This window comes from Ixodes scapularis, unplaced genomic scaffold (genome assembly GCF_016920785.2).
Source record: "Ixodes scapularis isolate PalLabHiFi unplaced genomic scaffold, ASM1692078v2 PGA_scaffold45__5_contigs__length_3442486, whole genome shotgun sequence".
NCBI classification, from domain to species: domain Eukaryota; kingdom Metazoa; phylum Arthropoda; class Arachnida; order Ixodida; family Ixodidae; genus Ixodes; species Ixodes scapularis.
In genome coordinates this window covers 2,736,182-2,808,270 of record NW_024609874.1, presented here as the reverse complement: position 1 = coordinate 2,808,270, position 72,089 = coordinate 2,736,182, and the positions used below count along the sequence as shown (strand labels likewise).

The window sequence follows — 72,089 nt, the reverse complement described above, 5'->3', positions numbered from 1 at the left end:
CCACTCCTGGACCGTCATGACCGAGGCCGATAAGGCCAGGCTCGCCGTTTCCGCCGGTCCTGATCCGAAGTTCGCTGGTGGAATGCTCCGGGGACCAACAGTAGCCGGACCAGCCAGAACGGCTCTATCGTTCCTGCCCGGCTCCAGCCTCGTGCAGCAGGCTCTTCCTCTTTCCTCGCCGGCTGGCCCCCGCTCGCGCCTCGCTCGACTGTCCTCTTCTCCCGACGCCCCCACGACACTAGAATCAAATGTGCGTAATTAGAACCGAACTCTGCGCGCTAGAGAACAGTACACAAGCCTGATGTAAAAAGGCGACAGGCAAAAATGTGTGCGAGTGAGAACGATATTTACGCTTCGCACGAGCTATTCCTAGAAAAAAAAAAAAAATGTGCATCCTGTTTTCTTTACGCCGTCACATTTGTTACCAGACTCAGCATTAAATTTGGTAGCCGAAACAAACAAAAAATTTTTCGACGAAAATCCACTATTTGAAAACTTGCATGCTTGGTTTGATTGCGACTGCGCGTGCCGAACGGCGCGCGCGGTCGCAACCAAATGCACGCCTACAACTACGAGTGCCGGAACAGGTCGAAGGGCGTCTCGCTTGAAGACCTGATCACCTGATTCTCGACGTCAAAGCGAAGCAACAATCGGCCCGATTTTTTCTACTGTATTTCTCTAGATGGCTGTCTCAGAGACTCGTAAAACAACTTGTATAAATACGTTATTTTGCAAAAGGAGTCTGTCAGACCACTTTCCAAGCCTGCACATCTATTTTCGTTCACTTCAACAATTAATGTAAAATTCACTTACTTGATGCATCGCACTCCAGTAATCCACTTTGTCGCCGTGTCGCTTCCCAAGATCTTAAAGGGAAGCGGTAAAGTCTGAGGCTTGGGTAACCTTCGCGACTGTGACAGTCTTTCACGCAGCAGTAGCGGCGTTCATTTTTGGGGGAAACTCTAGGCTTAGGGGAGATGTCACAGGAACCCGGAAAGGTCATAGAGACGTAAAGTTTAGATTTATTTTTATGAAAAAAAACAGTTCCGAAAAGTCTCACGCAGATCCAAAATGCCGCGTTCGCACGTGGTTTCTAAATGCGTCCGCCCGCAGCCCTCGCGACCCGGGCCGTCCTGGACCACCCCATTTGTTTTATTTTTCAGTCGCTAGATGGCGCCACATGTAGTGTGTGTGGGGTAGGGAGGCTGTAGTGAGGGTGGGCGCAACTCAAAACCTGGAGAGCGTTTGCAATTTAAGAGGGCGCGGTACCTCTATTTATTCGTCCGTTTCAGCCACCAGATGGCGCGCGGCTCGAAACGTGGTTGAACGCGCAACTTCTAGATGGCGCCAGTATCGAGGTGTGAAAAGGCCCGCGTTATCCGCTGCGTGAAATAGATCCCGAAATCTGCCGTGTTCTCCCGGCGGAGGAAGTTTCTGCATCCCTCGCGCGCGCTTGGTATGTACGCGCGGTGACCGAGTCCGGCCTCTGCGCTGTGTGATGCAGTGGGTGGCGCTCGTTTCTGTTCGGAGGTGGGAATAAAAATGCCGGTCCCCTTTTTTACGACGCTCGTTTCTATAGCTTGTTTTTCTTTTTTTTTTTTTATCTCAAGTGACCTACAGTACCGCCTGTTCGAAATCGTCCTTTGCGGTGAGCGATTGAGAGTCAGGTTAGCATTTTATTTGGGTGAGCACTACACGTTTAATGGAGACCTCGGGCGGCGATGTAAATATGCATTGCTTCCCAAAGTGTGTCCAAGGTGCGCAATGACAATTGGAAAGGGTATTGAAGGCGCGCGACCGTCGGTTGGTAAAATACGTGCGTTAGATTCACTTATTCAGTTTAATCATTTTTGCCAACGTCTTTTATCTGTTTCGACAAATGACATGGTCGAGTCTATTGATAACCTTAGCTAGATTGGACGTACGGAGTGTCCGGGCTTTAAATAAATTTGCTTCGTTTATGTGAATGAATAACTGTTTTCTCTTTTCAGTGCTCGGTGCTATGCAAAAATCGCTGAGATGTTATGGTAGCTCGGTGTGGCGGCGTTTTGCACGCTGACTCGCTATTGCATTCGCTGTGCACAATATGTGTTCAGATGGAATGTGCCAAATCGTATTTCCGATCGATATGATAGATTTACTTTGCTACAGTGTTAATTATATTTTCCTGATTTAAACTGGTTCGTCCCTGATCTGAGCCTAAGTTTAAATTCGAAGGGCAGACAGACTTAGCGTCGTAATAGCCGTAATGCGCAGAAAGAAATTAGTACCCTGAAAGAAAAACAAAAGGATACGAGGTGGCTCAGTGTTATAGAAGTAATGAGTGTGCAAAGGATGGGATACGGTCCATTCGTCACATGCACACTCGTCACAGGACGATTCGTCACACAGGAACATTCGTCATAGGATGACTCGTCACGCGGCCAACCGGTCTCACAATAGTTCGTCCCCCCAAAAATGTATTGTTCAATTTGGTTCGGGCGGACAAAGGCGAAGAATTTGTAAGGAACGTTTTAGCTTCTGATTCGGTCCCGAACATTGAATGTTGGTTGGGCCTCAGAAAGTCGGTCACCTCTTATCTTAGCATGTCTTTCGCTTCTCGAGGTCAAAGAATTTGTAACAGACGTTCTAGCTATCTGGGTCCGTCCTGAACGGTGAATGCGGAGGCCATAGAAGGGCAACTATTTTTGAACTACATTCAAAAGGATGGAGGTGATCGCAACAGAGAGAGCCATGATGCTGCACGAGGGGTACTCGTACACATTCGGCAGAAGGAATTCCGATACTTGTTGGTTTTGTCGAATAGGTGTATGCAAGGCAAAACTAAAAACTAATTTGGCTGCCAGTCGGATTATTGCTCGTTCAAGCCTGCAACTGAGATCAACCTGCTGAAGACCCGTAATATAATGAAAGGAAAAGCGGATGAGTATTGTAATATTAGTTTATATAACCATTGGTTTACGTGACAGTGGAAAATTGTGAAACTCCTCATCAGGGTATGTGGGCAGATGTTGAAATTTACAATTTACTATCGTCCCCTGCTCGATCAATGAGACCAGTTGCCCGCATGACGAGTCAACCTGTGACAAATGTTCCTATGTGACGAATCATCCTGTGACCAATCGTCCTGTGACGAATGCGCATGTGACGAATCGTCCTCATCCCGCAAAGGATGCCATCGTACGTGTTTTTTTTTTTCTTTTTTGTTTTTTTAACTCTCCGCATTGCTGGGAAACGCTCAAGGTACCAGCAAAGACAGCGAGCTGGCGTGAAAATTCCATCGAGCGGAAAACGAGCGTGACTTTTATTTCATCATGCGCTTTCATTTTGATATGGCTCAAAATGGGCGCGAAATAGTAACAGGTAAGGCAACAAAATTTAGATGTTAGGTCTGGAGCACCGCCATACTCAGCCGTGTTGGGGGCATCTCTCGCGAGTCAATACGGCAAAGGTATTGCGCGTCGAACTGTACGTGAGAGTTATCCATTTCAGCGAAACCTTGATTTCGCAAAACTATTGTGGCTCGAGTCGTGGCTTCCAGTACTTGAAAGCCACGAGCGAGAAATAAATGACAGTTGATTTTGAAGGACAATCGCGACGTGGAAACCCATAAAAGAGAGTTCCAATAAGACGAGAGCTTCCCCTTCTCTTCAAGTGCGTGGGTTACGCTCTCAATCCTGCACCTGCGGTAACACCGCAGGCTCCTAAAATGGCTTTGAAAACGTTCCTAATCGCAAAAACTTTTTTTTTTTTTTTTTTGTCGAGGCGCTATTTCATTTTTTTTTACTTTGAACCCCATCAGCGCAAAAACTACCATAAACTAAAAAAAAAAAAATAGTGGGCATACAACGACAACGCACTCACTGGGACCCGAGTCAAGGCAAGAACAACTAACTACTAAAAGGGGAAAAAAATCATGTTCGCATACACAGACAGAACGCCTCCATCGAAAGAAATGAATCATGCGCTTGTTCTGCCAGTCTCGTTGTGCGTCTGTCAAAAGCCACAAAGGAGGAAGACAATCAGCGCCTACACCACTCCCCTCCTCTCCACTCCCCCCCCCCCCCCCCCCCCCACCCCTAAAAAGAAGAAAAAAAAGGTTTCTTGGGCGCGCGCGCGGTCGCCCAAGCGATGACCTTGGAAGGGTATGCGATTGTAGCACGTTTGTCCCCCGGTTGTGCCCCTGTCTCAAATGCCACGGTCCGTTTCTCCCAAGTGCCCGTCTTATCTTCCCGAGTATCAACTCCGCAGTGATTCTGAATCATTCCGATGCTTTCCAACGTTGCAAAACTGTTAGACGAATATTTGCACAGAAGTATACTCTGTTCGCAGAACTATCTACGGCGCTAAAATTCAAAAGCGCCGAGTTGGATTGGGGAACTCGTGTAGGTTTAGCTCATCGTTGGAACATTCTTATTCGCTCGATGAACTCCACAAAACGTGTAAATATTAGAATGAACTTTCCAGAGAACGATAGTTGTTGTCGGGGTTCCAGGCGACCGGACAGGTCGCAATTATTGGCTGATTAAAAATTTTATTTCATAATCACAATCGTATCATCAAGGGCACGCCATTTCCTCATCACTTCTTCTACGAAAAGAGTTGCTGTATTCGTAGCACACACAGACGGAAACGGTTGAGACTGCCCAAATAATATCTTCTTTTGGCAGGTACTGCGCAGCGATTACACACAATGCCTCTAACATAAACATGCTGCTCCACATGTCTATTCACAAGATGCAATACATCGTTCTCCCAACTTTGTTGAAATGGGCATGAAAGCGCGTAACCGTCACTTTTTTGAAGTTCTACTTAGAGGTGAAGTGTTTACCGTAAAAAGTCGTTAATTATTTATTTTTTTTCCGTTTACTACAAAGCTCGATTCCCTTAAATTTTTGTTTTTATATCGTCTCTACAGCGCTTTTACGTTGGTACTTTCGTGTTAGAGGACATCACATAATGTGCGAAAAAAAAAAAAAACGGTAGGATCGATGCTGCATAGCCTTTTTTTTTGTGGACATCAAGAAAAAAAAAAAAAAAGATAGTAGTTGTCTTCACTTCGCACTGCATGTTTTAGCACGGAAGTTCCTATTTGGTTATGATGTCTTTACTTTCTTAAAAATTATATACAGTAATTTAAATTACCGAATTACAAAAACGTCGAAATTGTATAATTGCTTTTCGTTGGGACGCCATGACGACAGCGACACTCGTGTTCCCTCGTGGTTTTCGCCAGCATTTCTACGATGAATCGCCAGGATCGCGAGATGCAACAGCGTGACACTCCGTCTTCTGTGACGTCATTTGTTGCACTTCGGGACAACTTTTGATGTATGGCCAGCATAAGACGCTAACCACACCAGTCGGAGACGCGCTGCAGGTGCCATAGTACTGCTCGTAAAAGTAGCTGTCACGTGCTTTGCTCCGCGACTGAGGGTTGCCAAATTACGGTGAAACGGAGTATAGACAAAACAGACTGGACGACATTTACCGGGCATCTTTAGAGCTGCGAAGCTCAAAATCACGCGTACTCATAAGATTTTTTTTTTCTCGCGTGTTTGTGATTTTTATGATGTCCTGCAAGCAAGAAAAAAATATATATGGTGAAGTCACTCCGAGGGGGTACCGATAACTGCGAGCCACGAACATGAAGGACTCGCTAACATCCGTCAGGAGTGTGAACGGTAAATCGTCACGCAAACATATTCTCATCAGCTGCAAATATTTATTTGGCTTAGCAAGTAGAATACTAGTATACTAACGACATGTGATTATTGTACACAAGATACCATTTCTCGGTTCTTCAAAACCATTTCCCAAGTCTGAACGGTCGCGCTACGGGCCGCGGCTAGCCGTGCCCTCGATAGACTACGGAGCTGCGTTGTGTCGTCTGCTACTGTACCGCCAACAGGAGAGCGATAGCTCTGTGTGTTCCACAGATGCGTGTTGCGGTATAACTCTGTACGTCTGTCCTAGAGGAAGACAAAGAGATAGGCTCTGTGACCCCCTCCTAAGCTAACAAAAACAAACAGAAGTATACTCGTTTGGACTGAAAGGTTTACAAAATAGTGACCAGACATTGGAAAAGCATATGTCACAGAACTTGGTTTATGAAATGGCATCATTGTTTCGAGCAAGAAATCACCTGCTCACCACTGGGACGATGAAATCGTCACTATTTATTGCGTCAGGTATATTTGCGCTCATGAAGAAAAATCTGAACACATCCTTCTCCCAAAGTCCTATGTCGAATAATAAACACTTTTTTAAACATCTATGCACAAATAACTCATTTTTTTCTACACTTGCATATGCACGTTAATTGACGTCAAACCGCATTTTTGATTAGATCTTGATGTCTACACCAACTACATTCATATCTTTTAGGGCTTTATTGAACGATAACTTCAACTATAGTTAATGAAACACGATGGCTCGATCTCGACAAAAACCTCAACGTGCGAAGTTTCCACAGACGGTCGCTAGCGAGTATTCTCAATGTGAGACTTCAGAAGCTTTCGCTTGCCATAGGGAGCTTGCTTTCGACTACAGCACTGCACGGGCCCGGAAAGCGCTGCTGTGGGGAGAGGTTGACTTACAAGATGACGTGTTACGTGGTCACGTAAGATGGCGTCATTTCGTGCAGCGTGATCACGTAAGATGACGTCATTTCGTGTAACCAGATCATGTAAGATGACGTGTTTGTGTCACGTCATCACGTAAGATGACGTCAGTTCGTATGAACTGACGTCATCTTACGACAACGCCAACAACATTAGTGCCGTCCGGAACCATTGACCTTAGAAACGCGCTTCTTCGCTTGAAGAGCTGATATGCGTTGATTGTTATTTGTTTCTTTTGCCTACTACAGACCATTCAAGAACTCGCCTTCTGGGTGCCACCAACTTCGTCTACTGGGCTGTGAAGCGCGTTCGAGCGTGCGCAATACCTCTCTAGGCCGAAAGATTGTACACTGAGTATGCGTTCACAGCTCAATGACTTTGGCATTTTTCGTCAGGATAGATGCTCCCACGAGAAGAGCGTAATGGATATGTGAATAGAATTGGAAATTTGAAATGTTCTTGTCCAATCGCATTTTTCTTTGGTTATCAACGCTTTTTAGCGTCATCACAAGACGTTCAACCCATAATACACTGGTGATTAAAAAATAAGCACCGAAAAACATGCACCGATTTTCGCTCAAAAATAAACACCGGAAAAAAACATACCGTAATCATTACCCATGTCACCTTTTTGGGTGATATGTGAATTTCCAGAAGAACAGCGAGTTATCACCCTCCCCTAGGAATACCCTGACTACAGAGCAGGCGACCCGTTTTTCTCCGCGTTAGATTGTGGTGACCACGAACCGTACGGAGGTCACAGGACGTCCGTGAAAAATAAAACGGAGGCAAACAACGATCTACTCTGTGCACGCTTCATCCCCAATTTCCACGACCCCAAGGCCGAAGGACGTTTGTGTGAAGGATAACGATAAAATAAAACTTTGCGTCAAAAAAAAAAAAAAGCCCGTTTTTAAAAGAAAAAAAAAAGTAGAAACAAGCACAACGCGTTGACGGACCGCGAGGTTGTGGAACACCTCGCGGTCCGCTTGCCACAGGACGGTTGTCTTCAACCCATAGCTGCAAGGTGAATTTGCCACTTGCGAAAACACGGAGACCTACCCAGCGAGAACCAGGAAAGCAAGACACGCACACTGACGCCTCGGCGTGCAGAATGAAACAGGATGCGGGCGCGGAATACGGCCGCGGAAGAACACCTCGCACAGTGCCGATCCGGCCGATCTCCGAACGGACGATTTCGCATTTCGTGGACAGCGAGCGCCACCGCACGGGAGAGAGAGGTACCTTAAAAACGACGAAAACAAGCACCGACACCTTGGTTCTTTATATTTGCTGTAGTTACGGAACAAATCGACTTACATGAATAATTTGAATATTATTCGATTCCGTAATAAATTTAGAAGACATTAAGCGCAATTCTTCTTATGTTTGAATTTAGATAATTTTGTAAATTCGCTCCGAACGCAAGAGTGCCGAATTAGCCGATTTTGACCATTTTCATGATTTTTTAAAGAATATAATTAAATTTATGACGAAACATCTGTTGCGTTTAGTGTCTCGATAATGACTCAATGTCTTTAAAGCCGAAATTTTCAAGAAGATCCGCGCAGCCGTTATTATGTGAGAATTTTTTTTAATTTGGTGAAAAACCTCATGTATTCTCTATGGGGCTCTGAGGTGCGCCCCCTCTGAGGGAGAGGATTCGAGAAAGGATATGCGCCAGTGTTGCCTGCAAGAGAGCAGGCGCCCGCTCTGTTGCAACTCTGTTGCTCCATACGCCTTTCCTCCTCTCGCCTCCCATTGCAAGCAACGAGCGCCTTGGCGCAGCCTCTCTCGCTTCCTTCTCGCTCCGAGAATTGCAAACGTCGAGCGGAGAAAGCAAAGTTGCCAGACAAGCAGCAACGTCTAAAATGGCGGAATTTACCATTTTTCGCGTTAAAAAAATACTTAACCTATCGCAACGAAACTGGTGGCTATGGAAAAGTAATCATTTATACCTCGTGTAAATTATTCAAGCACCTTAATGGGCTTTTATGACCCGAGTTAGGAAAGAAAACGACCCTTTGCCCCATAGACTCCCAGCAAACTTTAGCAATTAAATGGCGTCCATGTCCCGTGATCGCCGATCTAGCAGTTGCACCCACCCTCACTTGAGCCTCCCTAGTGTGGGGAGCAGGAGGAAACGGCTGAACACTTAATACTTTTCTGTAAAGGGCTTCACCCAACAGTTAACAGTGACCGGGCGGATTTAATCAAAGCATTGGGTTTTAAAGACAGTGAAGGAAAAATAGACTTTACACGGGTAGAAATAACCAAGCGGAGGTTATCAGACTGGTGGCTAAAATCGAGGCAGGGGTGAGATTTAATCTTGGAATTCAAAACATATAATTAGATTTATAATGTTGGCTAGGTGGCGCAAGCCACCGCCCGATTCACAGGGTTTAGCCAGATCCATCCATCCATCCAGCTGCATTGCTGGTTTCCTATGGGCACACTTAGCAAACTGTAGAAGCTACGACTCAGTGGGCGAATTAGAGCGTCTAGAATGGACGCCTGTGAGTTAGAGCATCTAGAATGGACGCCTGTGAGACGCTGTCACGTGTTTCACTCCAATAAATCTACTGGCTCATCGGGATACGTAGAATTCGCCGTGTGCCGTGTGCCTTCGCTGACGGAGGCGCGCGGTGGCCGCAACGTTGCGGCGCCTGCCCCACGGCCACGGCCGGGTTGCCGGCGCGCCGGCTGGACGCGACTCCGAGGCGCCAATTGCCCGGGCTTCTCGGGCTTTGTGCATGACGCTGTGCTCCCCTTGGCCGTTGTTTATTCATGTTTCTTTTTTACGTTATTATGGCCGAATGCATAGGTACTCAGAGTGAGGGAAGCATTTCTTGTAAAACAAAAATAATATATCTGATAACCAACTTTTTACAACTCAATTCTGAAACACTTCTTATCGTTGGAAGGCATAGGACACATATCGCGATGATTCAAGCCCGTTGTGAATTTTTACGGGAGGCACTCACTTGATCGAATGACGTTTTAGCGAACGCCCACGTTTCACCGAATGACACTTTAGCGAATAGTCGGACACCGCGAAGCGGCGTTTTCGGGTGGGCCAACTGGGTTCACATTTTTGTAATGAGTCGCCGCAGACTGTCGCCGCGAAGCGGCGTAAAGCGCAGCGCGGCGGATGGGTTAACGCGCGCCCCCGTTATTCGCTAAAACATTGATTCGCTCAAATGTCGCTGTTCGCTAAAACGTCATTCGCTCATGTGATATGGACCCAATTTTTACAATGGTGTAGCAAAGGGCAAGATTGATCAGCGGGTCGTTGAAGTGCGCTACTGCGTTGAACGAACACTTGTTAACCGAGCGACAGAGAATCTGTCTCGAACCGATGGTTACAGAAAAGCCGCGGGTTTGATAATTATGCAACATAAATTATAATATCTCAGGTGGATGTGCAACTAAATGACTGGAGAAACCATTTGTCATCATTTCCGCGAGTTACGAAAAAAAAACACAAAAAAACAGGCAACTTCAACTTCCCGAATGTGCTGCTAATTTCCGGGAACTAAATGCACGAAACAATGCTAAATATTGCATTTAAAAACACCGCCAAGTTCGTTTTTATAGGGGCGGACATTGTGCCCGGGAAGACACGTTCGATATGTCATTTTAGAATTAGAATAGGATTCAGGCAATGTTGACAGTCATAACCTGTACTGACGCTTGTGTGCCGAACAAATCACTTAATACCCCGCTAGTATTCCTACCCGTGGCGACACCTCGAAAAGGCGAGAAGACCGATTTTCCGTGACGTCCAAGCGTACCATCAGAGCAGGTTCGTAAAGGCCAGTTCACACATCTGCGTTCCGAGCTACAGGAGCGACAGAAACGACACGAACGACATGACACCGGGACAACCGTGACACATGATTGCTTGATAAAGCTGCTCATTGCATTTTCTGTCACGCTCTGTAGATGTGTGAACCGGGCTTGGGATAAAAGACCGACCTCAACGCCAGTTTCGCAACGCCTTCTCTGTCGCAATGGTGGTCTTTCCGCACGAGGGTAAACGCCACGTTGCGAGTGTCGAACACGAGCCGTCTCGTGCACTACCGCTGCCTCCTGTGAAGTACAACTATGGCTGCGTCAGGCACGCTGCAGGCAGTTGGTGAGATCGGTCTATTGGTCAAAGCGAACGGCGCGCTCTCGTTTTCTTTCTTTGTCGGGGGTGTTTACAGATATTGCGTTTTCCTGGGCGATAACAATAAACTATTGATATGTCGGGCCTGAAATATTCACTACAGTACACACGGATGAGCACTATATAAATAGGATTACGCTTCCAGCGAGAGCTCGCGCACGTAGAATCGGTCAGGAGCCCTATGGCAAAGAAGACGACGTAGATGATTGAGGAGTTTCAGCGATGGTGTCACCGCCCTGGCGGCCGGTCGCCGAAAGGGAAAGAGGGGGATAGGTTCGCTGGGCGTTGGCTTTGTGTAAATGCGTTGGCCGCGAACGTAGGCTTATAAACTTCGGCAGCAAGAATATTACGTGGCTCTATAGTGTTCCCGTACGAGCAACCGAGCTGACTCGATCTACTACGACTAGCTACGACCACCCGCTGCAGCGATGCAGACGTCGAATTAGCGCAACCAGTGTACTACGCAGTCAGTCGCCGTCGCCCGACGCAGATCGTTTGGCATTCAGGGCTTTCCGCCACGGATTCTTCGTTTGTACTTGGAACCGAGTATTATTTTCTGTGCTTGTGTACGTGCTCAGTGGTTAGATATGGACCTCGTAGAGCAGTTCTTCAGACTCAACAGCGACTCAAAGTTGACGGCGAAGGGGCTTCCAGCAACGCTTTCGATTGGTGCACGGGTGTGACGACTACACGGGTAAATTTTAAGATACCTGCTAGCATCGTGGACACAGTCGCTTTATATTGACACGATTTTAAGTTTAAGGACTCCGTGCAAAGGCGAATCTTTCGCGTTTCTAATCCACCTTTGTTTTTGTTGTTGTTTTTATCACGCACGACCGACTACTAAGCAAATGCTTCTGTACCGATCAGGGAGTGAATGACTTCGGCTTTACATTGCAGAACGCCCAATAAAAAGTAATGTTCGTTCGGCGAGGAAACTTCCCTTTCAAGTGACCTTCTTTGATTGATCGATAATTTCTCCCATATCTAGGTGCTTTAATCAACACGATCGATTAGGTTTGCTTCCCTAGTTAAGACATTTTGCTGCCACACGCGGCACTAATGCTTGGCACGATGTATGCCACTTTTGGTATTGTGAACTGGTTTACTTCCAAAGCTAAAAGTGTAACAGGTGGGACCATTCAGTTTGCTAAAAATGTGATGATATTGGAATTTCGTTGCATAACTAGCGTTTTACGTTTAAGATTGATAAGAAACATGCTCATGTGATGATGCATGTCTACGCATAAGCTTTGCAGATCCAGAATGGGTGTGCTATAGGCTACAGCCTCAAGGTTTCTAATGGTCCAAATGGGTGATAACACGGCGCTAAATATTGCGGTGGGAAACTTCCCATTGCCTCGGTGAGTTTTGATTGTGACCATTGGTGCGCTGTTGGCACACCTTTTCCCTGACCATCTGGCTTCGTGGAACATCGCGTCTAGATGTGCTTAAATATGTTTATTTCAAGAATCACAGTTGACCCCTCTGCATCATTACAGGAAGGCAGTCTCAAGCCGCAACAAACAGTAGTGAATATACAATGCATAATAACAGGCAGTGTCCAGGCGTATAGTCCGCAAAAACCAATTTGAGCCGAAAAATGTTTTTTTTTTTTTTTTTTTAGATAGTTTGCATTTGGTGTATAATCCGCAGGGCCTGATTTCCGCGCCCAGTGCATAGGCCGCCAAGCTGGTGCGTTGTGTCTTCGTGCTTTTTTCCTGGGTGACATTTTCTTCACAAGTTCTTTGGCGAATGCTATTGAGCCTGAAGAACTGCTCTTAAGGCCCATATCCAGCCACTGAGCACAGACACAAGCACAGAAAATAACACTTGGTGCCAAGTACAAACAAAGCACCTGGGCGGAAAGCCGTGAATGTCAAACGAGCAGAGTCGGGTGACGGCGACTGACTGCGTTGCACCTCTTCGACGCCTGCATCGCTGCGGTGGGTGGTCGTAGCTAGTCGTAGCGAGATGATCTTCACTTCAAGCAAGACATCTTGCCATACCATAGTCATGATATGTGTGCAAGTTTTCGGCGACGTGGGCTCTCTCACGTTGGTGCAGCTGTCATCAAGAAAGGTACATATCAATAATGTGCGGCGTTTGAGGCTGAAACTATGACGCATACTTTATCTAAACCTAAATTTATCGGTCTGCGCGGCTACAAACATTTTCGTTGACGTTGGTTAGATGATGTAACCATTCAAGCCTCGTATTAAATGGTGTTGCGAACTCTTCGGTTGTGTATGAAAACCTATTTTTGCCCTAATAAAATACATTTTAAAAAGGACACGTGCCTTCTGCTGATACATATCTTCCAATCTACAACGCAGAGGCAAAAAGAAAATCAACTGTGTACATCTACCACTTAGCATAAGCACCTTTTGCCATTCATTCTTGAGCACACTCAAATATCAGCTTAGGTTGCTCTTGTTTTAGAAGCTCTGCCCTGTTTTGTAAAAAGAAAAAAAAGTTAAAAACGCTTTACCTTTGTTCTCCTTCTGGCATTTAATACAGACTTGTTTATTTTGCACATCACGCACAGCAGATATCACCGTGGTACATACAACTCGAACGGCCGATGAGACTATTGCTATTACAATAAAGCTTTCCACAAAAGCCATAAGGAGGCTTGCAGGGGTGCACAAGCACATCGAAATGAGATTGGCGCTTCCGGGGCTTGTTTACATCATGCATAAAAACAGGACGATCGGCGACCAGCTGATCGCAATATAACACCAAGGATACCGATGTTTCCATACATAGAACGTAGGATAAAGACCTCAATCGTCCCTTGTATGCTGTAGCTGTCATACTTTCCATCCAACCGCTTTTTAGCACAATTAACCAGAACAACCGAAGAGTTCGCAACACCGTTTAATGCGAGGCCTGAATGGTTACTTCATCCAAGCAACGTCAACGAAAATGTTTGTAGCCGCAGACCGATAAGTTTAGTTTTAGATAAAGTACGCGTCATAGTTTCAACGCGCTAAAATTGTTGATATGCACCTTTCTTTGGACCCGCGTACAGTCGGCACAGAATGAAACGCGAACAGTGGGTGCATGGTTTTCGCCAGATGCTGCACCATTTGAACCAGATGGGAGTTGCAAGAAGATGGCTCCTCCTTCGATGTGTTAGACTCTTGCTCAGTGCATCCAAACCTTCGGTGTTGTGTCTCTAGATAACTCAGCGTGGGTCGAAAACCATGCGCTCCTTGTTCGCGTTTCATTCCGTGCCGACTGTACATTCGGTTCAACTTGATGACAGCTGCACCAGCGTGAAAGCTCACGTCGAACACTTGCACACGTATCTTGACTATGGCAAGATTTCTTGCCTTCGACTGGCTGGAACACTTCATTTGTAGCATCACGGTAGCTCTTGGTTGCAGCGAGCATCGTCTCGCACACGTAAGCAAACAGAGAACGACACGCTTTGTTTAACTGATTCGCTACCGGTCTACAAACGTCGCAAATCTATCCCCCTCTTTTCCGCCATGTTGAATCGATCGGAGCACCCCCTGTATTCGCTGAAACCCCTCATGCTCCGACTCTACAACAATGCAAATACCTCGTTCATTGGACTTTTAAAGACTAGAGCACTATATAGCTCCTTCGGAGCAGAGTAGCGCAATCTAGAACGCCATCTCTCGGCGACTAGTGGCGAACGCCCGGGGGCTTCAACTCCGGTCAGAAACGCAAGGGGAACGTGAAAAAATCATTGTTTCCTCAATATTGTGGAGATGTGCGGAACGTCAACAGTTTTTGACATAATAAAAGAACAGTTTGCGCTAAGTTGCGTGCCATGTAAGGACATAATTTAACAAAAAAATTGCCTGAGCGGCATCATGCAGCAGACGACGCGGTGACGTCCACCGTCCACGTGACCCGCTACGGCCAACCCAGAAAGTCCATCTCCGCTGCGTACAAAAATCGTCTGCTTCAAATGCCATTGCCTTGGAAATTGCCTTCTCAAACTTTTCACACGTATCCGATATTATGAAAACTTTGATAAAATGTTTAATGCTTCACCATCTTAACGACAGACTAGTTTCGAAAAGTGTGAAGTTGGCGTTTATTTTTTAATCAGCCGTGTTGTGTCGATCTTTATGTATTCTCCCATAGGGCGGGCTGCCTCCTGGAACCCCGAGTGCCACGTGACTCGCGCCGCGCTGCTCCGTGGGCCATGTTGTCGGCGAAACACGCGGATCAAAGGATTGCGTTACTCTGCTCCGTAGGAGCTATATAGTGCTCTATTAAAGACTACCGAAACCGACAAATTAATCTCTACGTCACTACCTATTTCGGAACACTTGTAAGTTGAGAACGCAAAACGTCAGTTTTGGTATTTCGCGTACATTACTGGGCACAAAATAAGCCTCACATGATTCTACAAAACATGAGCGGTATACTAAGCCATTACTGCGTCGAGAAACACTCTGTAGCGTTGAGGCTACATAAATATTTAATACGTTATTTCAAAATACATCCAGTTCGAACCACTAGCACCGACGAGATCGGTTCCTCCAATCTTCTGTCTCGAGATCCGCTCTTCTTCTTCCTCCCCTTCGGTCTGGCCGTTCACTACAACTCCTTTTAGAAAAAGTTTAGAATGATTCAGCATCTCGCGAGCTTTGAGTGTGCACGCGGCCAAAAGCACGGCAGAGAGCAACAATTACGTCCGGCCGTCTGGCTGCCGAGCGCCGAGCCTCAGCTTCATAGGCTATGCTCCTTACGTAAACAAATATCCGCTAGACAGGCCGAGCACGCGCCCAAACGGCCATACGTGTGCAAAAGGCCGCCGCACCGCACGCACCACTCCAGCAACGTAAGCGACGTAAGCGCACAGCCAACACCACGCACAGCACACTGCACTGCATGCGTACAAAGAGTGAGGAGCATTTGCGCTTCCGCCACCTGCGCCCTGTCCGAAGCGGACACCGTAGTGCGCTGCGAACACGCGAAGAACGCATGACGTCAAGAAGCCAACGCCGCGTCGATGAAAGAGAAAGAGAAATGTCGTCTAGACGCACAAGTAAAACAAAAAGAAACAAAACAAATGTGTCGACGATATTTAGTAATATGGTGGCTGAGTAGTAAGCTCTGTCGAGCATCGAATGTCGAAGAAACAATCTTCGGATAACACATCGATGAAACAAATGTCGAAGAAACGATCTTCCGATGAAACATCGCAGTGTCGCTGAAACAATCTGTCTATGAAACCTTGTTCGACGAACTGATTGCCCATTATAAAACTGCGCGTCAAGAATGACGCGGCTTGCCACATGGAAAGTGGCGCGCCCTACATCATCGAGAGCGCGACAAAGAGCCACATGGGGACGGCCCCAAACCCCCAAACCAAACCAAGCAAAGTCATGCCAAAGTCAAACCAATCCAAACGAATTCAATTCAAGGTCGGCTGCATGTATCAAGATAATAAATGCTGACAGTATTTTATAAAGGCCGAGATGACTAAAAAACAATGCCGGCCGATGATTCCCTAAATCGCAGCCTATTCCGGCAAGCACGGTCGATCAACAAAAGCAGAAGCAACTCGAGTGAGAAGAAAACTCGGCCACCGCGGCCTCTCTTCATGGAATAGCAAACGACTGACAGACACCACTGTCAACAGAGATTATGGTGAGATCTCAAACCGTCGTCACGTGAAACCACCCTACCTAATATCCTAATATTACCGCCCTCCCCCCCCCCCCCTCCCCCCCCCCCCAAGAAAAAAAATGGTCGATGCATATGTTTACCACGTATACATTCTGCAGGCATAAACTTCCGTAAAAGTACGTGTGGGTGGCACAAAAAAAGAAACGGGGGTGATATATGTAGTAATTACTTATCTGTGTATAAATGAGCGAGGAATGCACTGCGAGGCGATGCTCTAATCACTGCGACGTTGTCTGTGTAACCTGTCGGAAGGCGCGTTTGTGTTTTTCCGCCGCCCTTGTCAGCAGGCGAAAGTTAAACACACCCACTTTCGTCAGCTTGCATTTAGTTTCTTTCGTGATTCATCCAGGTTTACGAAATTTGGTAGAAATGTGCGGAGCATAAATATTAACATAGTACATTTCTTTCGAATTAGATTATTGGCTCAGAAGTTCACTGTTTTGGGGTAGTTTCCCCGCCGCACGACTCACGCGAAGACAGACTTACGGCTTCAGAGAAACAAAAGAAAAGCACAAAGAAAGCAACCGGCAAGCATGATGACCTGTGAGAGTGAGGACCTGTGAGTTTGATGAGCGTGAAGACCTGTGTGAGGACCGTGTGGACCTGTGTGAGTGTGAGGAACGCGAGGACATGCGAGTGTGTGGACCGTGAGGAGCTGTGAGTGTGAGGACCGTGAGGACCTGTGAGTGTGATGAGCATGATGACCTGTGAGTGTGAGGACCGTGAGGAGCTGTGAGTGTGAGTGCCGTGAGGACCGTGATGACCTGTGAGTATGAGGACCGTGAGGATCTGTGAGTGTGATGACCTGTCAGTGTGAGGACCGTGAGGATCTGTGAGTGTGATGACCTGTGAGTATCAGGACCGTGAGGATCTGTGAGTGTGATGACCTGCGAGTGTGAGGATCGTGAGGATCTGTGAGTGTGATGGCCTGTGAGTCTGATGATTCGTGATGACCTGTGAGCGTGATGACCGTGATGATCTATGAGCGTGACGACCGTGATGATGACGGCGAGTGAGTTTTGGTTTTGCGTTGAACCGTGAGGGCGAGTCCGGGTGATGACCCTATTTTGAATAAATCGTGATCGTGAGTCGGCGTGAGTTCTGATTGAGGAAAAAATGGTGATCGTGAGTTTGAGTGAGGACAGCTTAAAATGCCGACCTATGCTCTTGACACCAGTTCTGCAGAGCCATTTTTGTTTGCAACACCAAGTCCCTAAATCGATTTTTTAGACACTATCAGCAATGTAAAAAAAACCAAAAAAACAATTCTACAAAAAAAGAAAAAAAAGAGAAAGGGGACGCAGGTTATATCCGTTTTTTTTTGTCCTTTTTTGTTTTTGTGATCGAAAACAGTTAGAGGAGGACTTGAAGGGATTGTGTACTTCTTCGAGAAGCTCCAGACGGTAAGTGCACACACAAGAATTATCAATGTCCTTCTCGTTTACAATGGCTAAGACCATTTTCATTATGTCACAACACCAGACAACGCTTCGTATACCTTAAGATCTACTAAAAGAGATGTGATAATATGTGAAGCTGCTATTGCCACAAGCATCCTCGTTCGTTGCCTGCACACTTATCATGTTCTCAAAAAGAGGATTTTTTTTTTTGATTTTTTTAAAAGCTACTTACTTTTTTGTAGTCCAACTTTTAAAGTTGGCCCACTTTATTTGTGAATTCCAGCCAGGTTATCTGCCTCTCAGTCAACCTTTTTGTGAGTCAGCTTTTTTCGAGCACTTTGAAACTGATAATAGTCTTCCTTTCTTCTTTTCCTTCCAGTTTTTCCCCCAGCAGGACGCATCTTGTCTGAGGCAGATATTTTTACAAATAAACATAATAGTGGCTGACGCAGACTTGATATTCTGGGCTTGGGGGAGAGAGTGAAACTCGAGAATGGATCCATAGCGCGGCTTACTTAGTACTCTGCCCTTCGCTGCCCGTGGCATCAGCAGACGTCTATCTGGAGAACACCGGAGTAAACTGTACTCCATTCGTGCTCCGAGCGTTTTTGAACGGCACCAAGAAATTTACACACGGCAAACGTGCGTTTACATTTATTTTGTTTAACCGACGTTCTAATTAATTTTTGTTATGAGTGTCCTTTTTTTTATTACTTATTTATTTACTGGAAACTTTTATATATTCACCAACGTCTCAATGGAGGCTCGACCTGTCCAGAACCAAAGGAAGAAGAATATCGAGCCAAACCTTATTTACAACTGAATTATCACCTTACTGTTACAACTATGTTTTGCTGTTGTCTGGCGATATATCCCGGTATAGCAAAATGGACATAAATCAATTCTTATTCTAGTTTTGACTAAATGTATGATGACTTCTACAGCTTTGCGATTTCGAGAATGGAGAATTTTAGTCGATCGGTCGGATGACTCCATAACGATACCCGATACTTCGCCGCCGCCGCCTGTGCGCAAATGGAACAGGTTGCAACAATAACAACTTGAATTACCCTCTTCCCTTTGTTTCTAAATTGAATACGATATTGTTCAAAGTAACGCCACTAATCAAACTGATTACTTTTTGGGGTAACGGTCACTTACTTTCATGGAAGAGTAGTTGTAATTGTAATAAATTACAATTTAGCCTTGAGTAATTGTAAATGTAATTACTTACTATTTTTAGTAACCTGTACAAGTATGGGTATTCTCATGTCAAATAAAATTATTGCGATGAATTATTGTCAATAGGGTGGTTAACGTGTACCATTGATCGGTGATTTTAGGAGACTAAACTGCGCGACACTGTTTACTCGAACACGACATCGACGTTTTCTTTTTGCTTGCTACTTAGTAAGAGTATTGACTAACATGAAACTGCAATGATCACTTTTTACCACACTACCAGCTTTGACGGGAGCCTTTCAATTTTGAGACAAAAACGGAAAACAAAACGGCGACAGCTTGTTCGTGCTAACAGTGTCGCGCTGTGTGCATCGGTACTATCCATGTCCGTGTTAAAACAGTCATCTCTCGGAGCACCCGAAAACACAATAGAAGGTAACGGACTTGGAACACTCTATTAAATGCTTCAACGTCTTACTCCTATTTTTGTACAACGCGCTTCTAGAGCTAATGTGCGATTTACAAAGGCAGCTCGGCAATGAACGAGGCCAAAAACATGTTCTGAACTTGTATAATACCATCGACGCTCTATCTATTGACGTTTTTAACCCATCTTTTATCGCGTTCAAGTCTTTCTGAATACGCAATAGAATTTATGGTTCCCCTTTATGTTATATGTACATTGCGCATTATTAGAAAGCGAAAGCGGTTCATCAGCACAAAAACAACAAAAAAATTATTGAATGAATGAATGAGTGTTTGAAACTACCAATAAAGTCTGTAATCCGACAGTCGGCATGACATTTAACATGCTCACGCAATGCTCAGTATCATCCCTCGATGCAACGTCTCAGCCTTTTCTTTTTTTCAGCCTCATCTTTCGCCGTGCTCTTTGCGGCGATCGCAGTCAATAACGAGTTTCAGGGAACCGTTTTTGCATATCCGATACGCTACGGTGGACCCTCCAGTACAAACTGCTCATATGGGAGTATTCTGTGGTAGCGCATGCGCAGTTCGTACCTGAGGGACCATCGTACCATATCGGACGTGCAAAAACGGTTCCCCAAAACTCTCCATTGGCTCTCCGGGTGCTCTGCGAGAGAGTAGGCGAACAAAAAGGTTTTTCAGATGCTGGGTTTTCTTCAGTCAGTTCAGTCAATGTGAAAGACGGTGGGTAACCTAGACCAATGTTAACCTCAAAAATAAATCACGACATCGTCGTTTTTTTATTTTCCCAAAGTTACTGACACTTTGAGGTAAGCTGGGCGTGGTGAGTTATGAGATTTTTCATTATTGTTCCGCAACGAACACTATTGCGACATTCGCCGATAAGAACGCCAACGTACGGATCATGAAACGAGTGAAGATAACCAGTCATACTTTGCTTTCCTTTAAGCTGCTCCAATCAGGTACAGCTTGAGAAACGCATAAGACTTAATATGTTCACGCGCTACATGATTCGTTCTCGGGCGTTTTGATGGTTAATACCTCAACCAGACTGCCATCGGAACGATAAGGAGTTGCTCTCGGCTCGCCACGCCTTGCTCTTCTTCAGCTTCCAGTGACTATACGGCGACAATTACCGGCGAGAAGTTTGGGTATCGCCGCCTGGCGGAATTTTTTCACACCCCAGAGTGAGGATACTTCAACTTCCTTTGCCGATGCAAGCACGTGCAATGCTAAGCTTCTACGCGCTATAAGAATTAAAACATAACCGCGTGGGTAGCACGTCCACTACCCATTGTGTGGAAAGCAGAAGCACCCCTCGCGAGCTTCTCACCGCGATTGAAGCCGGGGTCACACTGCTCATACAACGTACGTACAAGAGACAGTCTGCAAACACGAGCCGCCGCAGTATTCGTGGTTCGAATGCCGGGTTCCCAAGTTTCCTCATTGAACTCATTGGCATGCGGCATTCCAAGCAGGGATCTCGCGGTGACTCGCGTTCGAAGCTGTATACAAGCTGTATTTCGTACGAGGTGTAAGCAGTGTGACCTGGGCTTAAGAATGATTGACTAGCAACGAATATTGCCACTTGGACTGGAGCCTCAAACAGGCCTTCTCCATCGCGTTGCAATTCGTTCAAATCAAAAATGACAGGATAGTGACGAATACTTAAGCAACAACAAACTAATGGCACAAGATAAGAACCGCCCCCACCTCAAAGGTTTCAACGTTTTCGAAGAAGGAAACGAGAAAATTGATAAAAAGGAACGGAAATTTACTATAAATATAAAGGTTTAAAAAGCGCAGGCGTCACGATAAGCTATCAGTCATCTAGTTATCTCTGGTGCGAGGAATTTGACTTCTGCCATTGTCAGTGATAACGAAGGTGAACAAATAATGTTGACAGTTCCAAAGTGAAACGACTACACATTATAAAGTTTAAAAAGCACTAACCCACGACGAGGTGTCAGTAATCTAGTCATCTCTGGTGTTAGGAATTCTGTCTCTGTCTTTGTGAGTGATAATGAAGGTGAAGAAATGTTGTTGTTGAAAGTCTTCGTGGTAAATAATTTAATGATTTCTTTCCCAAATCTCTTTTTGTGCCCACACAGTATTCTAGTATCAGAGAACTAAGAAATACAGTCACTGCACGTTCGGCCGTGAACGATGATTGAGTGAAAAGGCCCATCTGAAGCCTTTGATGCTTCCAAGTTGTGTTCTCTGAGTCGATGGTTGACGCATCTCCCAGTTTTCCCGATGTAATGACTGCCGCAGCTTTGTGGAATCGAAAAGACTTTTGCCTCTTCGCACTCCACGAACTTCGTGGCATGTTTTACATTGCGCCCTCTGGGACTGTTTGTAGTTGTCCCCGAGGTTAATTTGTTAACCCGACAGAAACTAGCAGACGGAAGTTCCGTTAGAAAGAAACGTCATTCTCGACAGCCCTTGGGAGTAGTTCTGTCGAGATCAGCGAGGTGGCGACTGTACTGGTATAAAAGGCGAATTATCGGTACACAAGCTACTGACACCGTTCTAAGAGATGAAGAAGCGGATGAGCGGTACGTCAGTTTTCACGCGAGACGTTGCTTTGTCCCTCCCAAGTTCGGTAGCTCGATCCGGCGCGGGTGGCGCGGGCTTCCCCCCTTGGTAAGACCTTTTATTCGCATTACCTCATTACAGCGCAACTGACTCATCCTCGACCCATAAATCTCCCGGAGAGGACCAGATCCTAAAAATGGCGAGGCGCACGGCGCGACTGCTTTCGTCCAGGCGCTTCAAACACGCTGACAAAGAAGAGACTAATTCTGGTTTCGGGGAAATTCCGCGCACATGCGCAAAGCGCTACATATCACAAAGCGCAACATATCGCAGTTTGTTGCACAATTCGGCGTTCTTCACTGACTTAAAGATAAAAGAAAGAAGTATCACCGCTGCCGCCCCACTTTCCTTTGACGGTTGGAGAGGGATGACGCAAGCTGCATCCCTCAAACAGAAAGTCAAATCGAAATGCTTGCTTTAGATTAAACGCCATTTATTTATTTTGACAGCATTTACTGTATTTATATTTTTTTTACATTTTTGGGAACTGGGTGTTTTGGTTTTTGTACTTTAATTGATGTTTTTCTTCTAGAGGTGGTTTCTTCAAAAATTTTATCATTTATTTACTTACGAGATAATACACACGTCAAGAACGAGGAAAGGAGGAAGTCGAAATCACCTTTGAAAGGAATAATAATACGGGATTGTTTTTAAGAGTATATACTCAAGTCACGCTTTTCAATAAAAATGGTGCAAAAATCAACAAAAAAACTGGAATATCTGTAGTTGTAGCGAAAAATAAATGCCGTGAGTCGTTTTTTTGTTTAATAATTCGCGCAACTTGATGTGTAGTTGGGTAATTTAAAGTACTTGCCTTTGTCAAGTCCGCTCAAGTTATTAAGGTGAAGTGTTCACGAAACGCTCATTTGGAGTTTATAAAGTGTGTAGTTAAGAAGATCCAGAATACTTTAGGTCGCAGTTTAAAAAGAAATAAAGTGGATGATATCAGCGTTGCCAACTGTGCCCCATGAAACAATGCTCGTGCGTCTACACTCGTGCAGAGAACGATAGTTGGCGTCAATGATCTGTGGCACTCAAGTCAAAGCTATGGGAGCCCATGAACTCGCACCTTGCACCCTTCACTGCTTCTAAAGTGTCACAAGTAGTTTTTTCCCAAATATTTATGGAGGAAGCTCAGAGAATGCGAATGCCGGAAATACGTTTTCACCCATATACCAAGTACACATACGCCGCGACACTGAGGCATAAACTCTTGGGAGTTCATAGCATCTCGTGTTCTGTGTTACGTAGATTAATTAAAAGTTCAGTAAATACATTTTTCCGACTTTGTCATTTGCCGCGTTTCCTCTGTAGATCAAATCGTTTGACTCTCTGCGATCTCTGAGGGTAGAGATTGGTTGAAAACCTTTCATATACCATATTACAGCATCCTTCAGAGCGGCCGGCGTTATTTGCTAATCTATTATCAAATTTGTTTTAGCTATCGAAGTTTCAAGTACTGCTTCATTGCGTGAACATAACAACCTTTATCTAATGCAAGATAGATGTTTTTAGCAACGCTTTTTTCTGGAAGAGTGAGGTAACATTTGCAGTCTTTCAATGAATCCTCGCTGTGTCCTTCACTCCAATCCTTGCTCCGTAGTTACCAATTTGTGTGAGAAATGACTAGCTAATTGCACATTTTAAGGGGCTGCCTAATTTGTTCGAGATTTTGAGAAAAGTAGACCGTCGAAAAAGAGCGAACACGAATAATTTAGTAAGAAAACTGAACCCTAATAACAGGGTTTTAGTAAGGATGGAACCAGCGAACAGACTCTTGGTAAATCCTCTGAGCACCAATTAGGTTAATAGTTTTCATGAGCCTGCAACCAGGAAAACCGCCAGTTCCAAAACGAACACTGGTATGTCACAGAAACCGAACGGTGGCTCAAGCATCATATCTTTTCGGAAAGCGAACCTTTCTGTGACATAGAACTGACGATAGCCGGAGTGGGGTTGCAATCACCGTGATTATTTTCGGACGAGACTATGCACAGGCGAACTTAACACTCCGAAGGCGCCAGAACTTCGCCGCAGTTTTCCCATCTAATTAGGCAAGACGGTGGAAAAATAGGCCATAAAACACGTCGGTTGTTGCCTTGGACTTTTCAATTAGCTTTCACATTCGATGCAGTTGGCCATCACACTGATTGCGGTCTTTTTCTGGAAGAAACTCCGAAGATGACTGTCCTCTTGGTACTATAGCTGAACAGTTGCAACATTTCTGATTCTCCGGGAATGCCAAGTAGAGCCATCAAGTGAAAATGGGGTTCGAGCGGACGGTCTTCGGACCAAGTGCCGCCCGGCAAACATTTAAGCCACTGAGACTACACTGCTGCTAAAACATGGTTCTTTTGCAACCCGCACCATGCTTTGGTGAAATAGATGCAGGGCGCGAGCGTACCTCTAATAACGAATTTTAATCCCAAGCCAGCCCCATCAACTCTGCATTTGATTGCACCTGTATTTCATAGTCCTCTTCTTTACTGCTCGACATTTGCTGAGTTCCTCCATAAATCGGAGCCGTTAACTTGCGACGTGATGTCGAGGGACGAACCCTCTCAGAGGCTTCTGCATGTATATCGTACCGCGATGTACAAGAGGCACAAATCTATCTCTAATCGTCTCAACCATTAAGAACGGCTATCCGTAATACACTCCAGTGGCTGGCCTCGGTGGAAAAATTAAAGTTCTTTTGTAACTGCCAGCTGAATGACCACAGAAGTGCCATGGCGCGCCCGCCGTTACCACTGCCTAAAATGTTTAAAAATAAACATTGATGACTGGTGTTTGGGATGCATCGTGGGTCAGTTTGCACTCAGGATGATCTAAGAGTTTTGAAGAGAGTAGGGATATTTTGAACGTGTGTACTTATGATACGAATTCCCCAGTTTGTTGCGGAAATTCCTCGCAAATGCTGAGACGGCGCGACCCCGGTTCGCTTTTACAGGTTTCCAGCGCTGGCACTTCTGGGTCTGCTCACGCAGACGCATACGTTGACGGAATCCACAGAAGAGCTGACCCCCAGTGTGTGCGAGCCCGCAGACCAGCCAGTGTCCTGTCGCTGCGACGACGTGCGGGACCCCGGCATGGAGGGCGGCATGGAAGTGACATGTTTCGTGGTCAGGACGTTGTCGGCCGACCATGCCGTCTTCAAGTCCCTGGAAAGGCTACCGTCAGTCGTGGCGGTCACCTTCACCGCGTTCGGAGAGAAGTACAAGTTGGACTTCGTGCCGAGTGTGTTCCTGCGTCGGAAACCGCTCCTCGAGCGCCTCAAATTCTCACAGGCCAATCTGGGCTCTCTGAAGAGCCACTCTTTTTACAACCTCTCCAAGCTCGTCGTCCTTTCTCTCGATTCCAACGGGATCACGCAACTCCAGAAGGATTCTATCGCCCATTTACCACGGCTGAAGAAACTCGAACTGGGAGACAACAAACTCGAGCGTTTAACGACGCGTTCCTTTCCCCACCTTCCCCTGCTGACCTACCTGTTCCTCGAGCGGAACCAGATCGAGGTCATCGAGGACCTCGCCTTCGCGGGGCTCTCGAAGCTGAAAGAGCTCGACATGAGCGACAACGCGATGACCAACCTGACCGAGCGCACGTTCGAGGGCCTCTCCCAGGTGAAGCGTCTGGACATGTTCAGGAACAAGCTGCGGCGGTTGGACGCCCGGGTCTTCGGCGCCATGCCCCTCCTGTCCGAACTCGACCTCAAGTACAACGAGATCTCCGAGGTGGATCCGGTGGCCTTTGACGTACTCGCGCACCTGACGGTCCTGTACCTGTCCCACAACCGGCTGCGCGTCTTGCCTGCCAATATGTTCGTCGGGGCTCCCAATCTGGTGACCGTGGACCTTTCGCAGAACAGGCTGCTCACGCTTACCTGGAGGACGGTCGAGGACTTGAGGAAGATTGGCGCAGAGTCCTTCGACATGAGCCTCACTGGTGAGCCCCTTAAGGAACCGCGAAGATATGTTTTTTTTTTTTTGGTAGAACTATAAGAAATAAGGTAACTACGTTCAGTTTCTTGATGTCCATGTTACGTCTTGAAATATGGCGCTGATGCATACCTGTAATGTCAATGAGTAAAACATGCTAATCCATAAATACAAAACGTAACGTGCGTTACTTTTTAACGGTAACGGTAACGCGTTGCTTTTATATTGAGGTAACGTAGGTCGGTAACGGGTTCCTTTTATTTGGAAGTAACGAGTAGCCTATCCTAGTGATAAAAAACCTCGAGACAACGAAAGAAAAAAGGCGGACAAACACAACACCGTCTCTAAATTCCTGCGACAAGCACTTCACTCGTGAGCCCCTTTTAAAGAAACGTGAAATCTTTCCTTTGGGCTAACTAGAGCTCAGAAGAGGCAGTTCACAAAACATAAGGCAGGAATCAGCGTTTGATTATTTGCACTACTTCATTTCTTAAAAATTGCATTTGTGAAATTCACATTCGTTTTCCACTCCAACTACAAATTTGTTTTGTCTCGACCCGGCAGTCTCGCAATGTATTCAAAATGAACAAGAGCATTATCTCCACTCTAGAACTATCAACCTAGACGGGCTTGCCGGAAGTTTAACACGACGAAGTCGTAAAAACTTAAAAATAGAAGAAAACAAAAATTAGAAAACGTCGCAGCCGACTGCCGCGTTGGACCCTGACGCGCGACAAGAAGGAGCATGTGGCGCCTATTACTAGATAATACTGTACGGGAGAGAAGGCTCTTCCGATTACCGGCCATCGGCTCCCGATTCCCGGACCCTCTAAGTGTGTTTGGTGACTCGAACGCATCAAATAATTTTAATTTCACAGTCACTATAAATATTTTACATTCTAGCTTTACAAGATTACAATTCACCAACGCGATCAATGCTGGTAAGTATGATAAGTCACAGATTGGATGCCATAATAAAAACAAAACTCTATTGAAAATCACACCACTTGTATATATATACTATAGTATTTGCTACCAGCTCGCTGCAGGCCTCGTGACATGACAGTGCATTCCGAGGCCCAGTTATCACAGTACAAAGAACCCTAAATGGAACTCTTAGAAGTCTCAGAGGCAGCGCATAACCTAAGGAAAGAGAAGTCTTATGTTTCTTATCAAAACGTCGGCTGCCACTCAAAGGCTTCTGAATATACTGTATGCCCCAATTTAGTCTCCACACTGCATTTAGTGATGATCCTCACGTCACGTGACCTACGCACCCATTAAGTTTCTCCTTTAAATTTAGGGGAAAACATCGATATCACGCGACCTCACGTCATGAAACCTATGCACCCCCCCCCCCCCCCCCCCCAATTAAGTTTCCCCGGTAAAACTAGCGGGAAAATTAACGTCACGTGACCCAGCGTCGCATGACATGTATAGACCGATTCCATATAGAAAATAAGGCGGAAAATTTGATGTCACATGAGCAGTGCTGGCGGTAACGCGTTACAGGTAACGGCGTTACCGGTAACGCGTTCTTTTTCCGGTAACGTTGTAACATACTACAGAGTTTTAGGGAACGGTTGTTGCACATCCGATGAGGTGCGCCATGCCCTCCGCTACGAACTGCGCATGCGCTACTGCAGAAGTCTCCCACAAGCGCAGTTCGTACCGGACGGCCCATCGCACCGTATCGGATGTGCAAAAACGGTTCCCTAAAACTCCCGAATCGCTATTTTTTTTTTAAACTGTAACGGGTAACGTACATAAGTTATTGATTTCGAATAACGTGTTTTGTAGTTACGCTACACGTTACATATTCATCCCAAGACTTTTTTAAAAGAATTACACTGTAAAAAAATAGGGTAATTACGTTCAGTTTCTGAACTTACATAATACTACTTGAAATTTGGCGCTTGTGCATATTTGTATTGTCAAAAGAGTAAAACGTGTTAAATCATAAATACAAAAAAGTAACGCTAAATTAACGTAGGTTACTTTTTGTCGGTAACGGTAACGCGTTCCTTTTATTTGCATGTAGCGAGTAACGTATTTCTTTACTTTTCTTCGGTAACGCCTACAACGTTGCACATGACCTGCGCATCGTCAGTTCCCTCGCTAAATTTATCGAGGAAATTGATAAACATGTAGGTTCTTTGTCACTCCTCGAAACGTCTGTCAAATGTATTTTAAACTAATTTACGCTATCGCTGCTTAAATTCTGCATTTCACTCATTTTCTTATTTTGGAGATGAAGGTCGCTGCTACTTTCGTTTTTTACTATCTCAGTTTTTTGTTTGAAATTGCACCTATATGAAAATATAATTCAATTTCTAAGGCTAAACGTAGGAACTTGCCACGGAAAGCCGGGTCTCGCGTCGCGTCATGCCGTGGAAACATTCAGCGAGTCATTGTTTTCGTGAGCCTCTGTCTCGCACCGAGCCGAGCAAACGACTCTCCGGGGTTCGCTCAATGAGCCCGAACGATTTCAAGTGAGGCACGGCGGCGTTCTTTCGGGGCCTGATCGGTGCGACCTTGCGAGTCCCTCCCCGAAATCTCTCGGGTCTTTCAATCAAATTCGGAACGCGTCGGCGGCGCCCTCCCCCCGGCCTCCCTCGGGGAGAGCTCCCGTCACGGAGTAGTCGAACAACGGTGCCCCACCTTCCTGCTCGCGGATCGGAATTTCTTCCGTATTTTGTGTAGCTGATAGAGTATAGCAGCTTGTTATTGCTACGCGCTACTGTCCGCAAAAACAAGAGGTGACATTAATCCGTGTGTCGTTCTCCCACCCGGAGATTTGTCATTTCAATTCGTAAGGGCCTGTACGCGGTAGTTGTTATAGAAACCCGTGAAATTAAGAAAAAAAAAAAAAAACTAACTTCTTCCCCGTAATCGTGACTAAACTCCGCCTTATTATGAGGTGGTAATTTGTGACTCGTAAATATGGACTCCGTTGGTATCGATAGCCAGCTATGCGGGAAAAGGCTGAAGCAGAGGAGATGATGCGTGCGTGGCGGTGGTGTCGGAACGTTGAGCTCTGGTTGGAATGATTAGTGAGTGGATGTAAAGCTAGCTGCCCTTGTTTCTACTCACACTCCGAACGGGTTGGAGCGTCGAACGCCGGCGTCTGGCGTCCGGCGTTTGGCGTTCGCGTTCGAACACATTCAAAGATTGAGTAGAGACAAAGGCAGCTGGCTTCGTGTCTACCCCCTAATCATTTAACCAGAGCTAGCGCTCTGGCGTCTCCGCGTGCTCTAATAACTTCCACTCTCGCATTTTCTCTATGTAGATTGTCATATCTCTCGAGGACGAACTGGGTAAATGCGTGTAAGTTTTTCTCATTATTAAAGACCAGTCACATTATGAATGATGTTTCTTTTTCTTTCTTTTTTTTTGGGGGGGGGGGGAGGGGGGGAACGGAGGTACCTATATTAATGAGGCACGACTGGAAGAGCGAACGCTTAGCCAGTGTGTGCCAATCACAGGAACAGAGCGAAGCATGTTACAACTCCCCACGGGAGCCTGGCTCGCGAATGTTACATCGTCATATGCCTCGTACCGGCACTCTGATTGGCTGCCTAGGGCACTAGCTTTGAACGTTTGTCGTATACAGAAAAAAAAAAAGTATGAAACGTATTGAACTACGAGGAGTGTTTAATCTTTGCCAGTTCTCTGGCCGAGACGACTGAGAGGCCACCCTTGGCATCTCCCTGCAGACAGGCATTTTGCTGGATGATATCAAAGAAATCAGCATGCAGCAGTGCAGAAGAGCACGTTTACTGTCGCTAATTCCGAATTCTTTCGTGCGTAATGAGCGTGATTCATACTATAAACACGTGTAATGCCGTGCTTTTATCATTCGCTTATCAGGAATATTGACGCTTGAAACTGCGCCGCCACCAGAATATTGCAACTGAAACCACATACATTTTTTTTCAACGGCAGGTAACAAGGGTGAATTATTTTAATACAAAACGTCTACCGAAGGTAACTCTCCTTTCTCCTTAAAATGTGAAGCACGTGTTACGGTCCAATAGTGTTGACCGGCTGCCAAACACCTACGCCGCGATCTTCGCCGGTCGCACGATGCAACTGCGATGAAAATTACACAGGAGGACACTTGAGGAGACTGCTTACGTGTAGGAATGCGAAAGCATTATAGTCCTTCGCGGTCTCATTACAGTCCACCACAGGAAGCACGCAACGAGCACAGAGGAAGTTCGAGGCGCACCTTTTGCAGACGGCGCTCAGGCGGTGATATCACGCACCCGCATTGCGCAGGCGCGGCGCTTCGCCGGCTTTACGGCTTCCCTGACGAAGCATCCGCGTTGCTGTGCTTTTCTTTGTGTTTCATTTTTGAGGCGCGTCCGCTTTGACCTTGGGCAGCGGTGCCCCCGCCGGCTTCTCGGATTCCGTGACTAAGCATTGGCGTTGCTGTGCTTTTTTTGTGTTTTATTTCTATTGCGCGTCCGCTTTGACTTGAACGGCGCGTGCTTGATGACGTATTTTCATGTCCATCTTTCGCGTAATGGGACATATAAGGCTTTCACCTTAAAAAAAAAAAAAAAAAGCAGGGACAGAGTGGATTCGGATATGCTTCGAGAAGACTTCGTCAGCCGCGAAAGCTTCGAAAACAACAAGCAAACGGTTCAAAACAGGGACATGGCGACCCCTGACTCAGCATCGCGTGCCTGGAAGGCTGAAACTGGTGTATATGTTATCTGTGTTCCTTGTAAAACGCAATTCTGCGTATATTAGGAGGAATGATCAATAGATTGAAATACAACGGCAGTATTTATTTCACACATGGGCAGGGTCACAAACTCTCTACAAATATCGTGTCTGTCACGTCACAAAATCCGGAATAATGAAGGGGAGACGTTCGTCTAGCGTTTGGGAGATATCACCAATAGCGAGGGACGTGTGCCTCGGCGACTGTGACAATAACTGGAGTGGCTCTAACCGACGTAATAACCCCTGTAAGTGGCCTCAATCGTAGATACCCGCAGGCGAGAAACAAAAAGGAAGAGGGGCGCCGATTATGATCAGTGCTGATTGTTTACGTCACGACCGGAGTGGTCCGTCTTGTGTTTGGACGGGTCCGCCTCGCTCTTCCTTGCCGTCATGGGTTTCGTCTCGCAGAAGGTTTCGAGACGCACGTACTCAGGAGCTCGTACCTGTATGCCGCCTCGCCATGACCTCGGAACACCAATCACGGTTCTTCCTTTTCGGAGCCCATCGATTATATATATATTTTCTTTATTTGTGTGTGCGTGCGTGTTTGTGTGTGTTTGCGTGTGAGGAGAAGGGGGAGGGGAGGGTTATTTTTGTCTAATTTGATCTCGATGCGATATTTTGATCGTTTGCTGTGTATTGTCAGTATATCTGTGTATTGCTCACTTCTGCTATAGCCTCAATTACACATATAACTAGATAAAAAAAGAAATATAGCAATCCTCTTTTTTGTAGATGGTTGAGCGTGTTGGTTTCTAATTTACGATAAGGAAAGAGGGACATTGAAGACAAACACACTCTAAAAAAGCCCGTGAGTCTGGTTTCCCGCACAACACTCGGAGAGCCAATCACCGCAACTTATGGAGGCAACTCAGCGAATGACGATGCCGAAACATATGTTTAGACCAAAAAAGGCACTCTGAGTTTTGACATTAAGCAATGCAAGCGTGACGTTTTGCATTGCTTAATGTCACAACTGAGACTGCGTTTTTCGGTCTGAACATATGTTTTCGCATCGCCATTCGCTCAGCTGCTTCCGTAAGTTGCGGTGATTGGCTCTCCGAGTGCTGTGCGTGAAAGTAGACGCACAAACATTTTTTTAGAGTGCAGACAAGACAGGGCTTTCGTCTTTCATCAAAACGTTTACTGGCTCGACATCGCCTCCTGAAGCTCGAGATTGGCGTCGGGGATGTTGAGAGGGAGGGTGGTGGGTAAGGGAAGCGTGAGCCTTGTGGCCCTGCTCGCAGCTACGCGTGCACGAAGTCTGCTGTGTGTCAATCGACACGTCGCCGTCAAACGCAGGCCCGAGTGTCGACGGTGCTCTTTTGGGGAAGGAAGAGAAGGGGGGGGGGGGGGGGTAGGAAGGGGAATGCGCGAAGAAGAGAAGGAGCAGAAGGTACGGGAATTTGGACTTTATGTCTTTGTAGGAACCCTCTCGCCTCTCAGGAAGCGAATCTCTCGATCGGAAAGAGAAAGGGATGGGCTGGACATGTTTGAGACAGAGGATTTGATATGTAGAGACTCAAGTATTTCCCTGCCGAATCGAGATTTGTGCCCGCCGAGAATATTGGTTTTCGAGAACTCGGGGGTGCACAAGGGGCAGTTTTTGGCGTGAGCCAGGACTGGATTAAAGGAGTCGGGAGAAGTAGACAAGATCTCCTTGGCGTGCTCCCGGAGACGGTCATTCACGCAGTGCCCCGTCTGACCGATGTACTTGGCCCCGCACTCAAGAGGGATAGTATACGCCTTCTCCCTTGTGCAGGGCGGGAAGCACTGCGCGTGTTTTTTTGTGCATTTGGGTGCGGGTTCTGGGTTGGTGACTCGATTGCACGTGCCTCCCAATTTAAATTTACATGTGAAAACAACCCTGGTACCGAATCGATGTGCAAGTGCGCGCAGTCGGTGTGCCATGTTGTGGGAGTAAGGAATGCACGCAGGGCGGCCAGGCCGGGTCCCGGAGGGGGCCTCCTTTGGACGGCTCCTAGACTGCAGAATGAGCTTCTTGCTGATGTTATCTAGGAGGTCCACCGGGTAACCCGCCTTCCGGGGCCTGGTTGCCTGCCACAACAGGCTTTCTCTGATCTTGTGATTGCAGGACTTTTTGCTAGAGGAGGAAAGGAGAGACTGAACTATTCCAGATTTAACGATCTTTGAATGATGGCTAGAGAAGGGGAGGACTGGTTTCTGGGAGCGCTGTTGAAAAGACCAGCATAGACCGTGAAACCAGTGGGTTAGTCGAAGATCGAGAAATCGGAGGCCCTCTTGAGTAGGGTCTTCCCTTTTGAAGGTGGGGCCGTAAGCGTTAGTATTGAAAGCCTGAAGGATGGAAGCACCTGAGTATGAGACAGGATAAAGAACGAGATAGTCGTCAACGTACCGGAAGATCTCACATTCATTACCCGAGCGAGCAAGATGCTCCTGCACCGCGCGACCCACAAAAAAAGTGAAAGCCGTTTACAACTCCCTGTAACGCCGAATTGGAGCGCAGCTCTTGAGGAGGAGGAGGGAAGGGTACTGAGGGGAGGTTAGACCCCTTCCCTTCCTCCTCCTCCTTCTTCTCCTCTCCCCTCATTCTTTAATATGCTCCGGGGGGTCACCTGACCTCAGGGGGGGGGGGGGGTGTCGCATGACTTCGGGGGGGGGGGGGGAAGTCACGTGACCTCGGGGAGGGGGGCCAAATGACCTCGGGGGTCACGTGCGGGTCACCTTGGAGGTCACGTGATCTTTAGGCGACCTTGGAAGGGGTCACGCGACCTGGGAGCCACTTGAACTTGGGAGGGGTCACGTGACCTCGGGAATCACGTGACCTTGGGGTGACCTGGGGTCACGTGACCTTGGGGTGACCTTGGTTACGCCGACGGCGACGGCGACGCCGCTCAAGCCGGAAACGGGCGCCTAAGAGCTACGCTCTAAAAGAGATAAATCTCGCTGAGGATCGCCGCGAGGCAGGAACCGATACACACGCCCGACCTGTGAATGAGGACTCTTCCCTCGTGCTCAACCAGAGTGGAGCTCAGGTAGAGCCGGCATAGATCGAGGAAGCCTCCGACCGGGATTCCGGACGCGTTTTGGAACCTCGGCATTCCATTGAGGTCGATTGCCTCGGACAGAGAGCTCAGAAGAATTCTGGAATCTAGATTGTAATGCATGTCCTCGACATCCAGCGAGAACATGTTGTGGTCGTGATTGGAGTACAAAGGTCGGATAAAATCAATCACTTTAAGGGAGCCCTGAACGCCGAAGGGGTGGGGAAGATCAATAGAGGAAAGGTGCTTTTGTATGAAGAGGGCGAGAGGGTCTAGCTAGCGCTCGAACCTATTTCTTAATTTATTAGCCACAATAATAATAATAATAATAATAATAATAATATTAATAATGATAATAATAACTTTATTCATAATATATTCCGGGGGCTTTTCGAAGGTTTACAAATGTTGCTGAAAATAATGTGGTTGAGCCAAAGGATTCCAAAACAAAACATACTAATAATCTAAATAATCACCTAAAATGAAATAATTACCTTCTTAATGAGTGAAAATAAACTTATGGTTTTAGCATACTAATAATCGAAATAAATAATTTCACCTAAATATAGTTGCCCTTTTAATGACTGAAAATAAACTCATGGTTTCAGTTAGAACTTGCTGAACATTATCGAAGATTCCTATATCTGTCAATTTCCAGACGACTGACTGCTGCTGCACGTGGGAGGTGCGGTGATGCACTAAAGCGCAGCAGGCGCAACGCCGGCGACGAAGAGACGCGGATGATGTTCCTATTCCTTGAGTTTTCGCATCACCGTCCTTGCGGTTGCTGCACGAGGGGCACATTTAGCTTCCCTTCGCGCTTCCCCAGTCCTTCTAGTTGTTCTGAGATTGTTCGATGTAGAGGTTTTCCATGACGCTTGAAACATTTCTTATTGTAACCATCCGGTTTATTTTCCCAATTACAAAATAAATTATAGTGCCAATTACAATGTCCTTTGCAATCGTCCGCCATGGTTCGCAGTTCGTTCTCAAAAAGTTTCTGTTTTTCTCGAACACCCTATTTTTAGGGACGTTTGTAAGTCCTCGCGGAAACACCCAGTGTCTACATATATACTTACGCATGGCGGGAGCTATGGACCAAAGTTGCACAGGCAGCTTAACTGGTGCCCTCCTCCCCCCCCCCGGGCAGATGCACAGCGGTGCAAAAAATTAATTTCTATGTAAATATTTCTTGACAAACCCAACAACAACGAAAGAAAATATTAAAAAAAAAGTGAGGAAAAAGAAAGCTTTGGATGGCCGTTACCTTTCATATGGATAAAATGATAATAAAGTAACACACAAACGCTGTAGAAGTTCATTCACTGTATTGTAATTTCGACCTCAAGGAAGCCAAGCAATAAACAGCAACAAATGTTTATTTTAAAAGAGAACATTCACAAAGTTCACTTGAGCTAGAAGATATCTTCTAAAGCAAACGTAACATGACTATTTTTTTTCTGCGCGCATCAGATTTGTTCGACTATGCAACTGTGAGGCTCAAATTCTCGTTCTTTTGACCGCTTCTTATCCCATGCAAGGGAACGGACCCAACCTTTTATTGATTCAAGTAAAAAAAAATATCTTTTTCATGATAATTCATCTGTCTAAAAGTGAATGTTGTCATATGCCCACCTTGGATCATGACGAGTCACAAAAGGAACTTGTAGATCTGAATTCACAAGTTTTCTTCTAATATTTTCTTTTGTGAGCGTGGAAGAGAAGGCTTAACTAGCCCTTTTAAACGAACTTCGCAGGTGTGAGTCTTAAGGCCTGTCCTCACATGCAGCGAAGCGTTGATGTAGCGCTGCTCAGGTGTCGTCAGCTGCCTATCATCTGCCATGAGCAACAGTTTCGACGGTGCGATACAAAGCTGGTGAACGCTCCCCCGTCAGCACGCGCTTAGCGCGAGGTCAGCGCTGCGCTAGGCTTGTGGCGCTTCGCTGCATGTGTGAACAGGCCTTTATTGTTCGAGTGGCCAAGTCAGTCTGATGAACTTTACTTGCGCCCAGAGATGGACTAGGAGTCGCTCAGGAACCCGCTAAGGAGCCCCCTTCCATCTGCCCCTCAGACGACGGCCAGGATCCCTTGGACCCCGGCGGCGTCTTCGGCCAGACGGACGGCCTGTTTTTGCACTTCGGGGTCTGTGCTGAGCAGGGTGGTCTCCCAGCTCCCAAAGTCAACTAACTGCCCCAGTGTTTTGTTTGCATTTGCTCCATGATCTATCCTAGCGCATTCCCATATTATGTGATTCAAGTTAGCCCTTGGGCCGCATAGTTTACATGCTTCCCTATATCTGTCCGGATACCCCGGATACCATCGGCTGATCGTCGCCAAGGAGCACAATTACGTGTGTCGCCATGCGCCACCAGAGTGGCGCAATGGGCGCATCGCAAGAGCTCGGGCCCTTTCCTTCAGAGCTTCGACAAATAAGCAAACATTCCAGCACCATTTCGACTAACCAGTCGGCAGCCGTTTTTTTTTTCTTTAATTTTAGCACGCGGAACACGGCGATAACCTCGACACCACCGAGTGCACCAACTGTGGTCATAGGTCATGTAGCGGAGTCCAATAAAAAAAAAAGTAAGCAAAGGCAGAAGCACTCCATGTCTGCCAAGTAGTTGATCTCACCGTTGACTGGACTAAAGTGGACTTCAATATCACATTGTTTTGACGAAAACTCGACCTACACAACCTAAGCACCTCGGGAAACCAAATATTACAATCAACGTTGCCTTTTCTCGAAGAAAAATGCAACCAAACATTGCAACACGCCACTTTGCGGGGGTGATTTTATTATGTTTAAGGTAATTTCTACCGTAGCTGACCATATATGATTTAATTTTTGTTTTTCATGCATCAACAATTGTCCAAGCGCGCGGAAAATCGACCTCAAGTCCGCGGAATCCGTTGCTTTGTACATACAAAAATTTACGGCACTGGATATCATTGATTATTCAAATAATACCCCACATACAAATATCTTGGTGTAACTATATCAAGCTATCTTCGCTGCTCTTAGCACATTCAAAACTGATATTCATTACCGTTTCCTAAATTACGTGTGCGTCGTCAAAAACTCAAGAAAAGCATCACGGGGGGTATCGCGTTAAATTTCAAGCGTAATAATCCCTGGTGCGATCGAAGTTGGAACCTGCTAACACAGTTAGGAATCCGAGCATGAAATGCAAAAAAAAAAAAAGCCCAAACTTAATAAGGTAAAAAAAGCTGTTTGTAGAAATCATAAAACGCTAGATTTTACATCTCCATAATTGTTAGCAAACAAAATAAATAATCCGAGCAGCGTTGAAAGATTGCAAGATTAAACTTTTCGTTCCTATTTTTATTATAAGCTGCCCATTGGTTTTGTTTATATTTCATTAGCTTCTAGTCAAACCGTAAATCGATCAGTATCCTGTAGTGACAATATTCGCTCTAACCTACATTTGCAAATAATCTTATTTTCCGCGCACATGCGCCCCAAGAAGACAGATTAATCGGCAAAAACATTGTCAGATTATAATAATAGAAACACTTTCAATCAGTCAATCCCGCCCCAATATCTAAACGAATAAATGATTTAAAAAAAAAAAAAAAACCTCGAAACTTTAAAAATGCAATTATTTTGTGTTTTATATACGCATTTTGCGATTCAGACATTACAATATAAACGTTTGACTGATGATTGCTCATGCTGGCAATGTAATCATACAGTTATTTCATTTGTGTTGCTTTTAGTGGGGCTTTTTATTTGAGTAAAAAATAGTTCTAGAAATGTGTTTTTTGCTTTCCATTTTCCGGTGTCTTACAGTTGCCTGGTTTTGAACTTCACACCTGCTGGGGAATACTCCAAAGACCTGCCGTACGTTCAAAATGCACATAAGTATGCAAAAACAAAATACACCTAAAGTATATTTAGTACATTTATACTGCCCTTTATGTTGTAGTGATATTCAGTGGGCTTCGGCCCGAGTTTCAGGTACTTAGGGCATTGTAATTGCTTTATTATTTCCGGTTGATTTTTTTTTTTCATACGTAAGAAAAGGTACGCGGGCAAAAAAAAAGAAGGTATTGTAAGTACAGTCGCAGGCGATACGAAAAAGTCCAGGCGAGGGCGTGGCTCCGAAGATTTACCAAACAAAAGATGGCTGATTTATCATCGAGGCTATTGTGAGCACGAACGAAATTTATAACAGATTGTTTGATTTCTGTATAGTTCCTCGTCACTTGGTTGGCAAAGCATAACCTTGTCAACACCGATAGTAGGTACGCCTGGTAAAACAAAACAAAAGCTGCTTATTGTCATTTCTCTTGCTAACGTATAACCGAACTCCTGAAAAGTGATCGCTTACCCTGCCAGATCAGTGGTTTTGGCCACGATTAATTTAATATTTTGTTACGAAAGGCCATTAATTACCTTCGGCGAAATGAGCATCGATTCAGCGACAACTGGTCAAGCGTGGAGTGACGACGAAACAGTCGCTCAAGCCACGTAATAATTAAGCTTTCTTCTGCTAGATAGTGGGGCAGGCCTTGTAAGCCACACTCTCGCCTCGTATTTTAATATCATTCGCAACTGTAGACCGCTCGCGCGTTGCTGAAACAAATATGCCAGTAGAAAAATGTGGTTTTTTATTTTTTTTATTTTTTCGGAAGTTATTTTTTTGTTTGCATTTCGCAATTCAACGAAGAAACACACAACCTCGCCCTTTCCTCTTGAACAAGTGACTCGTTGTTTTCTGTAAGTCATTCACACGATAAAGAGAAGCGAACTACACAGAACACGTGCAAATATCGAGAGACAAGTGAGGAACACGGGAGGGCAATGTGGAGTTTTAGCAGTTTTTTCTGATATCTTCAATAGGAATACCCCACACAGCCCGGAGGACTTTGCGTGTGCAGCGTAGCATCATAAGTTACCGTTGTCGGATTTATCGAAATGATTTACTAATGATTTACCACACGGGCTGGCAATACTCCGAGTTTTCCTGGACGCTAAAGGCACATTTTTTATTTGCTACACAGTAAGCTGAAAGTATAGAGAAAAAGATGATACACGTTGTATTTGGGAGAGACTGGCTTTGGGCATAATTGATAAGTGTTGCATTACTTTTTACCAAGCCCTAGCCTAACTAGATAAACATAGAGCAAAACGGCATTGCGTTCCAACTAATGAAAATTGAGTGAAGCTGTCATTTATAGGTGTTTTTGGTTTCTGGAAAGTCGTTCCCGATTACGATGATAAGTGATACCTGTCACAGAAAATGTTCGATGGAGCAGACGTTGGCAAATGTTATAAACCAGGCACATGGGAAAACCTTCATTAGAAATAAACGCAGCAACTGTCTCTCCTTTACTTCTACTTTTTTTTTCTTCTAGAGGAAATGGGGGGGGGGGGGGGAGGGGGTTGCATGTGGTTTCTGAAAGCGCACTCGGTGCATTTGTATAAGCCGAGAGTGTCGAGCACCGCTGGGTTGAAAGTACCCAAAGCTGCATCTCGCTCTATTTTGCAGCGGAAGCAGCTCTATACGGTTCGAGAACAATGGGCGTGTTCTCGTTCCGCCGAGTCGAGATTTATTTTAGGCTGAATGCACACAGACAAAAGCGCGTGCAAGCGCGACTTTAAACAGCCGTGGTTCCTGCATGTACGCCCCTATTGTGCATTCCTAAGTTTGTACGGGATGGGGTAAGCAGCTATGGGCTCACGCTGCTTTGGCCAGCTGGTCGCCGAACCTCGCTCCTTTCAAAGAAGCTACTTGAATGCAAGGTCCGTGTGAATGGAAGCAAACGTCGCGCGACGTAGAGAGCGACATGGGAAAACTATTTTATTCATGCTTCTATTAATTTTCCGGCGAATGCAAGCACCAAGGTTCTGCGAGCCTCGACGGTTACAGAGCTATGCTAACTAACGGATTGGGCGGCGTGTTTCTTTCCTCATCGGAGGGTCAACGCAGATCATGTGTTAAATTACCGAAATTGCTAAGTTACAAACGCGTTCAGCATTGTTTACTTGACTAGGTTTTTATCGTCTGCAAACTATAGCGCTTCACCCAAAACGAGTGAACTCAAGAAGCGAATTCCATTATGCTAGCTTTCTTCTTTCTTTAGTTGTCCCTCAAAGTGCAGAGTGCACAGATTTCCGGCGTGCACTTTCAAAAGTTTCTGCGTGAGTGCTGGCTACTATGCTCTTGGAACGCCAGTATGTTTTTTTAAGTAACGAGCCCCGTCTGAAGTGTTGTCTGCGAACTACAAATGAAGGACAGCCGAACGTCCATCCACCCCTCAGATAACATTGGCATCGTCCAGATGTATCATTTTGAATCGCTTTTTATGCTGCATATTACAGATGCTCATAAATAAACGTCAAAAATACACGCGAAGATGGGTGCTGTCTGTGTTGGTTTTGCACGCAAAAACTACTCTTCGAAAATGGCGACAGCGGGAAGCGAGGGAAAGCAGAGAGGGTGTACGCATGCGCAGAGGCCCACCGGAGAAAGGTCAATTATTCGGATTTTGTTGGGGGGTCAACTTCACCAGTAATCATTGTCGAAACAAAATTGTGTCCATACTTGTTATTGAAGTAGAAGCAGCATTGCCATGGGACCGGCACAGAGCGGTCATCGTGTTGACTGAGTGACTAAATGAACACTTGAAAGGCTTTCCAAGTGCACAGCGGGGCAGTATTCCGGCAAATAATCCTGAGAGTATACGTTGCACTTTGTAAAAAACTTAGTTTGGCAGGCATAAGACATAAAAAGTTAACAAAAACCGACCTACTTAAAAAAAAGGGTACGGAAAAAAAGGTTAAAGGGGCGCTCCGGAGCTTCTGAGATCGCCTGTTTATGTTGTAATATTGCGTAGTAGGTGAAAGTTAATATATATACAAAGTTTTCGATTACAAAACCATTTATTAAGCAGATGGCAGTAGAAATTTATCGGGACTATTTTCTCTTGGAAAACAATCCCCGATTCCCTGCCCATCGCTAAAACTTGACCAATGGAAATGCTGCATCTTGCGGTGAATGCGAACGTTATTATAGCAACACTTTTTGAACTTGTAAATTAGAGTTTCAGAAAAACGTAAACTGATTCTGGCGCGGGAAGCATAGTCCGAAATTATCGCTCCTAAACCAGCGAACTATGTTTTCTCCCCGCAAGCTTGTTGCTAGGGGGTGATGCGTCGGCGCGTCGGCTCGTCTGCTTTCCGGGGCGTGTGCAGGCGTGTGTTTGCGGGACACGTGTTCCTTCTTCCCGTGGATCCCTACTCCGAAGCCAGCTTTGCGATCCTTCCACGTGACCGAGTCAAACTTTTCCTTGTCATCTGTGGAATGCGACTGCGTATTGCAGTAGCAGCGCGACGGTGCGGTGCGTAGAGATGTAAAATTTCCGGAAATTTTGAAGGTCGGAAAAAAAACGACGAAAAAAACAAGTTTTTTTCCGGAAATTTTGGAAACATTCGAAAAATATTCTCAACAGCTATAATTCAGTAATGATTCGAAATATATCGACAGAGGTCAACAACCGCAAGATATTTCCGCCAGTTTTACGGTGAACTATTATATTATATCACCTTTTTTAACGTTTACGACAACTTTTGTCAATTTAGCTGAGCTTTGACTACTCATCTGGCAACAACCGATAGCACCTACGCAGTTCTTCGTTCCCGCCGGTGCCGTTCGCGCTCTCGACGGGCAGTCGGAGGAGCCATATCACTTTAGCTTTCCCAGCCCCTTAGTGAAAGTTCTGAGCATCTTACTCTGGTGTGGACACTTGCCGTGGACCGTGGAGCTGTCAAAACTGTGTGCTGTGCGCCGTGGAGAGGTCAGCCAGGGCAGCTATAACGCTTTAGCTTGAACAGCGCCGTTTCCGAAACCTCGCGCGCATCGCTCTCGGGTATGGACTTTCGCCGTGGATCCGTGAAAACTGTGCGCTGTTCGCTATGGTGAGGCCGCGCTCCAACGTTTGGAGGAACTTTGACGTGCTAAACAGTGGTAAGGGGCCAGCGGTGTGCAGATTTTGCTGTGCCAAATACGAATTTCCCAACGCAACTCGCTTGCGGCAGCACATCGAAAGGTGCTCGAAGTGCCCCCCGGACATCAGGTCTGCAGCATCGGACGACCCGACAAGATCAGAGTCTGGGGCATGTCGGTCCAGGAGCCCATCTGTGGAAGTTTTACGGTCAGAGCGTGCACCTGTGGAAAATGAAAGCACAAGCTCTCAAAATGAGGCCGACAGGTATGTCAAGCAGCGAACTTCTATAGAAGCGTTCGTTGACAGAATGACGCAAGGGTGTCAAAGCAAGCTTGATGAGGCGCTGGCTCGAGCGATATATGCCAGTGGAACGCCTTTATCAGTTACGGAAAACAGATACTGGCGAGAAGCGCTCAAGCTCCTCAGGCCCGCATTCGTGCCGCCTTCCAGGCATTCTTTAGGTGGACGACTCTTGGAGGCCGAGTATGCCCGAGTGATGACGCAGGTGGAAGAGAAAGTCAACACCGCTCTGTGCGTCACTGTACTCACGGACAGCTGGACCAATGTACGGGGCGAGAGCATCTTGAACTTTGTGTTGGCTACACCGAAGCCTATTTTCTACAGCGCCGTGGAGACGGAAGATCACAGGCACACAGGAGACTACATCGCGGGAGAGATTGTGAAGGTTGTGGAGAAAATTGGAACCGACAAGGTTTTCGCTCTTGTTACCGACAATGCAAGCAACATGAAGGCCGCGTGGACAATCGTCAGTCTGCGCTACCCTAGCATCACTACTCTTGGATGCTGTGCTCATGGACTAAACTTGTTGCTGTCGGACATGCTCAAACTGGTGACATTGCAAGAAGTTTGCAAGAGGTCCAAGACTGTAATCAAGTATGTCAGAAACTCTCACGTGGTTGCGGCTCACTTTGCTAAGAGGCAAGAAGAGTGCTATGCTGGAAACCAGACCACATTAAAACTACCAGCTGAAACTCGCTGGGCGGGCATTTTGATGTCACTAGAAGGCTTACTGAAGAACAAAGAAGCTTTACAGAAAACTGTGATCGCTGCGGAGCTTCAAGTGAGCAGGGAAATAAGATCAACGACATTAGATGAAGACTACTTTTGGCGAGATGTGCACAGCACCTTCCACGTGTTGCAGCCAGTTGCCCGTGCTATTTCCGAGGCTGAGTCAGACACTGCTGTCCTCTCAGACGTCCATGAGATCCTGTTCAAAGTAACAAGACAAGTCGAAGAGGCCCTTCCAAACTCTGCCTTGACAACGGGCGAAAAGGAAAGAGTAGCAGAAATCCTGCGTGAGCGACGCAACTTTATTTGCCGTCCAGCACATGCTGCCGCAAATTAGCTCGACCCGAAGTTCAAAGGGCGGTGCTTAAGTGACGAAGAGGTATGCCACGCAATGGACTACATCACAGAGACAGCAGAAAGGATGTGTCTCGATGTGGGAAAAGTGTTGTCAAATCTCGCCGAATACCGGGTCCAGTCAGGTGCTTGGTCGAGGAAGGCATTGGAGGACTCGGCGAAGCATATTCCACCGTCCACGTGGTGGCAAGGGCTGTGTGCCTCTGAACCCCTGGCACCAATTGCTTGCCGCCTTCTCCAAGTCCCGCCCTCCTCCGCTGCGTGCGAACGAAACTGGTCGAAGTTCAGCGGTGTCCACACCAAAAGTAGGAACCGACTCAAAGTACACAGAGTGCAGAAGTTGGTGTTTGTTCGCTCCAATCTCGAGCTCAGGAGCCCTGATCTGAAATACCACGACGGAGATGACTCAAGCGTGGAGTCAGAGTAGCCCTAACTAACACACTGCTTTGGAACATCCGTCTTAATTTACAAAAGATATCTAGTCAACGCGTGCATATCTACCTCATCCAATGTTGGTTTTGAAGTTTGATCCTGTACTCTTTAATGCAGAACTAGTTGTACCCTTAGAAGGGAAAAGGGTCATGACAAAATACATCAATGTTGTTAAACTTCACTCCCCTTTGAATATGATTATTTAACGTGGCATTAAAACATGGCACTACCTTCATGATAGTACATAAAGCTATTAATTTCTTCAATGGTTGACATATGCGACTATATTTCGCCACTCTGCTGTTATGTTATTTAAAGCTATGTTCATGCTGGTGCGGTAGTGGAGATCCGGCTGTAAATTAAGAGTCTCGTATATTAATTTATTGACCGAGAAAAACGCCATAGAGGACTTAGAAACACGGCTTCATCACATGCGTTCACACTACCAACGAGCCTCGGACAGCACTGTCATTTCTCCTCCGTATAAGGCGTTCACACTGAACAGTAAAGCAACGGTCATTCGGGATGGTTGCTGCATAGTTTTTAGACAACGCAAACGGTGCAACGACGGGGCGAGGCGGCAGACAACCCGAGGTGATTCTGTTTCCTCACTTGCACCGCCGTCGCGCTGTTTTGTTTTCTTAGGGGCTGAAAGATGTATTATGTTTAGTATAGCGTGATTAAGTTTCCGCCTGCTCTGCCGGCAAAACTCAATTCAGAGGAGCGTGATGGCCATTTTCCCTTTCGATGAGGTCAGCGATATGAATTATAACGTCCGTTGCAGAAATTTGCTTAATATATTTGTTAATACTTCAAAAACTTGGGTTTCGGTTTTTTTCCCGAATACTATGTCGGGGAAAAAACCAGAAAAAAACAGTTTTTTTCCAAAATTTCCGGTTTTTTTCCGAGCCCTCGCATCACTAGCGGTGCGACGAACGACGACTGCCGGGCTCCTTGACGACGGTCTGCGCCTGTTCGAGAGATTTCTCCGCGGGTCGGTGGTCGGCCGCGTTGGTGACGCGCAGTGACGCCGGAATCCTTCGTTTGCTATTGGCTGACGGGTAAAGAGATGCCCCTCCCTTTTTCGGGGGTCATCTCAGAAAGCGGGGCGTACCGGGGACTTTGATAGCAATTTAAATAAGTAAATCCGCCGCTCATGACCGTAATTTTAGGATCTTTAGGATCCTTAGGGCCTGTAGATTGAGTGACTGCCATATATAGACCATCGCAGAACGCTACGGAGGGCCCCTTTAAACGCACTGTTCTCGCCGCAGGTGGGTAAACCTTTCTCGAGCAACAAAAAACAGTCCTAACGTGATAAAGATCGAACTCTAGACGAGATAATAACAAGTGAAAGAAAAACAAAATAGTCGAATCATGGGAAAAGCCCGTACTGTTTCCTTTTTCGACAACACCCGCAGGGAGTTCGGTCACTGTAGCAACATCCTCAGACGCCCTTGTCCCACACTTGAAGCGAATCCGCAAGGTACAATTTTCTCGGACGCGGTGCTCGACGCACAAACGTGTTCGGAATGCGGATAGTGCAGCCGAAATGAAAAAGACCTTGTGTCGCGATGCCCCCCCCCCCCCCCCCCCCCCACACATACACACACTTTGGACAACCACTATACACTTTCGAGAGTGACCCTTGTCGCCTCCCTTTGTTGCCTTGTCTCGTGGTGCCCTTTCCTGCCTGGATGGTGAAATATCATCCGTAGTATTTCTTACATAACATAAAAGGACGCCCTTGGACAGTCCTGTGAAACATTCTTGCTCGCGCCTAGTTTTAAACGCGCACCTTTCTAAGAGGAACTTAAGTTTAGTATATACGGTTTAGAATTAATTATTGGTGTTACTATATTACGAAATACAGGGTGTCCCAAAAATTTACAAGGTTTTGTTTTCCGAAAAAGTGAACTACGCATGTCCGAACGCTATTCTACGCCCAAATGTAACGCTGGCGGTCCACACAAGGAGCCAGAGCTTGAAACTAACCGTGACCTTACGCAAAAGTTAAAAGTGATCTTTTCAAATGTTTTATGGGAAAATGGCAGCCGACGGAGTTCTCGAATACATGGAGCTGAGTGACGCCAGTTACCGAAAAGATGCAAAAACGGGTCCTCTTTTTCCATTAAAATTTTCAGGAAATTACCTATTGCTTTTCAATGACATAACGGATACTCCTTAAACTTTGGAATCTGGTTAGAACCGATACCGTTACACTCCAGGAGAGAACGGGCTTTCTACATTGCGTAGTTTATTTGTTCGGTAAAGAGAAACACATAACTTTTTTATACCATTTACGATTTGTTTTTCTCCGCGTAATGGCAATCGCACAGAGAAGGGCGTAACGAGCAGCTTTCGCCCTTTCGGATTGCAAACAGGAGAGACCACGTGATTCAGCGCCTACTCCGCCAAGGTTCATCATAGCCACGCACTGGGGCTGGAAGAGCACGGGGAACGGGCCGAAATCCCTACATTGTTAGAGTTCGGCTAATCCCGTCTCCGCAGCGATTGGACACCAGACTTTACACGAATGTTTGCCGAGGCCTTGATTGCTAAGGACACACGTCGAGTGTTCACGCAATGCACCTGTCCCATCAGAGTCGGATTCTATGATAGCCCCCGAGGGGGCAATTCCAGACATGATAACCCACTCTGCGATACCCATGAGTACCGCAATATAGCGAAAGATAGCCCACCTATATTTTTGACTGGATTTGCTTTTTTCTTTCTTTCAAAAACACAAAAGATATCTTATTTCTAGTAATTGCAGTACCCTGCAAAAACGGTGACCTCGGCCGAAATAGGTTTAGTTAGCTACGGCGGGAGATAAGCAAACATTAATGCCTGGGGAGGGCACTTGTGCATGCTCCATTGTCCTTCAATGTGAAAACAATTTTGTCATGTCACAGGATACAGAAATAACATCTTAAACTTCTTTTTTTATCGCTCACCGAATGTTAGCGCACTCCTCATTTTCGCAGGATTTGCGCCAGCTTTTAGTTGGGCTCGGGATGTTACAGTAGGTTAGCGAATTGGGGGAAGCAGAAAAGAAATATATCGTTGAGTGGCCTTACGTGCGAGTATAGTTGTGCAAGCACTGTAGTGCGCGTAAGCTAAAATAAATTAAGAAACATTCTAATCATATGTCATTACACTGCTCTGGCGATAAAGCTAATATGTAGTGCACCAGTGTCTTCAACAAAATCAGCTTCTGCATCTATTCGCACTGTTGAGTATCACAGGGACATCTATTGGAGAAAGGCTTTAAGAGCGCAACCTCAGACACATGACGTGAATAAGCGCAACACTGAGTTATGGATCGCTCCCACCGGTGACAAGTAAGTCACTCAAGAAAGTGGAAATCGATCGACTGAACATTTTTGCTGCTAATAGTGTTCTCACGAAATACAACTAGAATCTGGCCGGTTTCTAGTTAGAAGCGCCTTTTTCTACGTGCTTTATTGGAGAAAGTGCTCAAATACTTGTTTCTATTTCTGCTTTCCTCTGTGACCTATTGAGCCGGATTGACGACTTCAACTTACTGCGGTTTATAGCGACGTAAATTCCCCAATCTTTGCAACACGCTGTTGTCATCAACGCGGGTCCGCAGATGACCCATAAGATATATAGTGCGGCTTTCGTCGGCCACGCAAAGTTTGAGAAGCGCTGCTTAGATTCGAAAAGGGTGGGAATTGCTTACTGCTGACAGTGGGTGTTCCAACCAAGCTCCTCCACCCTATCGTTGCCGGCCAGGGGCGACGCAGCTCGGAGCACGTGGAGCGAAAAAACGCGCTGCTGAAACTAGAGATCCTGTGTTCAATCCCCCCCCCCCCCCCCCCCCCCCCCTGCCAGTTTCGATATGGATGAGCATTGGCGTGCGGTCTTCAGCCACAACTGCTTGATGCACGTTAAAACCCAAGCTAGCTGTAGTACTGCACTGGCTAAAGTTCTCATCTACAGTGTAAACCAGGGAAGCCGTACCTCAAAGAAAGGCAAACCTGATGATGTGTAAACATGTATGGTAAATGGTGACTGGTTTGTCGCCGGCAACCTCAGCGGGTGTTGGAGTACACCTTTAGCATAATTAAAAGTCTGAGCCCCTCGAGAGCTTTCGTGGCAGGTCGGGCGTCTATCACTCTTTCAGGTGTTTCTTGTATATGCTATAATTGTTGCAGCGCACTGCGAGAGTCGGTGAGCACAGTCACTGGTTGCGGTGTAAATTTTTAATGGCGCGTCGTGTTCAAACGACAGAGGTATCTGCACTCAAGGAACAAAATCGTTTATTGACAACACAGAAAAGCTAACCTGCTGGATCTCTTTTCAAACTTTGAAAACGCGCACGAAAAAAAAAAAATCTATTTAGACATTTGAACAAGTAAGTGCTCAAAGTAGCCTTCAAAAGCGAAATTTATGCATTTCAAGGGTAAAATAAGGGTCACATGGAATATAATCCGAACATTATTATTTATAACCATTTCGCCTTAAATACGCAATTCATTACCTCTCTGTTCATTGATAGTAAACAAGGACGGAAAAGATACAGGTCGGTGCATTGCTTTCTACTTCAGGATTCTTACTAAATTTACTTAGGACCGAGAGCCTTAGTTATAATACCGATTATATCTAAAGATGAACAGCCTACTGCGCATCTTCAACCGATAAACATGTTTGGTAAAGTGGTGGTGGTTCTCTCTCATTGGTTCTAAGTCACGTACGGAAAGACTTCTTGATGCTGTCAACAGGGTCTGGTGAGGTGTGATAAGATATTGTCGGTGCCGTTCTCGCGGTACACGGAACTGCAGACAGGAATAGATTCCGTAAAGTCACAACGCACTAGTAGTCGCTTTAAGAGTTGAAACAAAGGTAAGAGCGAATGGTGCTTCCGAGGCAATGCAGAAAAAGTGATTCATTCCACGAATTCTTGCCTGTCTAGAGAGCCAAATTTCCGCGAAGATTTACTTTATTTGTTCAAATTTTCTTGTACCTTCTCCCCCCTCCCCCCCCCCCCTTTTTTTTCCCCATATTTTATATTTTAAGTTAGTGTCTCAGATTGGAGGTCTTTTTTTTTTCACTTTTAAGTCATTTTTAACCAGGATGATACACAAAAACTTAATTTATTGCCGGAAAACGGCGCTGTATTTAATTGAATTAAAAAAGAATAATGACGCAAAATGGGAAGGGGAAAGGAGTTCACAAACCACAAGCGGAAGCTTTTAACAGGAGCAAAAATGCAGTTCCTGTATAAAATTAATTCATGTCTACATTCCAGAAGTATCAATACGTTTCACCAAATCCGCCCGCATAGTCAGCTAATAATAAAACGCTCTAATTCTAATATTTTAGTTTATTTATCTTATTTTTAAATACTTTTATTAGCGTGAGAATTGTCGCTTAATTTTGGTAACCAGTAGATATGACTTGGACGAATTGTATGGAAGAGAGGATCTAAGAAAATTAGTTTGTACTACGTGTAATAACTTGAATAACGTGGAATGTTATAACGAATACCTAAGAACTGGCTCTCATTGGCTGCTTCAAGACGGAAAAAACGTTCTGTTAAACAACGAATATTTTCAGTACTAAGGCAACTCAATTCTGTAATGTTGTAATATATAAAACTATATGGGTCCCACGTCCTGGCAGGGGCTTCTGTAGATCAAATTATGACCCGAAAGCATTCGTAAATAACTATTGCTATGTATTCTTTTGATTCGCGAACAATCTGAAATAAATAAAGAAAAAACAAGCTCGTCCGATGTCAGTGTTTTTAGCACACTTAACTTCCATACAAAGCTTCATATATTTTCAAAAAGAGTGCAGGTATACCGTGTTTTAAACTACAGCTCACAATTTGTTTCGCTGCGAACGTGTTTTTTGTTTTGTTTTCGCTATATGCTTATGATTGGTACTTCCTAGCTTGAATGTCGCCTTTTTGTCTCCCTTTTTGTTTTTTCATATTCACTTGAGTGCTCTCGTTTGTTTGTTCCACTTCTGATGTCCGATTGCTGCTCTTCAGTCTTCCGTTCAGAGATGTGTGAATGCGCTGGTTTTACTTGCATATTTTGTAAACGGTTAATGCTTTGATACATTTATGTATTTGCAATTTACGGCGCTTACCAAAACACTACTGCCAAAAGGCAATCTATCAATAAGTAATAAAAACAGGTCAGCAATTTAGCCATTCACAGAAAGGTGGAAAGCATCATAAGTGGAGTCAAAAACCAAGTTCACTACACGTAAAAAAAAAGTTAAAAAAAAATTAAGCAAATAATAAAAAGAATGAAGAAGAAATGCGAACGAGGTAGAGAACAAGGTTAAATTTTGAGAATAATGAGCACATTCCTCCTAAAAACCAATAAGCTGTCTCATTCGTAGAATTTCGAAAATGCCCGTTATGCGCTTCTTGTTTAAAGCATTTTAGGAGTCACATAACGGAGAAGTTGACGTGTATCACTTCTAATATTTTTACTCTCCAGAGGCAAATTACGTTTAGAATACTTTGATGTTGACTGGTATATAGTGTTTGACATCAGTTCACGTAAGGCTATTAGGGAGGTACAAATAAGACGCGAAGGCATTAGAGCAGGCGTTTAAAACACGCAGCCCGGGGCTGCCACCTCCGTTCCCGTGTCTCGTGCGCTACACGTCTCATCGTTTCATGTCGTCCACTCATTTTCACTCGAAATGTAGCTCTGCTCTAACGACGTGTTAGCATCTTTTGCACTATTCTGTTATATATCTTTAATTGAGTATTGTTTGGTCCTAACTTTTGCTTCTCGGCTCTTCCTGATGTTCATCACATGTACGGCAATCCCCCTCTAGGCTACAACCACGATTCTTTTGCTCATGACGCACCTCGAACTCATGAAATCTCGCTTAGCAGGAACAACTGGCAAAAATAAAACACCAAGCTCAGTCTTGTAACGTAGAGAAATTTCAATAACAATACAAATATTGTCTGATTCTGAAGTTAATTGAAGGACAGGGAAGCGAGAGTGTGGTTGCATCGAATAATCAATATGTGTATATGGACCCACGGTAGATGATCAATGCAAAATATATCAACGACAAAAATGATCATTCACAATAAGTAGCGAGCACGAGCTGTCCCCTTTACTAAAAAACAAAAACATGTCGAGTGTCGTTGAGAGACTTAGGTCCTTTGCAACGTAAGACACCATTGCTGTTTTTGTTTTTTTGCCATATAATTTTTTTTTAAGGTTGGCAATTGATTTTTTTAGGGTGCACTATCTGGTGCCCATACTTTAATGAGTTAAAGACCCCAAAAGTCCAATTTGGTAGTTTTACGTGCCAAACCGACGACGGGCAGCACGCCCGAGCGGAGGACTGAGGATTAATATCGACCACCTGGGGATTTTTTGACGTGCAACCGAAAGCTCGGTTTTACGGCACCTTTTCCGCAATAAGCCTCCGTCAGATTGCGGGCACCTCGGCCGGGATTCGAACCCGCCACAGGGGGGTCCGGAGGCCGGCGCTTTCGCCTCGGAGCCACCTAGGCGGCTGAGTTTGAGACCCCTGCATTAGAATCTGTCGGGGCTAGAGAAAAAGTGGTCTTCCTTTGAAATCAAAGGCAATTAGCGAGTTGGCATTTGGCTTCAACTCGTCAACTTTAAAGGTTCCAACTCAACGTGCAAAGCAAGTTGAGTAGAAACCTCTAAAGAGCAGCGAAGGATTTTAGTTTTGTTCGGTCTGGCTAGCTAAACTTCCAGAATAAACAATCTTCTTCCATATAACGCACGGGAAAGGAATTACTTAGTTGTTCGTTTACACGGGTAGTCTTTTGTTTATCAAGATATATTTTATCAAAGTTCAAATTACTTTTTTTTTTTTATTTGGTTGAGTTTTTCACTTTGCCCGGACAAGGGAACGACCACTTTACTGGGACAGATGATACGCATAGTAGCGCTTGCCGGCGGCTGAGATCAGAGCTTGCCATAAGTCCCAGAAAAAGCTATGGAGGAAAATAAAAATTGCTAAAAGCAATAGCTTTAGTTCTTTTTCAACATAACGCACGCCACTGTGGCTTCACATGGCACTGTGAGGTCAGGCGACACCATGACGTCACATGTGACGTCCCGTGATGTGATCTGACGTCGTCAAGCGGTCGCTCACGTGACGTAACGTCACGCTACACCGTGACGACAAGAGGACCTATAAATGCTATGCATTTAGAGCGCCCCTTGTGAAAAAAGTCATTTGTATAAGAAATATCTTGTGCCTAATAAACACATATTAATCATACATGATATATAAGAACAAAGAAGAAAGACAGAAGAACTATATAAGAAATATATAAGATATATAAGGACCATATAAGAAACCTATGAGAATCTCTTTACAAGTTTCTTATATGGCGCTTGTATGTTCTTATATCTCTTATATAGTTCTTATATATTTCTTTTATAGTTCTTATATGGTTCTTTTATGTTCTCATACCTTGTATGATTCATATGTGTTTATTGGACACAGAAATTTCTCATACAAATGCGAATTTTCAATATGGGCCTTGTGGATACGCAATTGTTTTTTTTCATCTTAGTTGCTGGCGAAAGTTCGCCTTAGTTAAACATTGATTTTAGTAAAGTAATTTGTCGGGGTAGGTTGTGCATAATTAGAAAAAATAGAAAAGCGAAAAAGAAACAAAGTTGAGTAGCTCCCTGTCCTGACTGCTATCTTGTCTTTGTCTTTTTTGAGCGATTGTGTGTTAGCACCAATTTTTTTAAAGTTCCTAGAGCCGTCTGCGAATTTTTATGTGACAATGCACCATTTTCACTCCTTTCAAAATAATACTGATTCCCGTTTCTTCTGCCTATCGAGGCTTCCTTCGTTGTTGTTTGCGGATGTAGCGGGTGTTTCACTTCAGACATTGGTGGAACAGTGTAGTACTTCCGTTACTATACGGCGAACATCACGTTCAGCAGAACACTATTACTTTTGTAGTTTTTAAGCTCGCGTTCATTTTGTTTTTTAATTCCCTTTTTTTTTTTTTTTGTCCCGTTTCCAGGTCACCCTTCAACATCACCTTGAGCTCTTCTTTGTTTCTTTTTTGGTAGAGTTTGGATGAAGAGGAGCATCTGAGCATCCGGAAAGATTACGACCCTTAGTCGGAAGACACTATATCGACGGCGACCCTTTCTCCTTCGAGCTGGCCGATTATTCTTTCCTAATGAGAAGTGATGTTTTCTCGCTTAGTGGACGGAGACATGGCTGCTTTCGCCATTTCTATTTTTTGGTTTTGCCCTCTTATTTCAGCGAACATCACTGGAAGGGGGGGGGGGGGGGGGGCTAAAAGTAAGCTTTCAGCCAGGTTCCCCCCCCCCCCCCCTCTCTTTTTCCGAGAAAGAAAAGCGGGAACAAGACGAATGGGGGATTCTTGCGCCATACCTCACACTCGCGAGTGATGAGAGAACGAACATGCAAAAGTGGACTGGGAGAAAAACAAAAACGAGGAACGCAAACGAGCCATGGGGTTTCGACACGGACGCGTCACCGTCGCGATATTCTTTATGGTGGGAGGAAAGCAGAGAAGTTGTCCCCGTTCGACAGTGCAAGCTGCATCCATCATCGCCGCTTCCCACGCCTGGCGGAGACTTGGAATTCGGAATTCGGTGACAGAGGCGCCTGTCTGTCCTGCCTGAAGGATGATGGTCCTCAGTTGGCCCGCTTCAATACTACGTCACGAAGACGCAACGATCGAGACAGGATGTTAGAAAAATTTGCTGACTGTATCTTTTTTTTTTTTTTGCTGCTGAAATGTTGTATTTGTTAAGAATATTCGACCACATTGTCGGGGGGATTGCCGAATACCTCGACGAAGATGAGAATGTCGAATCGAAAGACTCAGCATTGTTTCTTCATGGAACACACGTTTAAGGGAAAATAGTTAAACCTCACATAAACAACAGAAAATGCAAAGGGAGATATCAAATGTGGGCTCTCATGAAAATACAAAGACATAAAATTGTCTTTTTTTTCAAGTTCTTGTTCGTTTGTCTCTGCTATTCCCATTTTATATTTTGTCCAATTATGCGCACTCTTAATTAGCGCTTAACTGGCTCCTTGCCATTAGAACTTAGTGCCTAGCAAACCAAAAAAAATTGGTGGTTAAGTGCCTCACGCTCAGATTTGCACTAAGATATTGTTCATTATGTTGATCGGAAAGCTTAACCCTGGAAAACACGCACTAACAACAATCTCGTACAGCACCCTAGACCCAAGGTGAAGACACGATGGTGCTGTCGTTTCTTAGACGCACAGAATTACGACCTGTTTTTGAAAGCTGGATTCGGTTGCGACACGCATCTCTTTTAGGCACACTTGATAAAGTTTTTCTTCCTTTCTGTTTTCTTTGTATTTTCTTGATTTTTGCGTCTTCTCGAACGGCGCGTGAGCCAGCGTGACATTCTATACGGAGCGCAATTTCGTCTGCTTTCTTTGCGAGGGTTGTGGTGACGTCAGAACGCCGAGCCCCAATTGGTTCTGATTGAAGGATAGTGGGTATACGTCAAAGTAGCTTGCTTTGAGGTCTACCCACTATCCCTCAAGCAGAGCCAATCGGAGCTCGGCGTCTTTATGACGTCACCGCAACTCCTGCCTAAGAAGCAGACGACTTGCTCTCCGCATTACCCTCTCCCTCGTTCTCTCCCCTCATTTCTTTCTTCTTGGCACTCTGAAGGCTTCGCCCTAATTTGCTTACGCCACCTCCTCGATATCATCCTCTCTTCCTAATCGCAAAACGGATATAAACTAAACCAGCGATCAAATCTGAAATGCCGATTAGAATGATTCCCACCCCACCAGAAGTGATGGCTCTCTGTCTCTGCAACTCAACCTATTTCGATGAGTGGGGCACAGCGGCGCCATTTTCATTTAATTAAAATAAGAAGATATAATTATATTTTGTGTCTCTGGATGTCAATGCTTCACCTTGGACTATTTCAGTGTTACTGTCGCCTTTGGAACCTACCAGTGCTGTTTGAGCTACGGAACCCCCCCCCCCCCCCCCCCCCCGCCAAAAAAAAAAACCTCTACGTTTTTTTGTTTTTTTTTTTAATAAATTACGAATTGACGTACACCCATTTTTCGCCCAAATGTAGAGTTAACGGTTCGAACCCAAAGCCAAAGCTTCAGAAATAAACGGGATCTTAATAAAAGTGATGCGATTTTCTGAAAATTTCAATAGGAAAATGGCGGCCGACTGACCTTTCGAACACATGGAGCTAAATTGCTCCAGTTTTTGAAAACGAACAGAAAACGAGCCCCCTTTTGCGTTGAAAGTTTCGGCACAGCGAAATATTTGATTGCGATAAAGGTTAGTTTTTAAACTGGCATCTTGTCTAGACAGACAGTTTTGAACATTTGTTTCTGGGAACACCTCGTTGATAACGCATCTTGTTCAGCAAGAATAAAAAAAAAAAAAAGATCAGATTTAGATTCCGCGTACTTTTTTTTTTGTTGTTTCATGGGTTTAAAGGTTCAGTAATTCGTACGATACCAAGTATATTATAACCGGTGTTAAAAGTGAAAAAGTGAGACTTCTCATTTATATACATGTGTACCTATTTGTCCTCTGCTTATTTTTGTTATCCACTCCTGACTCATGTCAGTTCAGTTGAGGTTTTACGGTACAAAGTGTTTACGACCCTATTATATGCAAAAGTTTCTCGAGGCTATATTTTAAAACTACTTGAAAATTATTTTATTTAGCTCAACTATTGCACGGTAGACAATTATTTTCAAGCCATTTTTGGCACGGACTAAAACAATCCATAAACATCGGGATGTAAACAAGGATGAAAGGAAAAACTCACAAAAACTATTGATTTTGGTGACATGAGGGCAGGTAGCTATTTAGGCTCCAAAGAGGACAAATACTGACGACCACGCGATCCCTACGAAATAAAATATTAACGCAATAATAAGATCAACTCAGAAGGAAAGGTTCAGAACTTATCCCTCACGCCTCTGCCACCCCTCTAAACACTCGAATAGTACCGTTTCTTTAAGTGTTTGTAAACGACCCATTTAGAGCGACAATATAAACTCTAAAAAAAAATCTCAGTATGTTTTATATTATAGTTTTATTCTGTTTTATATCTTCCACACTTCCGAAGCCAACGGCGTTGAGACTGGAATCCGTAGTTAAAGCAGCAGTTATGACCAGACTAAAATGTAAAACAGCTGAGCCAGGAAAAAAAAAATCTCAAATAGCCCTGCAGTTGTGTTGCGACGTTGAACATTCTTGGTTTAACACTAGTAACTTCCAGGCATTTCTTCTCGAGCTGTGCCACCGGGTCTCTTGACATCTCTTCACCCCATTCACTCCACCCCACTGACTCCACCCACCCGTCTCACCCCATTGGTCCCTCGCCACTCTACTGAGTCATTGACCCATTGGCCCATTGACCTTCCCCGTCGGGTCGGCCTATGTCCCCACACTCTAAGAAAAAGTGAGCACCCCCCCTCGTCATCGTGCGTTTTGACGGCTGTAACTACCCCACAGGCTTACTTAACTACCCACTGGGCTCGAGCCATTGAGAGTTAGCACCCTGTTGGCAGGTGACAAGCATGGGGTAGTCACGTTTTATAAACTCTTGAATTGAACATTCCAGTGCATGCAGTCGTTCAATAGTGAAAGTCACTTCAAAAAACTCAAAAAGTACTTGAAACTTGTTTTCTTGTGCGTTGGTTATCATTTATTGAAATTTAAACCGGTCGAAACAAGCGTGTGGCTCAGTTCGCCTAAACTGGCAGAAAACAAACAAGTACAGGTAACCTTGGTAGGCACCTGCTAAAACCCGAGGCAGATAAAAAGTATCGCGGTTGGCCTTTTTGGTTCCGTCGCGGGTTTTACCATGTACAGCAGTAAACAGCTGGCAGCTGGCGTCGTGCTCGAGGAATTTAACCAAATCTCTCGAAAAGCACAGGAAGCTACGCACAGGCGTGAGTTGACTTGAATGTTCGCCGGACGAGATACTCTCGTCGTCTTTTATTGTGCGGTTCAGTAAAGAGCGTGCTCTCAATAAAGGTGGGATCGGTCAGTTCTGCGTGCAGATCAGTTGCAACTGGCCTCCTCGGTTCCGCCGAACTTGCGCGCCTGTCGTACCCAATTTTTTTGCTTTCAAGTGCAGTGAAGTATGAAGCGTTGAACACCACGACTGAGGCCGGACAGGACGAACGTACACAGATATCTGGGATCATGTCCGTGTATTTCACTATTTCTCTGTCTCGAGGTACATGATTCGCCTTCTCTGGTTCATTTGGCACATTTCATCGAGCATACTCGATAAAAAAATGCTTCAAACAAGGCCGGTTCAGACACTAGCGTTTGACAGCGTTGCGTCGAGAACCGAAAGCCACTCACCGGCACGTCTGTGCTTCGTATCAAGCGTGGAATCCAATTTAAGGAATCATCTTGGCACGCGATATAAGCAGCAGGGATGTCCTGATTTCTTGCTGCCGCAACGCAGTCAGACGCACGCAGTCAAACATTACTGTCTCAACCAGGATTTAGATAATTTAGCATACGTATTTCGCGTTCGTTGCAGGTGAAGGCACGGGCCCGAAAGCAGCAATTCTGCGCTGTCCCCTTGGCGCGAGTGCGAGCGCATAGAACGGATATTTAGCGAAAAGAAGAAAACTGAAATAACGCTTCGGGGAGGACCGGCGGACGGGCTTCGCTAAAATCACCTGCGCGTGCTCAGTGTACTCAACGTGTACCCAACCGCCGCTAAAGTCAGTCTAGATATGTAAAAAGAGAAAAGAAAATGCATCAGTGTGTTCAGAAAGTTGTGATTGCAGAAATTGGTTTCGATAATTAATACAATTAATTAAACAGGCTTCTGTATACTTGAAGTGTAGGCAAGCGAGAAAACGAAACTGTTCAAAATGTGACGTGTAGCAACTATTCAAATTTATTTATAACCTGCAGTTCACTTTTGCAATAGCCCTACATTAGAGATACGAGCGCTTTCCTAAGGGCAGTAGAGGAAAATAATATATACGGCTAAATCTTGCACAGTCTTTTCGTATTTATGCAAAGTATGACAGTGGTCACCATCCTAATCGGTCACATAAAATACAGCAGTATATAAGCTGGTGGTGTCGACTAAACGCGTGTATAGGAATGTAGAGTGTCAATATGTGATGTTCTATCTTGCGCTGTTTCTGAATGCGTTGATGTATTAAATGCTGTGACGCCTGTATGTCGCGTATGAGTGAAGTGTGGCGTGGGATATGTACATACGGCATTGCCTGGCGAGGCGCTGAAAGCAAGAATTGCCGGTTTCTTTTTTTTTTTAGTTTGAGCGCTGTCCGTTAGGTGGCGCGTGTCGCCGCCCAATTCAAGGAGTCGCGCGTTTATGTGTCTACTTATTTGAGTGAAAAACATGGAGGCCTTCCGCTTCTCGCGGCGTTCCATGGCTCCACGTAGCAGCCACAAAGGGTTCGGTCTGGTTCGGTTCTCGGCCTCTCGTCCAAATGGGATCAGTCCCATAGCCAGTTGAATGGGTGTTCCGTGCGGTGAATAGCGCCAAGTGCGTGCACAGACGCGGTGAGGATTACCAGGGACTTGAAAGTGGATAACGAATGCTAACAGGTGAGCAGGAGCGTTGAACGATCGGAACCGACGCCGCTTAAATCGGTGATGCTTCGCCTCGCCGCTGTCAACCGAAAACGCCGGATCACTTGCGGCGAGCACAGCAAGCAGATGCTCTGTTCAATAAAGACATCATTCCATTTGTCGCTATTTTGTTTCCTTTGAATGTTCTCTGGCCGCGAAATAAATGCAGCCGGCCTCGCGAAAGCAATCGCGGACAAACCCCCTGGAATGCGCCCCCCCCCCCCCCCCCTCCCCTTCCCTCACATCGTCGCCCCTACTCGTATTAGGTGCGGTGCCGGTGCTTCGAGGCGCGTTTCGGAGTGTTTTGTGCGCACGGAAGGCGGCGAACGGGCGTACGCACTTGAGAATCGTATTTTAGCAAAAAGCAGTCCAGCTCGCTAGGCCTTACTCGTATTGCTCCACTGTCGCTTGCCAGCCGCCATGTTGCATTTGGGGGTGCTCACTGTGAGCACCTGCTGATTGCGTGCCGTGTGACTGCCCATGGGGTTGTTAGTATAACGAAAGGGGGGTAGCGATATCTGTGACGGCTTCTGACTACCCCAAGTGTAGTACCCTAGGACAACCCTTTTGTTGAGAGTGCAGAGTATGGGAGTGATGACTTGTTGCGTGCCAACTGATTTCATGCGTAGGTTACGGGACATCAAGTTTTCCGCTAAATCTAGCGGGGAATCTGAATTAGAGTATAGGTCACGTGACCATGTGACGTGGCGTCAATGTTTTTGTCAAGTTTAGAGGGGAAACTGAATTTGTGTTAAGACTGATGACTGGGTGAGATGGCGGTTCATGTTATTTAGGGTTACGGCGCACCAGAAGGAAACAAATTCACGAATACAGGCACACTTAAAAAAGATCACAATCGCTCAGCGTTGTATTGATTATCTTCTACGTGCAAAGAGCAAACTTTGTTCGTAGAAGATAATCAATACAAACCAAGAGTTGAGTCTGCCCTGAGCGATTGTGTTATTTTTTTTCTGTGATGTGATGCTGTGATGTTAAATAAGATTAAGTTGTGCACAGGTCACGTGACACGAAGCACCGTGACGTCATTTTCTCCCCTTAATTTAGCGGAGAAATTCGTGGTTATGCTTTCTGAGGCTTCACTTCACCTGAAAACCCAACCCATAAACGTTTCAAGTTTATTAAAATATTAAAAGAAAACAAACCCAAACGACAGAAGGCACACACAGGTCACGCGGTTTCTGGAAAGATTGATCCAAAGACTCGGACACTTATCATCGTCCCGGATGACGTGGCTCGGATGACACTCGGTGTCTGTTTCCCACATCATGTCGCTGTCCGGGCCGCCCGAAAGGGCCGTCGTTGCAGACAATTAGACAAAGGCTCAGCAAATACTCAGACAACCGCGTAATCGATCGGAGCAAACAGAACGGGAGTATTCGATGCACGGCCTTCTAGGATTGCCTGGAACATCATGTGAGGGTCTGATTCCAGAATCGGGCAATGATAAAAAAGTGAGAGCTTAACCGGCCGGTGATGAGACGGGACCTAAAAGCTCTTGGTTGGGCGAGACTTGTCGACAAACGCGCGATCTTTGTCTGTTCGCGAATGCGAGATGGGGATATTTTGACGAGGCCTTCTAATATATAAACGGGTGGCGAGAGATAAGGCGGGCACCGACGTGCTTGCCGTGAGGGTTTTTATTATTACAATTACTGCAGGCATTTTCTTGGAGGCCATTACAGGAGAGGTTTAAAAATATGTGGGCAATTTCACCAAACCTGTAATGGAATAAACTTATTCTCAACAAATTACAGAAAAAAGACACTTAAAAAAAACAAAAAAACCTTTCAAAAATGGATCAGCAGGCAGCTGTTTGGGCACTGAAGTAATGCCAAATTAGTTTTGCTCACAAATTGTCTAAGGTTGGTTAGTAACAGCGCTAACAAAGCAATAAACAGCCTCCTAATCTTCAATCTTCGAACACGTCTGTATTTGTTTCAACGATTATGTCCAAAAATCTAAATTCGAATCCCAAGAACAATTTTTTCTTCGTTCACTTATGCTGAAATAGTAAGTGACGCGTTTGATTTTAATATCTTTGCCGATGAATGGCCCTTTGAACGGTTTTGAAGTGTACTTCGCTAAATTTAGTGCAGTGCACATTTCACTGTATTTCATTTTGTTAATAATTCATCCAGTACTCGCCACTGAACTAACTTTTTTCTTTTATTCTTCTGTCCTCCTATGCTCGTTAAATTATATCCGCTATTAAGAGAAGAGAGTTAACCGAGTGTCTTATTATACATGTTTACTGGTTATTTCTTGGCACCGAGAAAGTGAGGGAGACCAGCTCATGGGAAGGACCAGCTCATGGGTCTTTACTGCACTGGCCGAACGTGTTCGAACGCGAAAGCCAAACGCCTGACGCCGGCGTTCCGCGTTCTAGTGCGTTCGGGGAGTGCAGTGGAGACAAAAGCAGCTAGCTTTAGGTCTACCACTAATAATTCCAATGAGAGTTGGGCATTCTGACGTCCCCCCACTGCGCGCTCTTGTCTTTTTCTATCCGTCACTTTCTCGACGCCTTCGTTTTGAAGTACCTGGTTTCTAAACTAGATCTGTTGTTCTTGATCCCATGAAATACACAAGAAAGCTTGAGAAGACGCGCTGTTATTCGCTCCCTTCTATGAAAAAATTGCGTACCTAGTATTAGATAACTTTCTGCAAGTGCATAGGCAGTAGGTTTTATCTTGATCGTCGTCGTGTGTCGCGATGAATTCATGGAATCAATTCCGTATACGTTTACTGTCCCCTTGAATCTGGTATATTAACATGCATGTTAATATACCAGATTCAAGGGGACAGTAAACATAAGCAATTGATTCCATCAATTTATCTCGACTCATGCGCACAATGAAAAAGTGAAGAAAATCCAGTGTGTTGGATGTGTTCGCCGCCACGGTTTCTGAGCACATGTGCTCAGAAACCGTGGCAGCGAACACATCCAACGCACTGGATTTTCTTCACTTTTTCATCGTGCGCTTCAGTGCACACGAATATCCAGCCTGTTTTCTTCAAGTTGAGGGCAACTTGTTTCAAATAAAAGGTATCATTTGCGTAGAATAAAGATTAATCTTAATGTTTTCTTCAGCTGGCACGTTCGTTTCGCTACGCTAAAACAGGATTGACTTTTTTTTTTTAATATTCTTTAGATGTGAAAGAATGCATTTTATTACACTAGCAGGCACCTTTGGCCGACAAGGGAGCGTAATGCATGCTTGTGAAACTTTGGCGGCGCACGTCGGGTACAGCTGTGGGTGACGAGCAAACGGTAACGATGCATGGCGGCGTTAAAGGCCGACGGCCAGACTCGAGATTCTGCAAGACAGGGGATCCTCCTCACCATGGGGGATGAGGAAGCAGACAATGGTGGACGGGGTAGAAAAAGGAAGAGGAGGAAGCGGGGGAAAAGGGAAAACGCGCACTGGTCGTCGTTCTCTAACGTTAAGCAAACAGCAGACTTGATCGAGGTGTAAGTGACGAGAGGAGAATCCGCCACCAACGAAGCCACGCCCGGCTATACTCTGTTTCACCTCACGTCCGAACGCAACGGATGCTACGAGCCATCGAAGCCAATCCAAGGCCGCGTGAATGTCACGTGATCTTGGAGGGGGGACACAGCGATGTGCGGAAAGCGGTTGCGTCCACAGAGCGGGATTGACTGGGATAGCTCGTAGCGTCCGCTGCGTCCGGACGTCAGGTGAAGCGGAGTAAAGCACCGAACAAAATCCCCGACCCCACGGTCGGGGATTTTGATACGAATATGATACGAACGAACCACGAGGGGGGAAAACTGCCCCTCTGTCTTGAAAACAATGTCAGCTATCCATGCGGGAAGGGTTCACTTTGAAGAAATGGTCGGAACATTCTCTTCTGAGTTACCAATGTGCGCGTAGCTGGGCTTTGCTTGTGTGAGAAGTCTAAGGAACCGCTAGACTAACATTTTTTTTCCCTCCGCTCAACATTAAAAGACAAAGAATAAAAGTAAGAACATGGCGACGTGTAGTTGCTACTGCAAGAATAGGCCACATTTGTCGCCTATTCTAGCACTTCCTTTCTAAGCGACGCCTTACAATGTATTCTCGTTGCGCTGTGATCTGCCCCAGACTCCAATCATCGCCCCGGCGTCTCCCCCAAGACCAACAACAACCCCGAAAAACTGTATTCGATACTTTCTCGGCGTCTTTGTGCAAGCGCTGTATTCATTATCGAGTATCGTTATCGGAGCACAAAAATGATCTTTTAAGACCCCTCAGTTACGTGTGGACGGGACCGAGCACGACGGTGCAATCTTAATAAGACCGACGACCAGTGCGCGCTTGGATTACCTGTGCATCGTCACATACGTACACAATATTTCATGAGTAGAATTACTTTTTTCCTTTTCGAGCTAGAAACGTTACAGGACGATCTAGCGCAAGTACCCTGCCCGCTCTGCGGTAGTATGTTGGATACGCAATTAGGTTCACGACGTCTCTATCGGCCTTCCTGTCGGTCATGCACAGAGTCGAAAGCTTTCAGTATTTCACGTGACTGCCTTAGTGGGTACAAAAGCTCTCATTTCGGTCAATCCGGGTGGGTTCTGATGTTCTACGGGCAAAGACTGACAAGGCGGCGCAGCCACGAGCTTTGGAACCCCCAATAACAAACAAGCTAGCTTACCCAATCCAAACCACCGGAGCGAAGCAGTAAATTATTTCCGCGAGGAACTCAAGTGACGGACGTGAATATCACGTTTATGAATTGATTTGCTGCAACACTAATACTACAGCGACAGGATGCCTCACCAGTGATAAATTCCATCTTCTTTTGAAAGCCACCGACGTCACGTCAGCGTCGCGTTGCGATGCGATTGGTTACCGTTTCGCAGTTCGCGAAAGCGGCTGGGAGAAATTGGTCCCGAAGCGGTTGGCAAGAACGCTCCCCAACCACTCGATATCAGCCGCCTGCGGTTGAGAACGCGCGGATCCGCTTCACGGATGCGGACCCGCTTCCAGTGTGAGCGCCCCATAAGCGCGGCACAAGAACAGTGGCTCAGTTGAGCCGCGCGCATAGTGAACGTGTCATCGGGGGAAGTTAGTCGGTCGTTTGGCGCATATTCTCTCCATTGAGTCCAGCCTTTAGGGCGATTGACTTAGGGCCGCTGGGTTTGCGTCTGTAGAGGTGTCCCTCTTTTCCGGCGTTTGTCGAGCACTACTTTTGCAAGTAGACCAGGTGCTCGAAGTTGCACACTCGGACTGCCGCAATTAGCTACCTCCGCGCGTGACCTAGTTTCGTGATGGCCAATCGCAGCGCGGCGCTGGTCATTCGCGGCCGTCAGCGATCTCGCCATTTTTTTCGTCGAGTGTTTAATTTAGAGCTCCAGTAGTGCTCGACACTCGCTGTGGCCGATCCCGCTAATAATTTGAAACACGGAAGATTTCATTACGTGTTGATGACAGTTTTCCCTCGCAAAACAACCTGCTCACTTTTTGAATGACTTGACTAATCCAGACCCTTCTCTCTCCCTTCTCTTTCCAGGCAACAAGTTCAGCTGCGACTGCCGCCTCGCCTGGCTCTTGCACCTGGAAAATGCCACCAGGAGCGACAAGTTCCGGCGCGAGCTGCGACACGTCAAGTGCGACTTCGAAGCCCAGGGCAACCTGAGCAGCAGCAAGGTGTCCCGACTCAGTGCCAGTCAGCTGGGTTGCACCGAGGACTACGCGAAACCCAGCTTCGGCACGGCATCGCGCGGCAAGGTTCCCCCGCGTCGTCCGCCAGTCGAAGACAAGGGACGACGCGGCGACGACGACGAAGGAAACAAGATCGTCGACGAAGGCCCCATTTCGAACGCTCCTGACACGGTGACCAAAAATGAACGCGACCGGTACGCGCAGTCGATGGACAACGACGTGGAAGTGGTGCTCAGCCAGCAGAAGGCGCTGCGCAAACATACTTCTAGGTCTCGGAAGAGCAACGGGAGCCCGGCTAAAGCCGCGGCGTTTGCTCTTCAGGCAGTCCAGTTTATGGGACTAACTGCGTTCTCCAAGACCCTGTCTACGTGTAGCTGATCCATGATATAGCTTAGTAGTGTTTTTTTTTTTTTTAACGAAAACGATTTGTGTTTGTTGAGTGACAGATCTGAGTGATAAGGAGATCGGATTAGCTAGAAGGTGGTGACCCCAGTTTTCTACGATTAGCGAGAAAATGACGGATTGACTTTTGTGCCACACAATTTTACTATCCCAGCCTCCAACCAAGCAAGCCGGATCAAGCATCCAATATACGAGGCTGTACAGTGAGGGTATCGCGCTAATTCCCCGTTTTGCGTCAAAGGTTTTGGTCACAGTGCCGTGGGCAGGAATGTTTTACGGGGGCGGCTGAGGTGGGCTGGGATGAGCATGACTTGGGGTGCGGAGAAGGGGAGGGAACTTCAATATACACGCGCATAATATAGGGTCGGTTGCATCTTGGGGGGCTGAAACCCCATAAGCCCTCCCCCCCCCCCCCCCCCTTCCTGGCTACGCCCCTGGTTGGTCACGTAGCAGTTCAATCATGAGCCGGTCGGCCGAGTTATCAATATAAAATAGTTCACTGCTCGATTTGTGCAACAGTGGTGCAGCGGCGAATTAGCCATAAATGGGTTGAGACCTTCTCGCAAGAGATACCTTAATGGCCGGTTAGTGCATGTACCTCAAGGCTGACGTAATGCGAAGACAGCGGTGCTTCAGCGCTGATGCGAGATCTGCGCCGTGTCTATCGACCAACACAGCGTTTACAAACAAGCCCGCACTTGCCCGCATCGGGTGTGGGCACTGAGCCTGCGCAGAAACCACACTCACCAGAGGCGAAGCATCTGCGCATGCGCAGTGCCGGCAGCAGCGCCACCGCAGTGGCGTGACGTCAGAGAGGGGAGTTTGGTGTATAGCGCTGAGTTAGAGCTGTGGTTATTGCGCTGAATTGGCGCTGCGGCGCATGTCTGAACAGGCCTTAAGGCCAAGCTGCTTGTCATCAGTTGTACTAATAAAAAAAAAACGACTTTTTCGTGCGGTAAGACGCGACCGTAAGTCATAGCCGCCATGGAATTAAATTTGGAAACACAAAAGACCACACGCCGGAAATGCTGCAGTCGTTGTAGCCATGACACAATGTTTTCGTACCCCATTTGCTTTGTCATGCGTAGCGTTTTAATTGAGTGTCCATCGTGGCGTAGTTAAAGTGTGGGTGCGTACTGTGCGTGGAGCAGTGGGATTGAATGTACGGAGTGCGGCACAGTTAACGCGATCACCAGAATCACGTCTTTCCTGCGCTTTTATTGCCCTTTAAAAGGCCTGATACAAAACAAAAAAAAGAAAAACAGCGTAGTGAACTCACTTCAGGGCCTCAATTTTTGGCTGTAAAACTTGTTCATTGCTGTAGTGTATGAGTAAGATACGAGAAGTCAGGAATGTTGTGCTAGTCCTCACCGTGCCGCGCAGTGTATATTTCACCTTGTATACAGTGCCCCTCTCAGGCACGTAGCCAGGGGGGGAGGGCATGGGGCCCGCCCCCCCCCCTCCCGCAATCTTCAGCTTTGCTGGAGCCTCTTCTCCCCCCTTACCCCTCATACAGCATTTTGTCTTGGGCGCCCCCCCCCCCCTCCCCCGCCGAAGCAAAATCTCGGTTACGTGCCTGGCCCGTCTGGTCCATTCCCTGCACGGATATCTATAAGGCACAGATTTATGACCACGTCGGGTCAGGTCAACCATCTCATTTGCACCGTATCTCTGGTAGTGCCCATCTTTCAAAGCGCTTCTTTCTCCACCACCTTTCTTATAAAAGATGAGGCTCTATTTTCACTCTAAAATGCCTCGTCTGAGCACTGTGGGAACATTTTCACGGCATCGGTCGCAAAAGTTTCGAGTGCGTTCTAAAGTCTCTCATTTGGGTCATAACTCATACGAGTAAGATGGGTGCAAAGACCCGGCCAAGAGGAATGTCTGAAGGATATAGCATCAAAGATCGAACATCAAAACGTTTCTTTAAGTTAAAAAAAAATAGAAAACAAAAACCCTGGAAACCTTCCAGTGGCTGTGAATATGGGGTTACTAATTATCTTACCGAAACGTCGGTTCCCAGTTTGCGTATTCCTGGCTGTTTCGTTGGAAGTTCCTTCACTCAACTTCGACTACCTTCGTTCTTTGTATGTCTTTAAATTTTTAGTATATCAAAGAAACAAGGTAAAATTAACTTTCAGTGTCGGGTATACATCACCCATCTTAACTACACGGCAGATATCAAACCATAACCCTTTTTAGTAAAAAAAACCAAAGCATTGTCAAAAATGGTAAACGGATCTAGTTTAATTACACGATTCTTGTTCTGAGGGTGACTCCATGAAGTCCCTTCAATGAACTTTGAGGTATTATTTTGTATTGTTGAACCCTTGCTTGACACCGTTGCCTGAGTCATCAAACTGCAAAATTGGTACTTTCTATTTCGCCTTTATTTTGTGATAAGTTTCCTTTACGAAGAAACAAAATTCGTAAATTTTCCGTTAATAGTTGCGCGAAAAAATACATGTCATAAAATTTAGGACTGCGAATCTGTTTTAGCGACAATACAAAACACCAGGACTGACTCATTTTGCCTTGAATTGGAACTGTTTTAGAAATGTGCGCACGCTTCAGTGTTTTCTAAGTGACCCTTGGCATGGTGTTCTAGACCCACGTACTCTTGCGAGATTCGCCGAGCGGCCCCAGTCGCTCTCACTAAGTGTGCTTTTGCACCTGCACAACAATTACGAGGGAGCTTCAGCTGATCGTTTTTGCACTTTGATAAGAAATATCCGATACTGCTCGGACGGTGTCACGTATTCGCGAGAAAATGACACATGGAATATCTGGAGCCTACCGATTGTCTTAATGTGGCTGATTGCAGCTTTCATTGGACTGACTTGAATGTGTGCACGACGGATCATCGTAGACGACTCTGTTTTGAGTAGTATTCTATGACACAATGAACTACCGTATATTATTCTCAAACGATATAATTACCGCTCTATGTTGTAACTGGTTTTCATTTGTCATTTAATCATTATAGTGAGTGTTAGATATATGACAACAAGGTGTCAGCAAAGTAGCCAACCCTTTTACCCGCTAAATACGCGTTCTAAATAGTTCCGAGAAATTTAATATATTTTTAGCTGATACCCCCGCAATAGTGCAAAAACGAGACTGCTCAAGCTCCCAATTCTTGAGGAAAGGACTGCGGCCGGCTCTTGCCGATGCAGTGGCAATTCTTGACATTCTGTACATATGAGGCACCGTTCCGGAACAATATTCACAGTGCACCACACATGTACAGCATTTTGCTGCCTTCGTTCAAAGCATTCTATTTTGAAGACCATTATATTGAACTGTACATATGTATAATGCTCTAATTACCCCCCCCCCCCCCCACCAGCCTGTGAAGCATACTCCATTTTGGTTTCCGTGCACAACACTTTAAAAACATTCTCTATACCCTCTGTCTTTTCCAAAGCACTTGTTCACAAAATGACTGCAACCTACGGAGCGAGTTTAACGAATGATCAGTCTAAAATACGAAAGGAATCGACCTAAATGTGTAGTCTGCGCTGTGAATGGGAGCATACGTTGAATACTGTGACGAGGCATGCGCAGTGTCGCTGCAGTACTTTCATTTCGTGATACATTGTCATGACTGTGGGTTCTTTCGATTGCCGTGCACCTCCTGCACCAGCTGCACTTGGCGCATACCGTCTTATTCGATTTACGAGTGCAGCTTATCTGAAAACACAATCTGAAGTATACATTTTCTTGCACTTTTCTGCACCGCTGCGTGCTGGTGCAGGCCAATCGAATGAGCCCTGTGTCGTGTATTAATATGGGAGAGTTCAGTTACAGAACTTGTGACCCAAGGTTGCAGAACTACTGCGACGGACTAGTAAATATTGGCAATCATGTCTTAACTGGTTTACGGAGTTCCATGCCTGCGTCGCTCTTTTCAATTTACTTTCGCCCGAAAAGTAGCAGGATGTATGGTTTTCGAAACATACTTTTTCATACCTTGGGTAAATGTATTCGTCCTCGCTGGAAAGAAGTGTGTAGATTCCCAAACAGACTCCCGAACAGGCCGCGTTTAAAAATATCAAACGTGACTATAAACATTTCGAACAACGTTCGATTGAGTTCATGGTCAATGGCACTGCACACTATACAGCAAACGATTGGGCGTTGTTTTCGTGTAATCGAGTCCGACTATTTGCCTAAATCAGTTCATTGCTACAGGTCTCTCAACTGGACCAGATGCGCGCGCGACTGGCCCTGGGAACGGGTCATGTACCGCAAAGTGCTGCTTTTCATTGTGTCACCCTGTAGTCGCCTACAAAGATGGTGGTGTAGCAACCCGATCAGATGTTCCGATGATACATTTGTTAGATTACGTTTTGTACATAATGTCCTCCAAATTCCTTATTGTCATGCTTCCGACAAACTGATAATTCTGCCCTCCCGCCTCTATAATGCCTCCGGCATTGCGACAGAATTTGAAATAAAATATATGAAAACCTAACCCTTCTTATCCCAGAAGCCAATTCTTTCAGACTAAGCCGTTCACGCGGCGAAAGCCTTTTTTTATATATTTAACGCACCACGAACCAAGAAAGTGTTCCCATGCATTACGCAGCGTCATGTGCTTCAGTTTCTGATTGGATGCCTTCGGTTTCTGTTTCAAAGTGCCGCCACGAAATGTGGCTCACGGAGTGGCACAATGACTGGGTTGTTGTTGTTTGTTTCGCGCTCTGATACATCCAATGCGTAGTCGGATAGTTCAGATTTATTCCTTTGTGACCAAACATGTGGGGATGGAAATCGCCGAACTCTATCCGAAGCAGAGCGCACGCGATGAACAACGCCAAGTTAGGCATCTGGACCAATATTGGTCGTACAATACCGGTGACAGGGGACGCGATAACTTCTTCTGGCGCTAACTGTTTCAGAAAAGACTTCGAAATTTTCTCAGACAGGTAACGCGCACAGCGAAGAGTCCCACGATGGGACCTTAAACTCGAAACACGGCTCCCATATATACGTCCTACTTAAGTCGTTAAAAATCGTTCTTGCAGTTTAGCGTGGTCAACTGACGTCCAAATAACCTGCCTGTGGATAGGGGACATGACGGAAGCTTGTTCGGACAGCCCTAGCCAAAACTACTATATTTCTTTGTCACCGGAAAAATAAAGGTATTTTTTTATTAGTGGGAACAGGGTGTTAAGCGACACCTTCGTTTCCTAAAAAAGCCGTTCATAATGGGAGTTATCCATGATAACGAGCCACATATCTACTCGTATGGCCAATCCGTTCTACAGTATTTTGTCTATTGTGTGCGGAATTTATATTAATGGGCTCCATATTAAAAAAAAACACAACTCGATCAAAATTTAAAAAAAATTCAAAGAACCTTTGACATATTTGCAAGCAAAGGCAAAGAAATAAGAAAGAGATAAGCGTTGTCACGTGAGTAGCCGAATCCAGAAGCACGCGACTCATTAAAGAGGCGTTTTTCTGCTGCCTCCTGGTCGTGAGTAACGACCACTCGGTGGAAGCCCCATCGTCACGTTGGAGCGCGGCCCCGGGCTAATGCGACCTGTCGGCGGCACACAATGCCGAGACGGTGCATAGGTCCAAGCTGCTTCCTCTTTGACAGCCGCTTCTTCGGCGACTGCGGTTAATGAATCGCGGGGGTCAGCCGCTCAAGCATCGATCCGAGGACGCCTTTTTAGCGTAGCAGATCTCTCTCTCTCCCTCTGTCCGGAACTTCCATCTTGCGCGTGGCTAAGCTCGCCGTTTTTGTTGATTCATTCCCGCCGAATCTGGCGAGTGTTGATCGATACCGTTCGCTCGTTTCTCAAAAATGAAAAGTACAACTCCAGCGAGTATTGAGTTCTCGATCGTCTCTCGTTGTTCTTTAACGTTTATACCTTTGTTTTTTTAAAGAGAAAAGGGTTTGGCTCGAAGGTAAGCAAAAGCAGTAAGCTGTACCTGATCACAGAGACGATAGTATTTTTAGGTACATTTTGTATGAGCGAAACAAATGTTAAAAAAGGAAACGAAACTTTGAATAACAATGTAAGAACGATGTATCGAGACCCTTGAGTGTTTGTGTCCTTTTTACTGTCAGTCTCGGGGTTGATGTCATGTTCATGCGTAATTCAACGCGAAAACAGTTTCGCTATTTGGTGAAATAACGGAGCAAAATACGGGCGAGCGTATGAACTTTCACACATTGTGGAAACCCGTGACTGAGGAACAAAAGACTGGGCAACACACACACACACACGAAGGTCTCAAACTCAGCTGCGACGTTTATTTTGTCTTCCTAGTTTGTAAGCAAGACTCATGACCGGTGATTAGGGGTTCGAAGCCTGTTTCTAACACGAAGGCTCTCAAGATGTTCATCCCCATCAACCCGCAACGGGTGACAGCCATTAAGTGCACCCAAAAACAGGAGACCGAACCAGCTCCAATTATTCACCACCTGGCGATCATTCCTCCCAAAACGAAATTTTTTTTCATTTTCAAGAGGCGATTACTTTGGTCTATTTTAATATTTAGATAACGTAAACTGGGCACACATATACAACATGACTGATGTGAACTCTGCGGTAGCGGCGTTTACTAAACATATCTTATGAGCACTTGAGCGCTCCGTTCCTAAAAAACGTCATCAAATAACTCGTTATTCAAACTGGTATTCTTTCGAGCTGAGATCAGCTTAAGATCCAAATTCTGTTATCATATGAAGTATAAGGCTTCTAACTCGGCGTTCTGGTACGCCAAATTTTCCGGATCACGTGCGCAGACAATGTCGTGCTTGCAGCGCGATAAGAGATTGCATCATGAGTCAGTAAAGCGCAGTTTATATCGTGACTCATTGCAGTTCTGGAGGTACTGTACGTCAAGAACCGCACAGCCACAACTTCATCGATAGCAAACATCGCTGACTCGTCTGGAATTCCGATTAGTGAACCCGAAGATGTGGCGAACGCTTTTGCGAGCTATTTTGCCTCTGTGTATTCGTGCAGCCGGAATGGTTTATCTGCATCTGACGTTGCTGACAGTGGTAGCGATTGCCTATCAATCCCATTCTTTGAAAATTCTGACATTGAACTTCCAACACAAAAACTGAAGCCTAAGTTATCGGTCGCATTTAGCTGTATCCCGAGTTTTATTGTCAAAGGATGCTCTTCGATTTTTTTTTTCCATCACACCTATTCTAACGCATATTTTGAACCTTTCATTATCGACTTGCCCTTTTCCTTCGATTTGGAAAAACGCGATAACCGTCCCGATACATAATAAAGGAAGAACAGATGATCCAAAAAAACTATAAACCCATTTCATTATTATGTCCATTTGCAAAGGTTTATGAAATAGTACTTTCGGAACATATTTCGAGCTTTTTAGAGCGCAGCTCTTAGGCGTCCGTTTCCGGCTTGAGCGGCGTCGGCGTCGCCGTCGCCGTCGGCATAATTGCGCAGTGCATTATGGTTAAATTTTCCCGAAGGAACCCGAGGTCCTCCCGAAGGAACCCGAGGTCCTTCGGGAGGACCTCGGGTTCCTTCGGGAGGACCTCGGATGGACCTCGGGTTCCTTCCTGAGGACCTCGGAAGGACCTCGGGTTCCTTCGGGAGGGCCTCGGGAGGACCTCGGGCTCCTTCGGGAGGACCTCGGGTTCCTTCGGGAGGACCTAGGGGGGGGGGGTCACGTGACGATGACGTCATCAGTGATGATTACGATGACGATGCGGATGCCGATGACGTCATCAGTGACGTCACTGATGACGTCATCAGTGACGGTGA

At 45.7% G+C, this 72,089-nt stretch overlaps 1 protein-coding gene across 1 annotated transcript; it reads left to right on the top strand.

The window, feature by feature from the left end:
- Positions 1–24,468: 24,468 nt before the first annotated feature.
- Positions 24,469–64,299, top strand: LOC121837524 (insulin-like growth factor-binding protein complex acid labile subunit). Its single transcript, XM_042293132.1, has 3 exons — positions 24,469–24,476; positions 25,051–26,045; positions 63,770–64,299. Exons 1-3 carry the CDS (start codon positions 24,469–24,471, stop codon positions 64,297–64,299), a joined length of 1,533 nt encoding a protein of 510 aa, XP_042149066.1.
- The last annotated feature ends 7,790 nt before the right edge of the window (positions 64,300–72,089 follow it).

Excerpts from the sequence above, each read along its gene's own strand:
- LOC121837524 (XM_042293132.1), top strand. Across the intron at positions 26,046-63,769 it reads CTTCGACATGAGCCTCACTG|GCAACAAGTTCAGCTGCGAC; the intron begins GTGAGCCCCTTA and ends TTCTCTTTCCAG.